A 70,964-nucleotide genomic window follows, 5' to 3' on the forward strand; every position below is an offset into this window, starting at 1 on the left:
GCTCCAGAATGTCACCTGGAAAGACACTGGATTCTACACCATACAAACTCTGAATAGATATTGGAAAATGGAATTAGCACACATTTACCTTCAGGTGGACAGTAAGTGATTCTCTGTGATTGTTCAGTCCTGGGTGGGGCTTCTACCAGGAGCACTGTCACATGGACTACCTCCTGTCTGCACTTTTATCCCCATGATGGGGTTTGGCCACTTTGTGCAGGACATACATGTAGGAGGGAAATGCCCATTGGTCAGACTCTGTCTTCTGCTTTCCCCTGGTATCTCAGAGGACCTATGATGCCAGACTGCTCTGCCTGTTGAGGTTCTTGCAATGCACATGAGCAAAGTGTGGAGTCTACACAGAGTGGTGAGCCCTGGGAAACTCTGGCCCTGGTTGTCTCTCCCAGATGTGACTAAAAATATCCTGGGTTCCAATTTTCTCCTGCTCTGATATGACAGTGAACAATGGTTTTTGGCTGTCTATATCAATTCTGTGTATTTATTATGACTAAAAGTAGAGTTTCATAGAAAAAAAAAACAACAGAAAACAATGAAACAACCAAAAACAATGGAAGAAATCAAAGCAACCCAGGGTTTTGGTAGACAGAATGGAGGGTTGCTTGCTCCTGCCTGTCTCCTCACACCTTGCTCATCCTGGTCTTATAGCACATGGGACCATGAGCCCAGGGGTGGAAATGCTCACAGAGGACTGGTTCCTCCCACATCAATCACCACTTAAAAGATGTGCTATAGATTTGCCCAGTGGCCATTCTGGTATTTGTATCTTCAGTTGAGGCTCCCTGCTTCAAATGACTCTGGTTTGTGTCAAGTTGTCTCAAAGCCTTGCAGCATATTCCTGGGCCTGCTAAGAAGAGCAGCCTGCTCCAAGCCCTCACCCAGGCCTAGTCCTGGGGGCTGCAGGCAGAGCAGGAAGAACATGTAGAAAGTGAGGTCAGAAGCTGAGTGCAGGTACAAAGGAAATGAGAAAAGTCAGGAAGTGAATATGCAGGGTGTACAGAGACCAAGGTCAGAGGGAGGCATCATCTCAAAGCCCAGTGTGCATGAGTATGTGCAGTGTCTGACCCAGGGCAGTGAGGGGAAGCCATGGAGACACTGAAGAGAGAGCTCCATGCAGAGGAAATGACAGATTCCGTGTCACTGAGGGAATGGAGGCCATGTTGCTGACTTCCACCAGGTGGGATAGACACACCCACAGGCCTGTCTAGGCTGAGCAAAGAATCCATCTGCTCAGGATGCAGGTCACCATCTTTCCACCAAGCACAATGATCCCATGTGATGGTTTTTCTCCTTTCCCTTCCAGCCTCCCTTTCCTCGTGCTGTGACCCTTTCAACTCTGTCCAACTGAGGATCAATCCAGTGCCACCACATGCTGCTGAAGGGAAAAGGGTTCTTCTCCAGGTCCATAATCTTCCAGAAGATGTGCAAACCTTTTTGTGGTACAAAGGCGTGTATAGCACTCAGAGCTTTAAAATTACAGAATATAGCATAATGACAGAGTCCCTCATCAATGGCTATGCACACAGTGGAAGAGAGATATTGTTCATTAATGGATCCCTGCTGCTCCAGGATGTCACTGAGAAAGATTCTGGCGTGTATACACTAGTAACAATCGACAGCAATGCGAAAGTTGAAACAGCGCATGTGCAAGTCAATGTGAACAGTAAGTGACTCTCTATGGATTCCAGCTGCTGGGTGTGGCTTACCCTACTTTATAATTACACTCTGAGGAGTAGGCTGTGCCTGCTCTCTCCCTCACTGCATTGTGCCTTCACAATGGAATTTGGGTACTTACTGCAGGGCACACATGGGGTGAACCAACAGCATTAGATCAGAACCTGTCACCTGTCCTTTCATGCAGAGTTACCTAACCTGTGCTGCATAAACTCAACTAAGAATGTCAGATTCAGCCATGACCCTTGGGCCTCTCACCATGCCCATAGCCCTGATTTAGACTCCATGCGCGTCAGATAAGCCCTAGCTGAGGAAGCCATGGAGTCCCCACAGAGAGCACCAGGAAGCCCTGGCTGCAAATCTCTGTGATGGTTAGTCTCCAGGTGACACTGGGAATGTTTTCGTCATTGGTTGGCTTTGGATTCCTGTTACAGCTGACATGGTACAAGTCTGTCATGGCAGGTGTCATCACCATCCAGTGCACATAATGAGGGCAGAGTAGGCTGTTGTAGCCATGATGACCCACTGTGTACTTCTCTGCAATGCTTGCCGCCCCTGGTAGTGTGTCCTGCTCATTGGTGAGGAGGACAGTGCCTGACTGTGTGGGAGGAGGGGAGCTCAGAGACTTGCTGGAATCTCCTAAGATGGAAGGATGAGAAAGGGTCCCTCAAGTTGACCTCTGACCTGCATCTAGGTGCTCTTTCATGTCTAAGCATACACTCAGGACGGTGTACACCTGCACCAGCACACATAGCCATACTCATGTCTACTCCATACACCTCCTTGTGGCAATGCAGTCTGGAGCTTTAACCAGTGTCAGTAGCTCCAAATATGAGAATATTATTACCACCAGGACATGCCAAATATTTGGACATCTGCCTATCTACATACAGGCAATGAGCCAATGTAGGCACTGGACCTTCTCGAAATATCAAATTACATTTTTTTCTAACAAGGCCCTAGGTGTAATGGGTTGGAAGACAGACCAGGAAGGCAATCTCGAGTGATGTCAGGTGGTGACTGGATCAGAATGGAGATTGCACTGTGATAACCTGGGTTCTGTAGAGGGAGAGAAATTTACCTGCAACCCACATATTTTGAGGGAGAGCAGGCTTGTGAGGCCAGTGAGGGTAGAGATACAAGGACAGAGTTCCTCACAGAGGAATGGACACACAGTTAGGTCCTCTGAGGGCACGGAGTTATTTTGTTCACTACATCTGACTTGTGCAGACACTCCCACCTGCCTCTGCAGAATGATGTATCTAAGCTTCCTTGGTCACATGACCCCGTCTTTTTACCAAAGACAAAGGTCTCAATATTGATGGATTTTTTTGTTTCCCTTCTATATTCCCTGTAAGTCTGTGTTCCTCCTCCCTCCATGGTCCAGCTCACTACTGAATCAGTAAGAGGAGCATCAGGAAGCCAGGTATCCAGACTCAACTCTAGTTGTCCCCAGAGACCTTCTCCTCAGGGCTAGCATTGGACTTCCTGTCAGAGCTGACAGGAAACAAGGCTTGGCTGAGTGTCCATGTCCCACAGGGTGTAGGATCAGCTGTTTACTTCCATGACAGCTGCAGTCATGTGGGTCACCTTTGTACCTCCTTCTCCTGAGTCTCAATGGACAGGTGGCAGGACAGAAGCCAACTGTTCTGATGGACTTAGGATATTCAGATGAAAATAATGGGACAGAGGTGCCAATTCTCCAGGCACCTCCTTACCCTCAGGAATCCAGCCTAGGGTAAGTGTGGAACAGATGCTGCTGATGTGAGCAGCTCCCCCACCCCCAGATCAGAACATTGCTCATACCTAATCTTAAGTCACAGGCAGTGCAATGATCATGCACAGTTGTCCTAGTACAGGGAAACTGAGGCACATCAACCTCAGTGGCTGAATCAGGGTCACATAGTCTATGGATTGCAGATGAAAAGCACAAGATATGACTGTAGTCACAGCTTCAATTTCTCCTCCCTGGAAGCTTTATTAAGTGTGAGTTACAGAGGGGCAGGTTGAGCTGTCTGAAAGATGAATGACATTTGGTCCCCTCCTCTGTTTCTTTGCAGAGCTTGTGACACAGCCTGTTATGAGAGTCACGGACAGCACAGTTCGAGTACAGAGCTCAGTGGTCTTCACTTGCTTCTCAGACAACACTGGGGTCTCCATCCGTTGGCTCTTCAACAATCAGAATCTGCAGCTCACAGAGAGGATGACCCTGTCCCCATCAAAGTGCCAACTCAGGATACATACTGTGAGGAAGGAGGATGCTGGAGAGTATCAATGTGAGGTCTTCAACCCAGTCAGCTCAAAGACCAGTCTCCCAGTCAGCCTGGCTGTGATGAATGAGTGACCCCTCCTCTCATACTATAGGAGGGCGGAGGCATTTCTGTATTGAGATGCCCACACCTACCCACCTTTGCCAGTACATATTTCCATTCATTCTCATCGCCAGTTGGCCATTTCTCCCATCCCTCCCCACACCTGATCCTGTACCCCTTGATTTTCTCCCACATCCCCTCTCCTACCCAGTTCCCTCCCTCCATCTGCTTACTACAACAATTTCCCCCCACTTTTATATGAGATTAAAAATGTTCCCTTGGCCTCTCAACTTGTTTAGCTTCTTAGTGTAGTGTGTGTATCTTGTATTTTTTGACTAATATCCACTTATAAGTGAGTATATACCATGCATGCCATTTTGGGACTGCGTTACCTCACTTAGGATGATATTCTCAAATTCCATCCATTTGCCTTCAAAGTAATGATGTCTTTGCCTTTAAAGTTGCAATGTATTCCATGAGGCATTTGGTACCACATTGTGTCTATTATTCAAGCTGCTTGTACCCTTCACCCACTGCTCTGCTCACTATTGGTACACAATGCAGCCTAAGGGGAAAATGTTCCATTTTTTCTTAATGGATCGATTTTAAAGCCTTTGCTGAAATAAAGGAGTGGGGGTGGGGAACTGAGATTGACAGTTGCCTTAGTGTTTTACTTCTCTGAACAGACACCATGAACATTGCAAAACTTAGAAAGAACAATATTCAAGTGTGGCTGGCATACAGTACAGAGAGTCAGTCCATTATCATTCAGGCAGGAGCATGGCAGCATCCAGGCAGGCATGGTGCAGTAGAGATGAGAGTTCTACATCTTTACCTGAAGGCTGCTAGCAGAACACTCACTCCTAGGTAGCTAGGGCTATGGTATTAAAGTCCACACCCACATTGATACACCTACTCCAACAAGGCTACACCTCCAATAGTGCCACTCCCTGGCCCAAGTGTATACAAACCATTACTTTCCACTCCCTGGTCCCCATAGGGTTGTCTAACCTTATGAGTCTATGCTGGTGATACCCAAACACGGCATAATTAAAAGTACCTTTAGTCCAACTTCCAAAGTCCCTAGTCTATAGCAGTCTCAACAAATGTTAAAAGTCCAAACTTCCAAGTTTTTTTTTCTGAGATTCATCCAATCAAGTAACTTAATCTCCAAATCAAGACAGCAAACAAGCTGAGTAGACTCTAAACTGTGCATCTCCATGTCTGATGTCAAAGAGGTTTTCAGATCTGCACTCCGTTTTCTTCTTTTTTTTTGACTGCCACTAACTTCTTTCTCCCGGGCTGGTTCGATTCCCTGTTAGCAGCTTTCCTCAGCAGATTTCCTATGACTGTGGCATCTTGAACACCTTGGGGTCTCCAAGGCAGCTTCCATGTTACAGCTTCTTGTTTCAATGTCGGGATCCACACATGGTCTTCTGGGCTCCTCCAAAGGGCTGGCATGTCTCCAGCTCTGACTCTGTAGCTCTAAGCTCAGGTTTTCCACTCTACTGCTGATGCTGTTCTTGATGTTCTTCTCATGGCACTGGCATCTCCAGTTCATTGGGGACTTGCACTGCAGTTAGGCTTCTTCAATAGCCTCTCATAGACTCTCTACATGGTGTGATGCCTCAAATCCTTTGCATGACCCCATCAGTCCTGGGCCAACAACTGCAACTGAGGCTGCACCATTTCCTATGTGCATCCACGACCTATCACAGTGACAATCCTCAGCTGCTCTTCATAACCCCTTCATTCCTTTAAAACCAGTACCACCTGGGTGACTCTTACCTATTACCAATTACAGTTGCATCACAGGTACAACCTCTGCTATCTCTGGAACACCACTTATTTGCTCTCAGAAAACAGTTCCCTGAAGATATCACCTCAGTGATGCTGGTCTCTTCTTAATCACTGCTAACTTCTTAATTCTTGCTAATCTGCATTAATTGTTTCCTTCTATTTTACACACTAAAGCCAGAGCCTCATGACTGAACCTGCTGTGTTAGCTGCTTGCTAGGGCTGGAACATGGCCCCCTTTATTCTATTAGCAGCTTTCTCTCTTCTAACTCCCTCTCTGCCTTAGCTAGGCTTTCGTGGAACTTGCTCTGAAGATTGACCTTGAACTCAGAGATCTGCATGTCTCTCTCCTCCTGTAATGCTGGGATTAAAGGTGTATACCATCATGCCAGGATTTAAGGTTTTCCTCACCTTGTACATGCTTTGTCCATGGCTCGCCTTGAACTCAAAGATCTATTTGACTTTGTGTTCTTGGATTTAAGGTGTGTACCACCATGCCTGGATCTAAATTTAGCTGAGTAAGATCTTGTCCCCAAATCCCTTAATCTGTTATCTCCTTGAACATAGAATTCAATTCCATTTTACTTCCTGGTGCCTTTTTAATACTGCAAAAACATGTATTTTTATATTTTTCCTTTCATAGCTAGCTAGTCTTGTTTAAAATGGTCTTCATGAGACTAAACTGGAGAAAAAAAATCTATGATGGGCATTTGTGATTCTTTCTTTATCAATGTATTTAATCTGAGTTTCTTTACCTTAGCTTCACACAGACTCTTTAGTCATGGGCAAAAATAGCCACATTGTTCACCAAAATACCCCCAAACTGTCTTTACAGCACATACTGAAATTCTTCTCTGAAACTCCTTGGGCCATGCCAGTACAGTTCAAATTACTCCCAACCACAAAGTTTCCCACATTCCTACTAGGATGGCCCATTAATCCCCATTTAAAGCATTCCACTGCATTCTAAATCCAAAGTCTCAAAATCTACATGTTTCTGAACATATACTGGTCAGGGGTATCCCAACTATACCCCACTTCCGTTAACAATTTCTGTCTTGGTTCAGGTTTTACTGCTGTGAACAGACACCATGACCAATGCCATACCTATGAAAGGGAACATTTTATTGTGGCTGACTTACAGGTCAGAGATTCAGTCTATTATCATCAGGGCAGGAGCATGGCAGAGTCCAGGCAGGCATGATGCAGCAGAGCTGAGAGTCCTACATCTTTACCTGAAGGCTGCTAGCAGAATACTCACTTCCAGGCAGCTGGGGTTAGGGTAGTTAAGGCCACATTCAAAGTGACATACCTGCTCCAATTAGGGCACACCTCCAATAGTGCCACTCCCTGACCCAAGCATATACAAACCATCCCAACAGCCATGGACTCACACAGTTTGTCATAGACACCAATCAACACCTCTTGGGTCTGCACACAGTGTCAGACACACACTGTGTACCAATGAATCAGTGCTTTAACAGAGCACTATCTAGATGGATGCAGGATATTTTGAGCCTTCAAATTTGAAATGGTGATGTTGAACCTGAACAATATGTACATCTCCACATAAACCTTCAGTGGTTTTGTGTGACCTCTGGGTGCTACATGGGTTTGTTTCATTTTTGCACAGAATGGTCTACTTCCTGTAGTAGTATTAATATTATTAGTATTCCCTGTGTGGGGTTACTACCCATCTCAATGTTTTATGTTTCATAATGAAAGACAAACTGGCATAGCCTTATATTTCAATATGCCTTAAGCAGCACAATAGTTGGGCAACTGCCTAACCTCCATGCTGTTAGGATCTACCTCCCACTGATAACTCTCAGTTACTAGTTACTAAATTCTATGTCCCATCTTGGCTGCTCTGACCCAGTTGATCAGTCCTCTGGGCTGTGTTCTCCTGGTCCCTTTACATGGTACTCTGTTTCTTCCTCCTGCCTGCCTCCTCTGGTATGGCAACTCTCTCTCCTTCTTCCAGGTCCAGAGCCCTGGAAATCTAAAACCATGCCCTTCTCTTCTCCCCAGCTATTGGCTGGGCTTTTGGTGTTGTGGAAGGGAATTATCAGTGATCCTTGAAAAGACATGCAGGAGCCAATCTGATACAATTCATAGCAGGGTTTTTATTCTATGCGATCTAGGTCAGGGTTCCCCAATAAACCACTGTCATGCAGGATGTTTTTTGTGGTGTGTGAGCCCCGGATATATATCGGGGACAGTTTTCATATTAATCAGCAAGCAGAGAATGCATGTGCAAGCATCTAAATGGAGAGATGTTGTGGCCTTTAACATAATTGGCTGGTGCTGAGAGTCATATCAGAAACTTAACTTCTGCTCTTCACCCCAGTGGTGGTTGTTAGTCAAGAGGTCAGCTTGTATCCTGGGGTGCATACTTGTTGGGGGGAATGACCTGGAGACCCTTGTGTTGTTGGAGATTAGCTTAGAGACAGGAACTAGGCTCAGGATTTGTTGGGGGGCAATTTAGAGACCAATGCTACATACCATCTTGTTAGTTTACCTGAGTTCAAACTTAATTCGGGTTCTGTAAAATGGAGTCTCTTCTTAAAAGCTTTGGCATCTCATCCCCCCTTTCTCTTGTGACTAGAAGTCTCTATCACCCGACTACCTGAAGCTTCATGAAAACAGTAACAGGGCTATGTCTTTGTGGTGTCCCTGGGGCATGGGTAGGGGCCCATCAGTGGGAGACAGGAGGGAGTCTTGAGGCTGAATTCTCCTCCTGCTGTCCATGGTCTTCTTCAACTGGAAACAGATGTTCAGTGGATCCACCCTACAACTCTGTAGCACAGGGATCCTTTCTGTGAAGCTCTGATGACCCTCGGCAGTGTCTCTTGACTAGAACTCAATCTCTGGACTAAAGTTGGTGGAGTCTGGAGGTGGACTGCTTTTATGGAAAGCTGAAAATTCAAGCCAAACACACTTATGTACCCATTGGACATCTACAAGATCGTGTAAGAGTTAGCAATCATCAGTTTCTGAAATAACTTCTGTTAATAGGAAAACCAAACATAACTTTAAAAGGTGAGTCCTATCTAATATGGGAAGTTCTGTACTCTATAAAGGATGAAGGGAGAAGAGTCACTCAGTCACTGTCAGTTTCTAGTGTCAACTTAGTGAAAGTCTCTTTTAGGGTTCTGTTCATTCTGTGTACTTGTCTTGAACTCCAGAGTCTGTAAGCACAATGAAGTTTCCAATCAATCCCCAAATAATGAGCTAATTTCTATCTCTGGATACAAAGATAGGTCCATTGTCTGACCCTGTAAACTTTGAAAAACCGAATCTTGCAAGAATTTCTTTAAGTAGTTTCTTCTTTAGCATCTGTACAGTCCATGTTTAGTTGGGAAAGTCTCAGTCTATCCTGAAAAAGTATCTATAAACTCCACCAAATATTTGTGTCTGAATTGTCCTTGTTTAACCTCAGTGAAGTCCATTTCCGCATAGACTCCTGGCTTGGTGCTCCAATACTGAGTACCAGGGTTCTTCTCATTGGCAACCATATTGGTCAATCAACAGGCCTTACAATTTTTAACAATTTCAGCTATTTTTGAATTGGCATCTCTAATTCTGATGGCAAATTAAATTCTAACTGGCAAACTAAGTCCTGCATTCTCCAGAGCCCCATGTGTGAAGAACAATGAAACTTTTTCGTCTGTAATCTCTTATGACACTGAGATATGGTCAAGTTTTTGGCCCAGATCACATCTTCTGTCTGATCAGAGTGTGGGGTCTCCTGGGTCTAGTGTAGTCAAGGATATTAGGGGCTCAATTTCTAGGGTCCATCCACTGGGCTGTCTTGTTGCCCTCTGGGATGGAGTTTAGTTCTTTCTTCAGCCATCAGAAGGCCCCCACTTCATAAATATCCCCACAAATATTAGCAGTAGCAAGGGTTATGTGGCAACTGTGTCTCTTATCTTTCTCATACTTGGTCAGAGCTGCCAGTTCAGCTTTCTGGGCTGACATTACTGCCAGGAGTAGCTCTGCCCATATGATCTTGGTGTCTGAGACCACTGCAGCCCTGAAATACCCATATGATGTTGTTTCCATTGGTGAAATATGTTACCTCTGCATCCTTCTGAGCAGTCATGCAGAGACCTATCTAGTGAGCAGGGCAGCTGAAAAGGTATCCTGGGGGGCTAGTAATGAGTTATTGTGGCATTATCTTTAACCAGGATGTCATTGCTGTACTAATGTGTAAATAGGGGACAGCTAGTCTTTGCCAAATATTGATACATTGGCCATTGGCTGAGTATGCATCCCCCCGGGTCTAGGGAGGTCATATGCAGTTGACCGAGTAAGGCCTTCTTAGCAGAGGGTCAATAGTCCACACTTTTCAGGGCTTCTAAGAGGTCCTCAGTTTTTGTTTTCTTTCTGTTGCTACTAGGAAGTCATTTAGTTTCTTTTACTTTTAAGGTTACCCTGAGCTTGGGGAGGGAACCCTTTTGATATGTAGGGCCCCACTTACCTCCTTCCTCTGAAGCTATCTGTTTTACACATCTCTTACAGTCTCCTCGTTTGGCTTTGGCTGCCAACAGGATGTTTGCCAGGTCTTGAGTCTGTACTCTTGTCTGTTTCTCCTCTGTAGTCTCTGTTTTATTGCATATTCTCTCTGTCATGATCCATAAGTCCATCTGACTCTCAACCCTCTGGAGCTTTCTCTAAATATCTGGTGCTGCCTGATTAATAAAGCTAGTCTCTCTGCCTAATATCATATACTCTGGCCAAATTTGTGGCCTGCTTGTGGCCACCTTGAGACCTGCCAGCAGAGCCTGATTGTAGACCAAGAGCCTCCTCTCACATTCAATGGTGTTAAAATCCCAGTCTGGGCGTGTCAGGGGGGGATCAAGCATATTGGGAGGACTCTGTGTGTGGTCAGGAACCAGCTTCCTGGCCTCTTCTGTGGTGAAGGGAACCTGAAGAATGTGGTAGATGTAGCTGGTCTCATGCTAATGTATCTATCAAGTCAAAGTCACTTTGTGAAAGCCACCTGTCAAAGTCATCTTGTCAAAGTTGCCTGTGAAGTCATCTCATCAAAGTTACTTTATCAAAGATATCTTGTAACAAGAAACACAAACATAACACATAAAAAGACAAATAAAACCTTCCTTGTCTTTCAAGCATAAACAAGAAACAGCCAGAAAGTGGCCCTCATGCAAACACCTCTCTATGCCACGCAAAGCACAAGTCCAACCTTTTCTCTCTATCAGGCAGAAATGAGAAATAACCAAACAGTGGTGTACCCCCACAAAAACAAAATCAGATTGGTGGGCGTCTCTCAGGTCCTCTAGTCCACACCCACCCCAGGACGTCTGCTGGCCCTGCCATAGCCACATGTCCTAGACACATCTATCCCTACCTGCAACAGACCATGGATACAAAATCAAGGCCTTGTTTCCAGAAGTGTGGATGCCTCTGTTCCCTGAACACTCGCCCACCCAAAGGAGGCTCAGAACATCTCCTGGTCCTATGGTAGCCACAGCTCCCTGATATGTCTATCCTTAATGCAACCGGCCACAGAAACAAATTCAAGGCCTTGGACCCAGGTGATGCTCACAGAAGAAGAATGTGGTGTCACTCAGAATCTATGAACAGAATCAGCCTGCAGTAATAAGTCCTAACTTTAAGTTGGTGCACACACACACACACACACATACACACACACACACACATCACGCATTAGTACTGCATAAATGTTTACTCAGACCTGCAAAAATTACCATGTCAACAGAAGTTATTTATGTTTACACAAGCTTTTCTTATGCTTTGTGGATCTCACAGAAAGTTGTTGACATTCAGACAAATGAGCTGCCACATACATCACAAGAGTTTGCGCAACTCCACAAGTACTCACCCCTTCAGACCACATAGAGAATTTCTGACACTCAGATACATTCCTTAGAGAAGCTCAAACCTAGAAGCATCACAGTGGCAACACAAGCCACCAGGTTCCACACAAACAAATCATCTCAGCAGGGCTGGAAGAGTTCCACATTAAACTCCATACGGGCTTGCTCCATTCCACTCTGCAGAATTTACAGAAAAATCTCAAACAAATTCAGTGTTCAGACAGGGAAAAAGGAGGGAGTTTAACACATTTTTATAAACATAAAAAACCAAATACCTAGACTAGTTTTGCCAGCTTTAGGACCGTCCACATCAGTAGTCCTGTGTGTCATGGGGAACTTCCCAGGCAACATACCAAAATGTTGTGCCAGGGAAACGTTATCCCAAACACACACAGGAGCCAATCTGATGCAACATACAGCAGGGTTTTTATTCTATTTGAGCTGTCTCAGGCCCTCCCAACACACCACCTTCACACAGGTTGGTTTGGTGGTAGGGGAGCTCTGAATGTCTATCGGGGAAAGGCTTTATAGTAAGAAGCAAGCATCTAATTGGAGAGATGTTGTGGCCTTTAACATAATTGGGTGGTGCTGGGAGTCACATCCGAAAATTAACTTCTGTTCCCCTCTGCATTGAGGGGTTGCTAGGCAAGAGGTGGGCTTGTAACTTGGGATGCATATTTGTTGGGGGAATAACCTGAAGACACTGGTGTTGTTGGAGATTAGGCTAGTGTGTGGAGCTATGCTCAGGTTTTGTTTGGGTGGGGCAACTTGGAGACCAATGCTGTATACCAGCCTGTTAGTTTACCTGAGTTCAAACTTAGTTCAGGTTCTCTAAAATGGAGTCTGAACTGAAAAGCCTTGGCATCTCAACAGCATCTTAATCTACCAACTAGAAGTAACCGAGTGCAGGTTCCTAGAAGCTCCTTGCAAACCCTCTTGTGCAAACAGTTATGGGGACCCAGGTAGCATTAGAATACAGGCAGCTACATCCTAGGAGAAATGTGTGCCCCTTTAGAGTTTTAGAATTATCCGAGGACATAGTCAGTGCAGACCATCTGGAATATTGGAATGTTTTACCCTACTCAGGGCAGGATGTGTGTGTGTGTGTGTGTGTGTGTGTGTGTGTGTGTGTGTGTGTGTGAGAGAGAGAGAGAGAGAGAGAGAGAGAGAGAGAGAGAGAGAGAGAGAAGAGAGAGAGACAGAGAAAGAGAGAGAGACAGAGACAAAGAGAGAGAGAGAGAGAGAGAGGGTGAGAGAGATAGTGTGTGTCTTTGTGTGCATACATGCTGTGAGTGTGTGCATATGTGTGTCTGTGTGTAGCTCTGCCATAGAATCAGGATGAGCCCAGATTGTCTGGCCCTCATCATAAACACAACCTGATAAAATTTTTTGGCTTGAGAATCTGGCTGCAGAAACAGTGGAATTTTACTCCAAGGGGGACAATCAGGAAGTCCTGGCTCAGTGTGAGTGTCCTAGAGAACTGACTCTAGGTGCCCTGGGGTAGTTCCTGTAGTCTTGGGATTGAGCTGTCAGAACCAATAGAGCAGAATGATTCATTATCTGTCTGAATGTTCTAGTTCAGGGAACCAGACAGGGCACTGGAATGAGAGCCACTGGTAGGAGAGGTCACTGGGCACCTCCTTCTGGGTCTCAGCATGGAGAGCACAGCTGTACAGATGCTTAGGCCATCAGCCAACTGTTCTGATGGCTTATGAGACTTTGCATGAATGTCAGTGTCCCCATGAGATGGACAGAGGACACAGGTGCCCTTGATGATTCATGTCCTGAGGAGGAAGTCTAAGGAATCCTCTCCTTCAGGGAAATGGTAGCAGACGCTGCTGATGTGGACAGCTGTCCCTCCTCTGTGTCAGGCCCTTGCTCATATTAAAGGCTATCTTGTAGACACTGCAACATTCCCCAAGTGTGCTGTTGCTGGGAAACTGAGGCACAGGAATACATTGTCCACATGAGCCTCACACAGTCCACAGGTGACAGATGTGAAGCACAAGTTCTCTGTCTCCAGCCGAGTATCCAGTGTCCCCATCCTGGAGGCCTTCTCAGGTGTCTGTGAATCAGGGAGGAGCTGATGTTAATCTTGGTCATCAGCTGCTTAAGGGGACATCTTGTCCAAGAATTGAAAACAAATGGACAGTCAGAGTTAGATCTGACTGTAGAACTAAACCATATGTCTCTGAACAATTCCTGAAGCATTCTAGGATAACTGAGCCCATATACTAGACAGGAAGTCATATGACCTCTGCTGTTCAACAGTCACTGCTCCTGGAATACAATGGACAGGATGTTGCTTCAGGCTCCCATTAGATCCTGCATCTGCCACAGGGCTTCCTTGTCCTCTATCACTTGGTCACTCCTGGGTTCACGATACAGACCCTCTGTACACTATGAAGACTAGGACATCCTGGCCTAGGTCAAGCATATGCAGCCAGGCCCAGAATTGAGCTAGAATGGGTTAGAGGGACTTTTCATGCTTAGAGAGGCTCAGAGTGATGGAGTACTGGGGACATCTTGGACTCAGACTTAATGAACACATGGGTATTTAGTGTGGTCCATCTCTGTATATGCTGGTGAGGGCACAGGGATCATGCCTGCCACATGAGTATTCTTTTACAAAGCTTCATTCTAGCTCTGACTGGGACCTGTTTACCTGATGTTATAGCACAGATACTACATCTTTCTATAGACCAGGATTTCCCCTTAACCTCTGCGGACATCACATGTGGCTTTGTTCTCTTTGCTCCAATGGCTCAGATGTCCTGCTGATATTCCCCTCAGACATTCATTACTATCCAGGGTCAAAACTCAACCTCTCCTGCCACGCAGCCTCCCACCCTCTTGCATATTATTCTTGGATTATCAGCGGGAAGCCCTAGTCTCACTCCCAAGAGCTCTTATTCCTACCATAACCACTAGGCCTAATGGATCCTATATTTCCCTTGTCTAGAACTTGGCCATTGGCCTCAATAGGACCACAGGGAAATAACCTTACAGGTCTTGGTAAGTGGATTATTGCAGTGACAGAATTGAGCTTTAGGATGAAACCTTGGCTTTATGAATAGATATGGGCATTAATTCCCAGCCCAAGCTCATGGGCACAAAGAGTTATCAATTATCTCATGCCATCTATCTCTGTGTCTTCCATTTTTTTTGCACCTCTGATTACTCCTAGATGACCCTGAATTGGTGTTGGAGAGATATGGAGAGAGAAATAGAGAGAGATATTTTTCTCTCAGATGAGAGGAAATTTCCAAGGGGAATGGTGAACTTAAGATCATGTGGATTTTCTTTGTCTCATCTGCTCTGCCTTCCTGTCCCCTCCATTTGCTTTCATGATCCTAATGACCCTGAAGAATCACTCACAACTTGAAACCATGCTCATGATTTTTACCCCAAATTCTCCCAGTTTATTTTTGGTTCAACAGGTGATTGACTTAGGCTCTGAGTCCAGTGGAGTCAGAAGAGGCTGGGGGCATGATTGTGCCTGGGAGGCCTGTCCTGAGTCAGGACAATATTGATGCCTTTAAGACGTCCTTTTATGTATTCAAAATGTCAGTGGTGTTCACCAGAGTATTCCTGAGCTCAGATTATGTGAATTTAGAAGAGTGAAACCAACCAAAATGTAGATTCCCTCGAGCGGTCCTGGCCTGAGTGTCTGGCTGTGTACTCCAGCACATATGATGTCTGCAGAGAGAGAGAGAGGGACTCTCACCTGGATATGGGGAAATTCCTGTGGTGTCTCCCTTTGGAGAAGGAGGACTTGACAGTTTAATACAGTGTCCTAGTTAGACTTAACTGTCATCTTGACAAACTCAAAGTCACCTGGGAGATAACTCTCAACTGAGTAAGTTGCTTTTCAACTCGCTGTGGACATGTCTGAGAGTGATGCAGGAGGCCCAGGCCACGGTGGGCAGCACCATCCCTAGCCAGATTCACCTTGGTTGTATAAGAGTGGTAGCTAAGCATGAGCCAGAGAATGAGCCAGCAAATGGGCCTGCAAGCAGCATGTTTTCTGTCTTGACTTCCTTCAGGGCTACACTATGACCCAGACCTGGACAGGAAATGCATGCTCTGCTCTCCTGAACTGCTTCTGTTCACAGTCTGTTTATCACAGTAGGAGAAAGAGACCTAGATCACTGTACAGGGAAGAGCAGTTGGCACTTCCATTTGAATCATTGCTCTGTTCTCTGCCATTAGTAGAAGACCCCTCAGTATTCAGTGGGCCAGGAGTAGGTGCGATTGAGTCACCAAACATGGGCCAGTGAGTACAGGTGCACTCCCTTTCCATTATTCTCCTTTTGGTTGAGTCTTAAGAGAAATGAACCATGACATCTTTCCACTGTCATTTTGTGAGCACAAGGCTCCTCCCAAGGGGTCTCATCCTCTGGATGCACACTTCATCCAACTTTAGTCCAGGACTTGCCAGGGAGAACCTGGGAGCCTGCCTAGACCCACCCTACACTACATGGAAAAAGGAGTTCTGCAGAGCAGAGTGAGCAGGATGAGGGTCCCTGCATCCCACCTGTGCAGAAGGGATCAGGTTGGTCATATTTGTGGTGTTGAACCCCCTGCTGTAGCCCTAGACATGAGACTTCAGTTCTCCCAGAGAACTCCATGGGGTGATATCATGTTGCACACTCAACACTCGGACAATTGTTTCTTTGAGCTTTGACCTTGCCTAGGAGACTGCTTTTCATTTCTATCCTTACTAACCTTGATCTCCCTTCCTAGACCTTTCTCTTTTTCTTGTGTCTGATAAGACCCCTCTCTCTAGGGAACCTGAAAGTCTCCTCCCTCCTGGCATCTCCCATTGAAGAAGACAGGATTGCTGATGGAGAATCACCCAGAAAAGGGCAGAGCTGACCCAGGAAGAGCAGCGAGAACTGTGCTCAGCGAACACACAGAACAGTAACCCCATAATGCTGCAGGGTCACTGGGCATCTCCTTCTGTGACTCAGAATGGAGCACAGAGTGGCACAGGTGCCCAGGCCATCAGCTAACTGTTCTGATGGCTTATAAGACCTCACAGGAAGGTCAGGGTCCCCAGGAGAGAGATAGAGGAATAGGTCTGCTTGATGATTCACGTCCTCAGGGAGTAACTCTAAAGAATCCTCCCTTGGAGCAAACGATAGCAGACCCTGCTTTCTGGACAGCCATCCTGCCCCAGTGTCAGGTCCTTGTTCATATTTAAGGCTATTTTGTAGACACAGCAACATTTTTTCCCTTAGTGTACTGTCACTAGGAAACTGAGACACAGGGAACACATTGGTCACATGGGCCTCACACCGTCAACAGATGACAGATGTGAAGCACACTTTCTGTCTCCTGTCATGGATGCAGTGTTCCTAACCTAGAACCTTCTCAGGTGTCTGTGAATCAGGGAGAAGCTGATGTTCATCTTGGTCATCAGCTGCTTAAGGGGACATCTTGTCCAAGAATTAAAAACAAGTAGACATTAGATCTGACTCCAGAACTTTGCCATGTGTTTCTCAAGTATTTCTGAATAATGATACTACTCCAGGGCCCACTTACTAGACAGGAAGTTGTGTTTTCTTGTGTGCAGCTGTCACTTAATACTCAGACAATTGTTTTCCTTAGCCTAGACCTTGCCTAGGAGATTGCTTTCCATTCCTGTCCCTACTAACCTGGATTTCCCTCCCTAGACCCTGCTCTGTTTCCTGCCTCTATGGACACTCCTCTCTCTTTGGATCCTGAAATTTCCCTACCTCTTGGAATCTTCCAAGGGGAAGACAGGACTTTGGTTGCAGAATCAACCAGACAAAGGGCATAGGTGACCCAGGAAGAGCAGAAAGCAGTTGGGCTCAGCCAACATACAGGTCAACCAACCCATAATGCTGGACGGTTGCCTGGAAACAGTCCATAGGAGAGGAGCCCACCGTCCATTCCAGGACACACAGGTCACCTCTTTCCCAACACCAAGAACATGCAGTTCCTCACACAGCTGCTCCCTGGCCTCTGTCTTGGGTCAGGAACTTGACTGGTTACATTAGTGATCAAGAGTTTATCTTCATCCCCAGTCATCACACAACTGGTCCCTTCCAAACCTCACTGGCATCTTCCTGCTGGGAACCCCCCCCCCTGCCCCCAGAGCTCTGAGGACACAAGGCAGACTGGGTGCTCAGCTGGGGCTGTGTGACTCAGGGACACATAGGAAAGATAGAGGCTCCCTTTTTAATACTGACAGACTTATGTCCAGCAGTTAGCAGATGTCAGCTCCTGGATGAGTTGTTGTTCTCTGGGGGCATGTCAATGCTTATCAGCCTTGTTGCTCAAGGTCTTGTTGGAGAAGAAACATAAAAAGAAAAAAAAGTGAGAAAGATTCGGGGCAGCAGTGAGAGTGGAAGTGACTGAGCAGTGTCATGGTCAGAGACCCCACCACCCACAGCCCATAGGATTCTGGGAAGTGTTCCTGCCTGAGAGAAAACTCAGCTCAGAAGGAGGAAGGACAGCAGAGGCCAGGTGCCTTGCAGGAGCAAAGTTCTTCTCCTTAGAGAAAGGCCAGTACAGTGAGAAGAGATATGGAGGTATCCTCTGTGCTTCTCAGCAATGGGTGTACCTCCTGGAAAAGGGTTCTGCTCACAGGTAAGTGTTCAAGCTATCTGATTGTGTGTGGGAAGGGAAACTCAGAAGCCCAAAGTCCTCTGAATTGAAGATGTCTAGAGAAGACTTGGATTTCTGTTTGTAGTCATGGTGCAGATGGTGCAGTGAGGGACAGAGGCTCAGCAGTAGGACCCTCAGAGCAGACAGGAGCTGAGGAGGGGAGAGAAAAGCCTCAGCTGTCCCTGTTCAAAATCAGTCACATTGGCTGTCATGGCCATGGAAGACCGATGTTCCCATCCATGACAGGGTGACTCTCCAAAGATGGCTCAGTGTGTGGAAACATTACAGTCTGAATTCATCCTCAGCTCTCACAGGGTAGATGGAGATACAGGCTCCTGCAGGACCTTCTATGCCGTGCACTCCACACAGGTGTGTGCTATGCACCCACAATGTGCACAGTGAGAGAGGAGCCTTCCCAAACTTGTGTATCCAATACAGAATTATGAAATCACACTTGAAAGTAATAATTGCCATTTGTTCCAAACATGGGACTCTGTAGGTAAATTCATGGAGATATACTTCTTCCTTCTTTCCTTCTTTTGTCCCTCCCTCCTTCCCTGTTTCTCTCCCTTCCTTCCTTCCTTCCTTCCTTCCTTCCTTCCTTCCTTCCTTCCTTCCTGCTTTCTTTGTTTTTTTTTTTTTAAGATTTATTTATTATATGTAAGTACACTGTAGCTGTCTTTAGACACTCCAGAAGAGGGCGCCAGATCTCGTTACGGATGGTTGTGAGCCACCATGTGGTTGCTGGGATTTGAACTCTGGACCTTCGGAAGAGCAGTCGGGTGCTCTTACCCACTGAGCCATCTCACCAGCCCTTCTTTGTTTTTTTTTTTCTCTCCTTTCTTTTAACCCCCATTATTTTCTGAGATATTTTCAGGAACTGAACATTCTAAAAAAATAATTCCAATCGTTGTCCTCACAAAGTCCTTGTCTAGAGGACTGGAAGTCAGAGTATCCAGAGGACAAAGTCACTGGTTTAATGGAACCATAAACAGAATGGAAAACAATTCAGAAAGTGAGAACTGTGTGGAGGAGGAGGTTATAGGGCCACTTCTTCTCACACTAGGCATCTTTTATATGAATAGTGATATGGGGACACCTGAGTAGAGGATTCCACAGAGAAGAAACGACACCCTGTGAGTCTCTGAGTGCATGGAGGTCATGATGCTCACCTCCATTCAGGGCACACCCCTACCCACTGGAATAAGCTGAGGGATGCTCACAGCTGCTCAGGATTGGTGGCTTCTCTCTCTTCCCTTCTAGCCTCCCTCTTAACCTGCTGGCTCTTGCCCATCACTGCCGGAGTCACCATTGAATCCGTACCACCCAAATTGGTTGAAGGAGAAAATGTTCTTCTACGAGTGGACAATCTGCCAGAGAATCTTCGAGTCTTTGTCTGGTATAGAGGGGTGACAGACATGAGCCTCAGAATTGCATTGTATTCACTTGACTATAGCACAAGTGTGACAGGACCTGAGCACAGTGGTAGAGAGACATTGTACAGCAACGGGTCCCTGTGGATCCAAAATGTCACCCCGGAAGACACAGGATATTACACGTTTCAAACCATAAGTAAAAATGGAAAAATGGTATCAAATACATCCATTTTCCTTCAGGTGAACTGTAAGTAATTCTTTGTGAACTCTGGGTCCTGGGTTGGGTCCCTCCACTAGGCAAATAGAAGTGTCAGGCCTGGCCTGTGTCTCCTTTCCCTCTGCATTGTGTCTCCATGTTGGGGCTTGAGCGTTTATTGCAGGACACACATGGTGGAGAACAATGTCAAGTGTGCAGAATCCCTCATTTGATTTCACCTTGGAGAAACCTGGATGCAGGGTGGGCAACTCAGCCAAGGCCATCAGCCTATGTCTAGACTCTTGGGGTCCTTCATAGGGAACCACCCTTGAGAAAGTCCTTGAGGGAAGAAAGAAGGGCCAGTGGAAGCCATGGGCATCTTACAGAGCTGAGTACCAGAAACTCCTAGCTCCACACCTCTGGTTCAGCCTCACCTCCTGTGGGCCCTGAGGAGCTTTGTGCTAGGGTTGGATCTTGACTTTCTGTCTGCAGAGAAGAGTGCTTGTTGTAGTCAATGTCTTGCTCCATGTGGAACCAAACCATGTACAGCCATGAGAGCCAGGATTAGGCTTTGTCTCCAGGTCATCCTAGTGACCCAGAGGGAGACCACAGCAGGGCAGATTCCCAGGCTATTAATCCATTATCCTGATGGGCTTATGATGAGACTTCTAGGAAAGTCAGTTTCCCATCAGAAAGTGAGAAAGGACACAGATCCTACTGACAACCTCTTTTCTTTTGAGGCCAGCACATTCTCTCCTATAGGGAAATAGAACAGGCTGTACTGATGTGGACAGTTCTCCAGACATGAGCTGTAGTTCCCACAGTGAAAAGCAGGCACAGCCTGGTGACACTCAAGGAATACTAATAAACCTATATGCCTGAATCAGGACCTCACCTTGTAGCCTGGCTTTTATCTCTCCTTATAGACCAGGAGGTCACTGTCATAGTCTCCTCAGACCTCTTAGCTGCTTCTTGTGTCTGCTACCCTGCCAGGAGCTCATGTTCACATTCCAGATATGTTTTTTCTCTGGGAATGAAAAGGTGTCCTTTGGGAATCACTTAGACAAGGCATCTAAGAAAGGCCTGGGATCACGTGGGCAGACCCACCACACAGTTCAACAGGCAGAGGATGTGTGAACACCATCTTGAAACCCTGCAGGGAATGATGGAGTTCAGAGCAGTCCTTCTAGGACCCCGGTCACTTCCTCCCACACACTCAGGCTGTGGGTTCCTAACACATCTGCTCCTGGGCCTGTCTTCTCTCTCAGAATCCTGACTGTTGGCTTCAGTGGAATGGATATGTCCCCTTCCCCAGTTATCATTCAGTTGGTCCCTTTAGGTCCCTCACAGATATTTCTGTCACCTTCCTCCTGAGAGGAAATCCTATCACTCCAGAGCACTGAGAACATAGTGCACACTGTGTGCCCAGCTGGGTTTCTATCACAAAGGGATTGCAGAGGTTCCTTCTTTGTTGCTGACTGACCCAGGATGAGAAGGAAACAGAGGGTCACGTGTATTTAAGCTGCTGCTGTCTCAGGGCCCAGAGATGCTCAGGAGGTTGTTTGTCAATGTGTACTCTTGTGGCTGAAAGAGAAAGAGTAGGTAGACCTGAGTGTGTACAGGGCAGAGAACACAGATCTACCCACAGTCCACAGGCCTCTGTAAGATGCTTCTGTTTGGGAGGAGGCTGAGGCTATAGGAGGAACTGGGAGCTGGGCTGGACCAGACTTACAACAGACAGAGGACACATCAGTCCATAGTCCAGGGAGGCCCCCTGTGTACTCTCTGCAAAGGTTATACCCACTGTCAGGGACTCCTACCATGCATGAGGAGCCCACACTTATAGTGTGAGAGGAGAGGACTCAGCTGTTCTCTGGAGTCTCCTCAGGAACTCAATGACTTGAAGGAGTCTCAGGTTTTATAGGAGAGAAGCCTCAGTGGGACAGAGGCTCAGCAGCAGCAGCAGCAGCAGCAGCAGCAGCAGCAGCAGCAGCAGGAGTCTCTTGGTGAAGAAGTAGGGGAGGGGGAGAGTGTTCTCCCCCACAGTTAATCAGCATGAGCACAGTGTTCTCAAAACTGAAGCTCCCAGTTGTGAAGTCCCAAATAACAAACTAAGCTCCTATTGATCAGTGACATAGCTCAGAGGATATGGGAGTTTGCTTCATTGTCTGCGAACTTGAGAACCAGTGAATACAATTTGTTTCCTGAACTCCACCTAGGGAGTGTGTCCTGCACTCACCCACACACACTGAGAAATATTCATACAGAAACTCCAGAGCATACAAGTGCACGAATGCACACACACAAACAGAAACAGACACATAGACACACAGACACAGACACACACACACACACACACACACACACACACACACACACACAGAGTGTAAAAAAAAAATCAAAGCTAATGGAGGCATTGAACACTCTATCCGTAAGCATATGAATGTGGCCATGAGCATGCATTGTCCAGAGACATCATTCATTCATTCAATCAATCATTTATTCAATCATTCATTGGTTCCCCAGAGATATCTATTGTGCTTTAGGCCAACTTTCTCTAAGAAAATCATGAGCACACTATTGGTTCTAACAGTTCTCTAGCCCTAGTGGACTGGAAGACAGAGCAGTGACTAAAGCTAGAAGGTGAATCAGGTATTAGTTGTAATCACTGAAGGACAATAGACAAAAGAGTCAGAGTGTGAAGGTCGGGGGGCCTCACCCCAACATACAACTATACTGAGTGTGAGCAAGGATCTGAGGGGAATGAAGCAGGGCTGTGTAGACACTGGAGGAGAGTGCATCATAGATAGAGAAGAAATGACAACCGAGGGTCACAGAGCATAGGGTGGTAATGCGGTGACCACCACCAAGTAGGGTAGGGAGACCCTCAGCCACACACCTCAGCTGAGCTATGGACACAGCTGCTCAGGACACAGGGTGCCATCTTAGTCAAATATAAAAGTCCTAATATTGATGGATCTCTCTTCCCATCTAGCCTCTCTTTTCATCTGTGGGCGCCCTTCTCCACCTGCACACCTCACTATTGAATCAGTGCCAGCCAGCGTTGCTGAAGGGGGAAGCGTTCTTCTCCTTGTTCACAGTCTTCCAGATAATCTTCAGTCGTTTTTCTGGTACAAAGGGTTGACTGTGTTTAACAAGGTTGAGATTGCCCGGCACAGAACAGCCAAGAGTTCAAGTGAAATGGGCCCTGCCTACAGCGGTAGAGAGATAGTGTACAGCAATGGATCCCTGCTGCTCCAGAATGTCACCTGGAAAGACACTGGATTCTACACCATACAAACTCTGAATAGATATTGGAAAATGGAATTAGCACACATTTACCTTCAGGTGGACAGTAAGTGATTCTCTGTGATTGTTCAGTCCTGGGTGGGGCTTCTACCAGGAGCACTGTCACATGGACTACCTCCTGTCTGCACTTTTATCCCCATGATGGGGTTTGGCCACTTTGTGCAGGACATACATGTAGGAGGGAAATGCCCATTGGTCAGACTCTGTCTTCTGCTTTCCCCTGGTATCTCAGAGGACCTATGATGCCAGACTGCTCTGCCTGTTGAGGTTCTTGCAATGCACATGAGCAAAGTGTGGAGTCTACACAGAGTGGTGAGCCCTGGGAAACTCTGGCCCTGGTTGTCTCTCCCAGATGTGACTAAAAATATCCTGGGTTCCAATTTTCTCCTGCTCTGATATGACAGTGAACAATGGTTTTTGGCTGTCTATATCAATTCTGTGTATTTATTATGACTAAAAGTAGAGTTTCATAGAAAAAAAAAACAACAGAAAACAATGAAACAACCAAAAACAATGGAAGAAATCAAAGCAACCCAGGGTTTTGGTAGACAGAATGGAGGGTTGCTTGCTCCTGCCTGTCTCCTCACACCTTGCTCATCCTGGTCTTATAGCACATGGGACCATGAGCCCAGGGGTGGAAATGCTCACAGAGGACTGGTTCCTCCCACATCAATCACCACTTAAAAGATGTGCTATAGATTTGCCCAGTGGCCATTCTGGTATTTGTATCTTCAGTTGAGGCTCCCTGCTTCAAATGACTCTGGTTTGTGTCAAGTTGTCTCAAAGCCTTGCAGCATATTCCTGGGCCTGCTAAGAAGAGCAGCCTGCTCCAAGCCCTCACCCAGGCCTAGTCCTGGGGGCTGCAGGCAGAGCAGGAAGAACATGTAGAAAGTGAGGTCAGAAGCTGAGTGCAGGTACAAAGGAAATGAGAAAAGTCAGGAAGTGAATATGCAGGGTGTACAGAGACCAAGGTCAGAGGGAGGCATCATCTCAAAGCCCAGTGTGCATGAGTATGTGCAGTGTCTGACCCAGGGCAGTGAGGGGAAGCCATGGAGACACTGAAGAGAGAGCTCCATGCAGAGGAAATGACAGATTCCGTGTCACTGAGGGAATGGAGGCCATGTTGCTGACTTCCACCAGGTGGGATAGACACACCCACAGGCCTGTCTAGGCTGAGCAAAGAATCCATCTGCTCAGGATGCAGGTCACCATCTTTCCACCAAGCACAATGATCCCATGTGATGGTTTTTCTCCTTTCCCTTCCAGCCTCCCTTTCCTCGTGCTGTGACCCTTTCAACTCTGTCCAACTGAGGATCAATCCAGTGCCACCACATGCTGCTGAAGGGAAAAGGGTTCTTCTCCAGGTCCATAATCTTCCAGAAGATGTGCAAACCTTTTTGTGGTACAAAGGCGTGTATAGCACTCAGGGCTTTAAAATTACAGAATATAGCATAATGACAGAGTCCCTCATCAATGGCTATGCACACAGTGGAAGAGAGATATTGTTCATTAATGGATCCCTGCTGCTCCAGGATGTCACTGAGAAAGATTCTGGCGTGTATACACTAGTAACAATCGACAGCAATGCGAAAGTTGAAACAGCGCATGTGCAAGTCAATGTGAACAGTAAGTGACTCTCTATGGATTCCAGCTGCTGGGTGTGGCTTACCCTACTTTATAATTACACTCTGAGGAGTGGGCTGTGCCTGCTCTCTCCCTCACTGCATTGTGCCTTCACAATGGAATTTGGGTACTTACTGCAGGGCACACATGGGGTGAACCAACAGCATTAGATCAGAACCTGTCACCTGTCCTTTCATGCAGAGTTACCTAACCTGTGCTGCATAAACTCAACTAAGAATGTCAGATTCAGCCATGACCCTTGGGCCTCTCACCATGCCCATAGCCCTGATTTAGACTCCATGCGCGTCAGATAAGCCCTAGCTGAGGAAGCCATGGAGTCCCCACAGAGAGCACCAGGAAGCCCTAGCTGCAAATCTCTGTGATGGTTAGTCTCCAGGTGACACTGGGAATGTTTTCGTCATTGGTTGGCTTTGGATTCCTGTTACAGCTGACATGGTACAAGTCTGTCATGGCAGGTGTCATCACCATCCAGTGCACATAATGAGGGCAGAGCAGGTTGTTGCAGCCATGATGACCCACTGTGTACTTCTCTGCAATGCTTGCCGCCCCTGGTAGTGTGTCCTGCTCATTGGTGAGGAGGACAGTGCCTGACTGTGTGGGAGGAGGGGAGCTCAGAGACTTGCTGGAATCTCCTAAGATGGAAGGATGAGAAAGGGTCCCTCAAGTTGACCTCTGACCTGCATCTAGGTGCTCTTTCATGTCTAAGCATACACTCAGGACGGTGTACACCTGCACCAGCACACATAGCCATACTCATGTCTACTCCATACACCTCCTTGTGGCAATGCAGTCTGGAGCTTTAACCAGTGTCAGTAGCTCCAAATATGAGAATATTATTACCACCAGGACATGCCAAATATTTGGACATCTGCCTATCTACACACAGGCAATGAGCCAATGTAGGCACTGGACCTTCTCGAAATATCAAATTACATTTTTTTCTAACAAGGCCCTAGGTGTAATGGGTTGGAAGACAGACCAGGAAGGCAATCTCGAGTGATGTCAGGTGGTGACTGGATCAGAATGGAGATTGCACTGTGATAACCTGGGTTCTGTAGAGGGAGAGAAATTTACCTGCAACCCACATATTTTGAGGGAGAGCAGGCTTGTGAGGCCAGTGAGGGTAGAGATACAAGGATAGAGTTCCTCACAGAGGAATGGACACACAGTTAGGTCCTCTGAGGGCACGGAGTTATTTTGTTCACTACATCTGACTTGTGCAGACACTCCCACCTGCCTCTGCAGAATGATGTATCTAAGCTTCCTTGGTCACATGACCCCGTCTTTTTACCAAAGACAAAGGTCTCAATATTGATGGATTTTTTTGTTTCCCTTCTATATTCCCTGTAAGTCTGTGTTCCCCCTCCCTCCAGCTCACTACTGAATCAGTAAGAGGAGCATCAGGAAGCCAGGTATCCAGACTCAACTCTAGTTGTCCCCAGAGACCTTCTCCTCAGGGCTAGCATTGGACTTCCTGTCAGAGCTGACAGGAAACAAGGCTTGGCTGAGTGTCCATGTCCCACAGGGTGTAGGATCAGCTGTTTACTTCCATGACAGCTGCAGTCATGTGGGTCACCTTTGTACCTCCTTCTCCTGAGTCTCAATGGACAGGTGGCAGGACAGAAGCCAACTGTTCTGATGGACTTAGGATATTCAGATGAAAATAATGGGACAGAGGTGCCAATTCTCCAGGCACCTCCTTACCCTCAGGAATCCAGCCTAGGGTAAGTGTGGAACAGATGCTGCTGATGTGAGCAGCTCCCCCACCCCCAGATCAGAACATTGCTCATACCTAATCTTAAGTCACAGGCAGTGCAATGATCATGCACAGTTGTCCTAGTACAGGGAAACTGAGGCACATCAACCTCAGTGGCTGAATCAGGGTCACATAGTCTATGGATTGCAGATGAAAAGCACAAGATATGACTGTAGTCACAGCTTCAATTTCTCCTCCCTGGAAGCTTTATTAAGTGTGAGTTACAGAGGGGCAGGTTGAGCTGTCTGAAAGATGAATGACATTTGGTCCCCTCCTCTGTTTCTTTGCAGAGCTTGTGACACAGCCTGTTATGAGAGTCACGGACAGCACAGTTCGAGTACAGAGCTCAGTGGTCTTCACTTGCTTCTCAGACAACACTGGGGTCTCCATCCGTTGGCTCTTCAACAATCAGAATCTGCAGCTCACAGAGAGGATGACCCTGTCCCCATCAAAGTGCCAACTCAGGATACATACTGTGAGGAAGGAGGATGCTGGAGAGTATCAATGTGAGGTCTTCAACCCAGTCAGCTCAAAGACCAGTCTCCCAGTCAGCCTGGCTGTGATGAATGAGTGACCCCTCCTCTCATACTATAGGAGGGCGGAGGCATTTCTGTATTGAGATGCCCACACCTACCCACCTTTGCCAGTACATATTTCCATTCATTCTCATCGCCAGTTGGCCATTTCTCCCATCCCTCCCCACACCTGATCCTGTACCCCTTGATTTTCTCCCACATCCCCTCTCCTACCCAGTTCCCTCCCTCCATCTGCTTACTACAACAATTTCCCCCCACTTTTATATGAGATTAAAAATGTTGCCTTGGCCTCTCAACTTGTTTAGCTTCTTAGTGTAGTGTGTGTATCTTGTATTTTTTGACTAATATCCACTTATAAGTGAGTATATACCATGCATGCCATTTTGGGACTGCGTTACCTCACTTAGGATGATATTCTCAAATTCCATCCATTTGCCTTCAAAGTAATGATGTCTTTGCCTTTAAAGTTGCAATGTATTCCATGAGGCATTTGGTACCACATTGTGTCTATTATTCAAGCTGCTTGTACCCTTCACCCACTGCTCTGCTCACTATTGGTACACAATGCAGCCTAAGGGGAAAATGTTCCATTTTTTCTTAATGGATCGATTTTAAAGCCTTTGCTGAAATAAAGGAGTGGGGGTGGGGAACTGAGATTGACAGTTGCCTTAGTGTTTTACTTCTCTGAACAGACACCATGAACATTGCAAAACTTAGAAAGAACAATATTCAAGTGTGGCTGGCGTACAGTACAGAGAGTCAGTCCATTATCATTCAGGCAGGAGCATGGCAGCATCCAGGCAGGCATGGTGCAGTAGAGATGAGAGTTCTACATCTTTACCTGAAGGCTGCTAGCAGAACACTCACTCCTAGGTAGCAAGGGCTATGGTATTAAAGTCCACACCCACATTGATACACCTACTCCAACAAGGCTACACCTCCAATAGTGCCACTCCCTGGCCCAAGTGTATACAAACCATTACTTTCCACTCCCTGGTCCCCATAGGGTTGTCTAACCTTATGAGTCTATGCTGGTGATACCCAAACACGGCATAATTAAAAGTACCTTTAGTCCAACTTCCAAAGTCCCTAGTCTATAGCAGTCTCAACAAATGTTAAAAGTCCAAACTTCCAAGTTTTTTTTTCTGAGATTCATCCAATCAAGTAACTGTAATCTCCAAATCAAGACAGCAAACAAGCTGAGTAGACTCTAAACTGTGCATCTCCATGTCTGATGTCAAAGAGGTTTTCAGATCTGCACTCCGTTTTCTTCTTTTTTTTTGACTGCCACTAACTTCTTTCTCCCGGGCTGGTTCGATTCCCTGTTAGCAGCTTTCCTCAGCAGATTTCCTATGACTGTGGCATCTTGAACACCTTGGGGTCTCCAAGGCAGCTTCCATGTTACAGCTTCTTGTTTCAATGTCGGGATCCACACATGGTCTTCTGGGCTCCTCCAAAGGGCTGGCATGTCTCCAGCTCTGACTCTGTAGCTCTAAGCTCAGGTTTTCCACTCTACTGCTGATGCTGTTCTTGATGTTCTTCTCATGGCACTGGCATCTCCAGTTCATTGGGGACTTGCACTGCAGTTAGGCTTCTTCAATAGCCTCTCATAGACTCTCTACATGGTGTGATGCCTCAAATCCTTTGCATGACCCCATCAGTCCTGGGCCAACAACTGCAACTGAGGCTGCACCATTTCCTATGTGCATCCACGACCTATCACAGTGACAATCCTCAGCTGCTCTTCATAACCCCTTCATTCCTTTAAAACCAGTACCACCTGGGTGACTCTTACCTATTACCAATTACAGTTGCATCACAGGTACAACCTCTGCTATCTCTGGAACACCACTTATTTGCTCTCAGAAAACAGTTCCCTGAAGATATCACCTCAGTGATGCTGGTCTCTTCTTAATCACTGCTAACTTCTTAATTCTTGCTAATCTGCATTAATTGTTTCCTTCTATTTTACACACTAAAGCCAGAGCCTCATGACTGAACCTGCTGTGTTAGCTGCTTGCTAGGGCTGGAACATGGCCCCCTTTATTCTATTAGCAGCTTTCTCTCTTCTAACTCCCTCTCTGCCTTAGCTAGGCTTTCGTGGAACTTGCTCTGAAGATTGACCTTGAACTCAGAGATCTGCATGTCTCTCTCCTCCTGTAATGCTGGGATTAAAGGTGTATACCATCATGCCAGGATTTAAGGTTTTCCTCACCTTGTACATGCTTTGTCCATGGCTCGCCTTGAACTCAAAGATCTATTTGACTTTGTGTTCTTGGATTTAAGGTGTGTACCACCATGCCTGGATCTAAATTTAGCTGAGTAAGATCTTGTCCCCAAATCCCTTAATCTGTTATCTCCTTGAACATAGAATTCAATTCCATTTTACTTCCTGGTGCCTTTTTAATACTGCAAAAACATGTATTTTTATATTTTTCCTTTCATAGCTAGCTAGTCTTGTTTAAAATGGTCTTCATGAGACTAAACTGGAGAAAAAAAATCTATGATGGGCATTTGTGATTCTTTCTTTATCAATGTATTTAATCTGAGTTTCTTTACCTTAGCTTCACACAGACTCTTTAGTCATGGGCAAAAATAGCCACATTGTTCACCAAAATACCCCCAAACTGTCTTTACAGCACATACTGAAATTCTTCTCTGAAACTCCTTGGGCCATGCCAGTACAGTTCAAATTACTCCCAACCACAAAGTTTCCCACATTCCTACTAGGATGGCCCATTAATCCCCATTTAAAGCATTCCACTGCATTCTAAATCCAAAGTCTCAAAATCTACATGTTTCTGAACATATACTGGTCAGGGGTATCCCAACTATACCCCACTTCCGTTAACAATTTCTGTCTTGGTTCAGGTTTTACTGCTGTGAACAGACACCATGACCAATGCCATACCTATGAAAGGGAACATTTTATTGTGGCTGACTTACAGGTCAGAGATTCAGTCTATTATCATCAGGGCAGGAGCATGGCAGAGTCCAGGCAGGCATGATGCAGCAGAGCTGAGAGTCCTACATCTTTACCTGAAGGCTGCTAGCAGAATACTCACTTCCAGGCAGCTGGGGTTAGGGTAGTTAAGGCCACATTCAAAGTGACATACCTGCTCCAATTAGGGCACACCTCCAATAGTGCCACTCCCTGACCCAAGCATATACAAACCATCCCAACAGCCATGGACTCACACAGTTTGTCATAGACACCAATCAACACCTCTTGGGTCTGCACACAGTGTCAGACACACACTGTGTACCAATGAATCAGTGCTTTAACAGAGCACTATCTAGATGGATGCAGGATATTTTGAGCCTTCAAATTTGAAATGGTGATGTTGAACCTGAACAATATGTACATCTCCACATAAACCTTCAGTGGTTTTGTGTGACCTCTGGGTGCTACATGGGTTTGTTTCATTTTTGCACAGAATGGTCTACTTCCTGTAGTAGTATTAATATTATTAGTATTCCCTGTGTGGGGTTACTACCCATCTCAATGTTTTATGTTTCATAATGAAAGACAAACTGGCATAGCCTTATATTTCAATATGCCTTAAGCAGCACAATAGTTGGGCAACTGCCTAACCTCCATGCTGTTAGGATCTACCTCCCACTGATAACTCTCAGTTACTAGTTACTAAATTCTATGTCCCATCTTGGCTGCTCTGACCCAGTTGATCAGTCCTCTGGGCTGTGTTCTCCTGGTCCCTTTACATGGTACTCTGTTTCTTCCTCCTGCCTGCCTCCTCTGGTATGGCAACTCTCTCTCCTTCTTCCAGGTCCAGAGCCCTGGAAATCTAAAACCATGCCCTTCTCTTCTCCCCAGCTATTGGCTGGGCTTTTGGTGTTGTGGAAGGGAATTATCAGTGATCCTTGAAAAGACATGCAGGAGCCAATCTGATACAATTCATAGCAGGGTTTTTATTCTATGCGATCTAGGTCAGGGTTCCCCAATAAACCACTGTCATGCAGGATGTTTTTTGTGGTGTGTGAGCCCCGGATATCTATCGGGGACAGTTTTCATAGTAATCAGCAAGCAGAGAATGCATGTGCAAGCATCTAAATGGAGAGATGTTGTGGCCTTTAACATAATTGGCTGGTGCTGAGAGTCGTATCAGAAACTTAACTTCTGCTCTTCACCCCAGTGGTGGTTGTTAGTCAAGAGGTCAGCTTGTATCCTGGGGTGCATACTTGTTGGGGGGAATGACCTGGAGACCCTTGTGTTGTTGGAGATTAGCTTAGAGACAGGAACTAGGCTCAGGATTTGTTGGGGGGCAATTTAGAGACCAATGCTACATACCATCTTGTTAGTTTACCTGAGTTCAAACTTAATTCGGGTTCTGTAAAATGGAGTCTCTTCTTAAAAGCTTTGGCATCTCATCCCCCCTTTCTCTTGTGACTAGAAGTCTCTATCACCCGACTACCTGAAGCTTCATGAAAACAGTAACAGGGCTATGTCTTTGTGGTGTCCCTGGGGCATGGGTAGGGGCCCATCAGTGGGAGACAGGAGGGAGTCTTGAGGCTGAATTCTCCTCCTGCTGTCCATGGTCTTCTTCAACTGGAAACAGATGTTCAGTGGATCCACCCTACAACTCTGTAGCACAGGGATCCTTTCTGTGAAGCTCTGATGACCCTCGGCAGTGTCTCTTGACTAGAACTCAATCTCTGGACTAAAGTTGGTGGAGTCTGGAGGTGGACTGCTTTTATGGAAAGCTGAAAATTCAAGCCAAACACACTTATGTACCCATTGGACATCTACAAGATCGTGTAAGAGTTAGCAATCATCAGTTTCTGAAATAACTTCTGTCAACAGGAAAACCAAACATAACTTTAAAAGGTGAGTCCTATCTAATATGGGAAGTTCTGTACTCTATAAAGGATGAAGGGAGAAGAGTCACTCAGTCACTGTCAGTCTCTAGTGTCAACTTAGTGAAAGTCTCTTTTAGGGTTCTGTTCATTCTGTGTACTTGTCTTGAACTCCAGAGTCTGTAAGCACAATGAAGTTTCCAATCAATCCCCAAATAATGAGCTAATTTCTATCTCTGGATACAAAGATAGGTCCATTGTCTGACCCTGTAAACTTTGAAAAACCGAATCTTGCAAGAATTTCTTTAAGTAGTTTCTTCTTTAGCATCTGTACAGTCTATGTTTAGTTGGGAAAGTCTCAGTCTATCCTGAAAAAGTATCTATAAACTCCACCAAATATTTGTGTCTGAATTGTCCTGGTTTAACCTCAGTGAAGTCCATTTCCTCATAGACTCCTGGCTTGGTGCTCCAATACTGAGTACCAGGGTTCTTCTCATTGGCAACCATATTGGTCAATCAACAGGCCTTACAATTTTTAACAATTTCAGCTATTTTTGAATTGGCATCTCTAATTCTGATGGCAAATTAAATTCTAACTGGCAAACTAAGTCCTGCATTCTCCAGAGCCCCATGTGTGAAGAACAATGAAACTTTTTCGTCTGTAATCTCTTATGACACTGAGATATGGTCAAGTTTTTGGCCCAGATCACATCTTCTGTCTGATCAGAGTGTGGGGTCTCCTGGGTCTAGTGTAGTCAAGGATATTAGGGGCTCAATTTCTAGGGTCCATCCACTGGGCTGTCTTGTTGTCCTCTGGGATGGAGTTTAGTTCTTTCTTCAGCCATCAGAAGGCCCCCACTTCATAAATATCCCCACAAATATTAGCAGTAGCAAGGGTTATGTGGCAACTGTGTCTCTTATCTTTCTCATACTTGGTCAGAGCTGCCAGTTCAGCTTTCTGGGCTGACATTACTGCCAGGAGTAGCTCTGCCCATATGATCTTGGTGTCTGAGACCACTGCAGCCCTGAAATACCCATATGATGTTGTTTCCATTGGTGAAATATGTTACCTCTGCATCCTTCTGAGCAGTCATGCAGAGACCCATCTAGTGAGCAGGGCAGCTGAAAAGGTATCCTGGGGGGCTAGTAATGAGTTATTGTGGCATTATCTTTAACCAGGATGTCATTGCTGTACTAATGTGTAAATAGGGGACAGCTAGTCTTTGCCAAATATTGATCCATTGGCCATTGGCTGAGTATGCATCCCCCCGGGTCTAGGGAGGTCATATGCAGTTGACCGAGTAAGGCCTTCTTAGCAGAGGGTCAATAGTCCACACTTTTCAGGGCTTCTAAGAGGTCCTCAGTTTTTGTTTTCTTTCTGTTGCTACTAGGAAGTCATTTAGTTTCTTTTACTTTTAAGGTTACCCTGAGCTTGGGGAGGGAACCCTTTTGATATGTAGGGCCCCACTTACCTCCTTCCTCTGAAGCTATCTGTTTTACACATCTCTTACAGTCTCCTCGTTTGGCTTTGGCTGCCAACAGGATGTTTGCCAGGTCTTGAGTCTGTACTCTTGTCTGTTTCTCCTCTGTAGTCTCTGTTTTATTGCATATTCTCTCTGTCATGATCCATAAGTCCATCTGACTCTCAACCCTCTGGAGCTTTCTCTAAATATCTGGTGCTGCCTGATTAATAAAGCTAGCCTCTCTGCCTAATATCATATACTCTGGCCAAATTTTGGCCTGCTTGTGGCCACCTTGAGACCTGCCAGCAGAGCCTGATTGTAGACCAAGAGCCTCCTCTCACATTCAATGGTGTTAAAATCCCAGTCTGGGCGTGTCAGGGGGGATCAAGCATATTGGGAGGACTCTGTGTGTGGTCAGGAACCAGCTTCCTGGCCTCTTCTGTGGTGAAGGGAACCTGAAGAATGTGGTAGATGTAGCTGGTCTCATGCTAATGTATCTATCAAGTCAAAGTCACTTTGTGAAAGCCACCTGTCAAAGTCATCTTGTTAAAATCATTTTGTCAAAATTACCTGGTCAACATCACTTCGTCAAACTTACTGCCTCAAAGTCATCTTGTCAAAGTTGCCTGTGAAGTCATCTCATCAAAGTTACTTTATCAAAGATATCTTGTAACAAGAAACACAAACATAACACATAAAAAGACAAATAAAACCTTCCTTGTCTTTCAAGCATAAACAAGAAACAGCCAGAAAGTGGCCTTCATGCAAACACCTCTCTATGCCACGCAAAGCACAAGTCCAACCTTTTCTCTCTATCAGGCAGAAATGAGAAATAACTAAACAGTGGTGTACCCCCACAAAAACAGAATCAGATTGGTGGGCGTCTCTCAGGTCCTCTAGTCCACACCCACCCCAGGACGTCTGCTGGCCCTGCCATAGCCACAGGTCCTAGACACATCTATCCCTACCTGCAACAGACCATGGATACATAATCAAGGCCTTGTTTCCAGAAGTGTGGATGCCTCTGTTCCCTGAACACTCGCCCACCCAAAGGAGGCTCAGAACATCTCCTGGTCCTATGGTAGCCACTAGTCATGGCTCCCAGATATGTCTATCCTTAATGCAACCGGCCACAGAAACAAATTCAAGGCCTTGGACCCAGGTGATGCTCACAGAAGATGAATGTGGTGTCACTCAGAATCTATGAACAGAATCAGCCTGCAGTAATAAGTCCTAACTTTAAGTTGGTGCACACACACACACCACGCATTAGTACTGCATAAATGTTTACTCAGACCTGCAAAAATTACCATATCAACAGAAGTTATTTATGTTTACACAAGCTTTTCTTATGCTTTGTGGATCTCACAGAAAGTTGTTGACATTCAGACAAATGAGCTGCCACATACATCACAAGAGTTTGCGCAACTCCACAAGTACTCACCCCTTCAGACCACATAGAGAATTTCTGACACTCAGATACATTCCTTAGCACAGCTCAAACCTAGAAGCATCACAGTGGCAACACAAGCCACCAGGTTCCACACAAACAAATCATCTCAGCAGGGCTGGAAGAGTTCCACATTAAACTCCATACGGGCTTGCTCCATTCCACTCTGCAGAATTTACAGAAAAATCTCAAACAAATTCAGTGTTCAGACAGGGAAAAAGGAGGGAGTTTAACACATTTTTATAAACATAAAAAACCAAATACCTAGACTAGTTTTGCCAGCTTTAGGACCGTCCACATCAGTAGTCCTGTGTGTCATGGGGAACTTCCCAGGCAACATACCAAAATGTTGTGCCAGGGAAACGTTATCCCAAACACACACAGGAGCCAATCTGATGCAACATACAGCAGGGTTTTTATTCTATTTGAGCTGTCTCAGGCCCTCCCAACACACCACCTTCACGCAGGTTGGTTTGGTGGTAGGGGAGCTCTGAATGTCTATCGGGGAAAGGCTTTATAGTAAGAAGCAAGCATCTAATTGGAGAGATGTTGTGGCCTTTAACATAATTGGGTGGTGCTGGGAGTCACATCCGAAAATTAACTTCTGTTCCCCTCTGCATTGAGGGGTTGCTAGGCAAGAGGTGGGCTTGTAACATGGGATGCATATTTGTTGGGGGAATAACCTGAAGACACTGGTATTGTTGGAGATTAGGCTAGTGTGTGGAGCTATGCTCAGGTTTTGTTTGGGTGGGGCAACTTGGAGACCAATGCTATATACCAGCCTGTTAGTTTACCTGAGTTCAAACTTAGTTCACGTTCTCTAAAATGGAGTCTGAACTGAAAAGCTTTGGCATCTCAACAGCATCTTAATCTACCAACTAGAAGTAACCGAGTGTAGGTTCCTAGAAGCTCCTTGCAAACCCTCTTGTGCAAACTGTTATGGGGACCCAGGTAGCATTAGAATACAGGCAGCTACATCCTAGGAGAAATGTGTGCCCCTTTGGAGTTTTAGAATTATCAGAGGACACCGTCAGTGTAGACCATCTGAAATATCGGAATGTTTTATCCTATTCAGGGCAGGATGTGTGTGTGTGTGTGTGTGTGTGTGTGTGTGTGTGTGTGAGAGAGAGAGAGAGAGAGAGAGAGAGAGAGAGAGAGAGAGAGAGAGAGAGAAGAGAGAGAGAGACAGAGAAAGAGAGAGAGACAGAGACAAAGAGAGAGAGAGAGACCAGAGAGAGAGAGAGAGAGAGAGAGAGAGAGAGAGAGAGAGTGAGAGAGATAGTGTGTGTCTTTGTGTGCATACATGCTGTGAGTGTGTGCATATGTGTGTCTGTGTGTAGCTCTGCCATAGAATCAGGATGAGCCCAGATTGTCTGGCCCTCATCATAAACACAACCTGATAAAATTTTTTGGCCTGAGAATCTGGCTGCAGAAACAGTGGAATTTTACTCCAAGGGGGACAATCAGGAAGTCCTGGCTCAGTGTGAGTGTCCTAGAGAACTGACTCTAGGTGCCCTGGGGTAGTTCCTGTAGTCTTGGGATTGAGCTGTCAGAACCAACAGAGCAGAATGATTCATTATCTGTCTGAATGTTCCAGGTCAGGGAAGCAGACAGGGCACTGATATGAGAGCCACTGGTAGAATAGGTCACTGAGCACCTCCTTCTGGGTCTCAGCATGGAGAGCACATCTGTACAGATGCTTAGACCATCAGCCAACTGTTCTGATGGTTTATGAGACTTTACAGGGAGGTCAGTGTCCCCGTGAGATGGACAGAGGACACAGGTGCCCTTGATGATTCATGTCCTGAGGAGGAAGTCTAAGGAATCCTCTCCTTCAGGGAAATGGTAGCAGACGCTGCTGATGTGGACAGCTGTCCCTCCTCTGTGTCAGGCCCTTGCTCATATTAAAGGCTATCTTGTAGACACTGCAACATTCCCCAAGTGTGCTGTTGCTGGGAAACTGAGGCACAGGAATACATTGTCCACATGAACCTCACACAGTCCACAGGTGACAGATGTGAAGCACCAGTGCTCTGTCTCCAGCCGAGTATCCAGTGTCCCCATCCTGGAGGCCTTCTCAGGTGTCTGTGAATCAGGGAGAATCTGATGTTAATCTTGGTCATCAGCTGCTTAAGGGGACATCTTGACCATGAATTGCAAACAAATGGACAGTCAGAGTTAGATCTGACTGTAGAACTAAACCATATGTCTCTGAACAATTCCTGAAGCATTCTAGGATAACTGAGCCCATATATAGACAGGAAGTCATATGACCTCTGCTGTTCAACAGTCACTGCTCCTGGAATACAATGGACAGGATGTTGCTTCAGGCTCCCATTAGATCCTGCATCTGCCACAGGGCTTCCTTGTCCTCTATCACTTGGTCACTCCTGGGTTCATGATACAGACCCTCTGTACACTATGAAGACTAGGACATCCTGGCCTAGGCCAAGCATATGCAGCCAGGCCCAGAATTGAGCTAGAATGGGTTAGAGGGACTTTTCATGCTTAGAGAGGCTCAGAGTGATGGAGTACTGGGGACATCTTGGACTCAGACTTAATGAACACATGGGTATTTAGTGTGGTCCTTCTCTGTGTATGCTGGTGAGGGAACAGGGCTCATGAATGCCACAGGAGTATTCTTTTACAAAGATTCATCCTAGCTCTGACTGGGACCTGTTTACCTGATGTTATAGCACAGATACTACATCCTTCTATAGAACAGGATTTCCCTTTAACCTCTGTGGACATTCCATGTGGCTTTTTTCTGTTTGCTCCAATGGCTCAGATGTCCTGCTGATATTCCCCTCAGACATTCATTACCATCCAGGGTCAAACCTCAACCTCTCCTGCCATGCAGCCTCCCACCCTCTTGTACATTATTCTTGGGTTATTAGTGGGAAGCCCCCGTCTTGCTCCCAATGGATCCTATATTTCTCTTGTCTAGAACTTGACCATTGGCCTCAATAGGACCAAAGGGAAATAACCTTACATGTCTTGGTAAGTGGATTATTGAAATGTCAGCACAGAGGTCTGGGATGAAGCCTTGGTTTTATGAATACATATGGGCATTAATTTCCAGCCCAAACTTATGGGCACAAGCAATTCCTAATTGACTCATGAGGTCTAGCTCTGTCTCTTCCATTTCTTCTCGGATCCCTGATTACTTATAGATGACCCTGAATTGGTGCTGGAGAGAGAGAGAGAGAGAGAGAGAGAGAGAGAGAGAGAGAGAGAGAGAGAGAGAGAGAGAGAGAGAGAGAGAGAGAGAGAGATTTTCTCTCAGGTAAGAGGAAATTTCCAAGGGAAAAGGTCAACTTAACATCATGTGAATTTTTTTCTGTCACCCACTCATGTCTTCCTGTCCTCTCCATTCACTTTCATTATCACATGACCCTGAAAAATCACTCAGAACTTGGAACCATGCTCATGCTTTTTATCCCAAATCCTCCCAGTTTCTTTTTTGTTTCAGCTGGTGATGGGCTTCTGTTCTGAGTTCAGTAGAGCCAGGAGAGGCAGGGGGCATGGTTGTGCCTGGAAGGTCTGTCTCTAGTCAGGATTATATTGGTGCTTTTAAGACACCTGTTTACTTACTATTCAGAATGTCAGTGTTGTTCACCAGTGCATCCCTGAGCTCAGATTATGTGAACTTAGAAGAGTGAAAACAACCAAATGTAGATTCCCTTGAGTGGTTCTGGCTGTGAGTGTCTGGCTGTGGACTCCAGCACATGTGATGCCTGCAGAGAGAGAGAGAGAGAGAGAGAGAGAGAGAGAGAGAGAGAGAGAGAGAGAGAGAGAGAGAGAGAGAGAGAGAGAGAGACTCACTTGGAGACAGGGAACTTCCTGTGATCTCTCCCTTTGGAGAAGGAGGACTTGACAGTTTAATTCAAGTGTCCTTGTTAGTTTTAACTGTCACCTTTTCACGGCTGGAAGTCACCTGGGGGAAAGTCTACACTGAATAACTTCCTTATCAGCTCTGGCTGTGGACTTGTCTGAGAGTGATTGTCTTAACTGATGCAGGAGTGCCAGGCCACTGTGGGCAGCACCATCCTTAGCCAGATTTACCTTGGTTGTATAAGAGAGCTAGCTAAGCATGAGCCAGCAAATGAGCCTGCAAGCAGCATGTTTTCTGCCTTGACTTCCTGCAGGGCTACACTATGACCCAGACCTGGACAGGAAATGCATGCTCTGCTCTTCTGAACTGCTTCTGTTCAGTGTGCTTTTATCACAGTGAGAGAAAGAGACCTGGAGCAGTGTACAGGGAAGAGCAGTTGGCACTTCCATTTGAATCACTGCTCTGTTCCCTGTCCTCAGTAGAAGACACTTTCATATCCAGTGGGCCATGAGAAGGAGGTATTGAGACACCAGACATGGGCCAGTGAGTATAGGTACGCCCCTTTCCATTTTTGTCCTTTCACTTGAGTCTGAAGAGAAACGAACCATGACATCTTTCCACTGTCATTTTGTGAGCACAAGGCTCTTCCCAAGGGGTCTCATCCTCTGGATGCACACTTCATCCAACTTTAGTCCAAGACTTGCCAGGGAGAACCTGAAAGCCTGCCTAGACCCACTGTAAACTAGATGGAAAAAGGAGTTCTGCAGAGCACAGTTTGACAGTCCCTGCATCCCACCTCTGCAGAAGGGATCAGGGCAGGTCATATTTGTGGTGTTGAATACCCCTGCTGTGTACTGCCATGAGATCCAGGATTATTCTGTGTCTCCTGGTCACCCTTGTGACCCAGAGGGAGAACACAGCAGGGCAGATTCCCAGGCCATTAACCCATTGTCCTCATGGGCTTATGATGAGACTTCTAGGATAGTCAGTTTCCCATCAGAAAGTGAGAAAGGACACAGATCCTACTGACAAGTTCCTTTTTTTTCCTTTTTTTAAATTAGGTATTTATTTCAGTTACATTTCTTTTGAGGCCATTACATTTTGTCCTTTAAGCAAATAGAACAGGCTGCACTGCTGTGGACGGTTCCCCAGACAGGAGCTTCAGTTCCCACAGTGAAGAGCAGGTATAGCCTGGTGACACTCAAGGAATACTAATAAACCTATATGCCTAAATCAGGACCTCACCTTGTAGCCTGGCTTTTATCTCTTCCCTGTATACCTGGAAATCACTGTTATAGTCTCTTCAGATCTCTTAACTGCTTTCTGTATCTGCTACACTGCCAGGGATTCATGTTCACATTTCAGACATGCATTTTCTCTGGGGATGAAAGGATGTCCCATGGGAATTACCTAGAGGAAGTTTCAAGACATCTCAGCAAGGCCTGGGAGAACAGGGAACACATGAGACACAGCTCCGCAGGCAGAGGAAGAGTGAGCACCGTCTTGAAACCCTGCAAGGAATGGTGGAGCCCAGAGCAGTCCTTCTGGGACCCAGGTCACCTCCTCCCACACACTCAGGCTGTGAGCTCCTGACACATCTGTTCCTGGGCCTGTCTTCTCCCTCAGAATCCTGAGTGTTGACTGCAGTGGAATGGATCTGTCCCCTTCCCCACTCATCATAGATCTAGTCCCTTTGAATCCCTCACACTTATCTGTCACCTTCCTCCTGAGAGCAAATCCCATTGTTCCAACGCACTGAGAACACAGGGCAGATTGGGTGCCCAGCTGGGATTCTGTGTTGCACAGAGAGTGCAGGGGCTTGCTCTTTGTTGCTGACTAAAGCAGGATAAGAACTCAAAAGAGTTCAATGGACCTCTCTTTGCAGTGATGGCCGACTAGGCCATCTTTTGATACAGATTGGGGGGTTGGGTATGGGGGACTTTTGGGATAGCATTGAAAATGTAAACGAGGAAAATACCTAATAAAAAAATAAATTAAAAAAAAAAGAACTCAAAAGAGGTCCTTGCCTGTTTGAACTGCTGTTGTCTCAGGGCATATAGATGCTCAGAAGGTTGTTTGTCACTTTGTACTCTGGAGGGCTGAAAGAAAATAATCTAAGAGTAGAGGGTAGATGGGCAGACCTAACAGTATACAGGGCATAGAACACAGAGCTACCCACAGTTAAATAAACAAGTCCTAATATTGATGGATCTCTCTTCCCTTCTAGCCTCTCTTTTCATCTGTGGGCGTCCTTCCTTCCCTGCCAAGCTCACTATTGAATCAGTGCCGCCAAGCGTTGCTACAGGGGGAAGCGTTCTTCTCCTTGTTCACAATCTTCCAGAGTATCTTCAATTATTTTTCTCATACAAAGGGGTGATTTTGTTTAATAACAAGGTTGAGATTGCCCGACCCAGACCAGCCAAGAATTTAAGCGATCCGGGCCCTGCCCACAGCGGTAGAGAGACAGTGTACAGCAATGGATCCCTGCTGCTCCAGAATGTCACCTGGAAAGAAGGTGGATTCTACACCCTACAAACTCTGAATAGATATTGGAAAATTGAATTAACATACATTTACCTTCAGGTTGACAGTAAGTGATTCTCTGTGATCCTTCAGTGCAGTGTGGTTTCTACCCAGAGCACTGTCACTGCTGGCATGTGACTACCTCCTGTCTGCACTTTTATCCCCATGATGGGCTTTGACCATTGTATGCAGGACACACATGCAGGAGGGAAATGCCCATTGGTCAGACTCTGTCTTCTGCTTTCCCCTGGTATCTCAGAGGACCTAAGATGCCAGACTGCTCTGCCTGTTGAGGCTCTTGCAATGCACCCGAGGAACCTATGGAGTCCACATAGCGTGGTGAGCCCTGGGAAGCTCTGGCCCTGGTTGTCTGTCCCAGGCTTGACTAAAAATGTCCTGGGTTCCAATTTACTTGGACTTGACATTTACTCCTGCTTTGAGCAGACAGTGCACAATGATTTTTGGATGTCTATATCAATCCTGTGTATTTATTATCACTAAGAAGTAGAATTTCATAAAAAAAAATCCCCCCCAAACAACAGAAAACAATCATAGAAACTCAGGGTATTTGTAGATAGAATGGAAGGGTTCTGCTTCCTGCCTGTCTCCTCACACTTTGCTCATTCTGGTCTTATAGCACATGCGACCATGAGTCCAGGGGTGGAAATGCTCACAGTGCACTGGTCCCTCCCACATCAATCACCAGTTAAAAGATGTGCTATAGACCTACCTGCCCAGCAGTCATTCTGATGTTTGTATCTTCAGTTGAGGCTCCCTGCTTCAAATGACTCAGGCTTGTGTCAAGTTGACACAAAGCCTGGCAACATAATTCTGGGCCTGCTGAGCAGAGCAGCCTGCTCCAAGCCCTTACCCAGCCCTAGTCCTGGGGGCTGCAGGTAGAGCAGGAAGAACATGTAGAAAGTGAGGTCAGAAGCTGAGTGCAGGTACAAAGGAAATGAGAAAAGTCAGGAAGTGAATATGCAGGGTGTGCAGAGACCAAGGTCAGAGGGAGGCATCATCTCAAAGCACAGTGTGCATGAGTGTGTGCAGTGTCTGACCGAGGGCAGTGAGGGGCAGCAATGGAGATACGAAGGAGAGAGCTCCATGAATAGAAATGACAGATTCCATGGCACTGAGGAAATGGAGACCATGTTGCTGACTTCCACCAGGTGGGATAGACACACCCACGCCTGCCTGTCTAGGCTGAGTGAAGGATCCATTTTGTCAGAATGCAGGTCACCTTTTTTCCACCGACAACAATGATCCTATGTGATGACTTTACTCCTTTGACTTTCAGCCCCGTGCTGTGACACCCCTGACTCTGCCCAACTCATGATCCATCCAGTGACATGTCATGGTGCTGAAGGGGGAAGTGTTCTTCTCCAGGTCCATTATCTGCCAGAAGATGTGCAAACCTTTTCCTGGTTCAAGGGTGTGGATAGCACTCCATCTTTTAAAATTGTAGAATACAGCAAAGGGATGAAGTCCATGTTCATTGGCTCTGCTCACAGCAGAAGAGAGACAGGGCACATTAATGGATCCCTGCTACTCCAGGATGCGACTGAGAAAGACACAGGCTTGTACACACTATTAACAATAGACAGCTATTTGAAAGTTGAAACAGTGCGCGCACAAGTCAACTGTTGGGGCCGGCCTGTGGCTCTCATGTTTGAGTTGGAGCCTCCGAGGCATCTTGGAGCTGAAAGAAAGGGAAACTAGGCAGAAGAGTGAGAGATGGAACCGGTATGGGGGAGGTGGCCTTGAGAATTGCAGAAAGGCCAGAGATTCTCTGAAAGTAGAGGCTGTGCTCCAAATTAACTTGCTAGGTAATTAAGAATTTTAGCTATCTTCAATAGGAATCTCTAATATTGGAATTATTACTAGACCAGTCTAAGATTGAGTTAGAATAACTGGTCACATTGAAGGAAGGAGAAGTATCATTATGACTCTATTATATGATTTATCTTTTTAAGTCAGATTACACAGTCTCTGATGTTCTTTTTACCATAAAGTTAAAAAGCTTGAAGCAAGGCAGCTTCGCTTGTCTAAACTGGAAAAATGGCAAGCAAGGATGGGTGGAAAACATGTACCCAATTTAGCTTCCTTGTCACTTCAGTCAGGGCACTGAGCCAACTCACCTGCCAGCTTGTCACAAGAATTAACCATCATACTTCTGCAGCGTTCTGTGGAGAGAACCTGTGCTTTTCCCTTCCCTAATAAGGTAGCTGTTCAGGATCAAGCCATATTCCAATAAGTAGATCCTTTTAAGATACTATAAAGCATTTATTAAGTTCTTTGACATCCAACTTTCAAAATTCTAAAATAAAAGTATGATTTAAATAATGTGCACTGGAATGCACTAAATAATATGCACGGGGATATAATTTCCCCCTTCTTTGTCTTTTTAGAAGCTAAAGTTTTGATTTTTTTTTTGCTTTATAATTAAAGTCTTTTTTTTTTCTTTTTTTCCTTCCCCTTCTCGACCTCCCCACTTCACTCAAGCTTTCACAGTTATCTCGTGATTACTTTTTTCCTGGGATAATTTTTTTCTCTTCTGTCATTTTATTTTATTATTTTATCTTTTTTATTAGGTATTTTCCTCATTTACATTTCCAATGCTATCCCAAAAGTCCCCCATACCCTTCCCCCCACTCCCCTACCCACCCATTCCCACTTCTTGGCCCTGGCATTCCCCTGTACTGAGGCACATAAAGTTTGCATGACCAATGGGCCTCTCTTTCCACTGATGGCTGACTATGCCATCTTCTGATACATATGTAGCTAGAGACACGAGCTCTGGGGGGTACTGGTTAGTTCATATTGTTGTGCCACCTATAGGGTTGCAGACCCCTTTAGCTCCTTGGGTACTTTCTCTAGCTCCTCCATTCAGGGCCCTGTGTTCCATCCAATAGCTGACTTTTTTTTTAAATTAGGTATTTTCTTCATTTACATTTCCAATGCTATCCCAAATCCCCCATACCCTCCCCACCACTCCCCTACCCACCCATTCCCACTTCTTGGCCCTGGCGTTCCCCTATACTGAGGCATATAAAAAATATGGAACGCTTCACAAATTTGCGTGTCATCCTTGCGCAGGGGCCATGCTAATCTTCTCTGTATCGTTCCAATTTTAGTATATGTGCTGCCGAAGTGAGCACAAGAAGCTAAAGTTTTAAACTTCCCTAATACCTTGTCCTTGAGAATTAATAATATGTTGACAGAACATCTCAAATATTTGACTATTATAGTCAGTATTCATGTAACATGGGCAGTGACTAACTGCACTTTCAATTGTTTCTCTTAAAGAGCGGTTGTAACTAGAAAGCTTGAAAAGTTATTAATAGTCACATGTGTATAATTTATTTATTTATTAACTCAGAAATAAGAGCATTTATCTGTATCAATTTATTAAGTATAAGTCCTCAAGTATTAACACTATTATGTGGAAACAAGTAGTAACAGGATGCTAAGAGCAAAGAATTTTTTATAATTTGATATACACAATTTCTAAGAATATTAAAATATCTTAAATCATAACTGTTTTGAATATATAAAGAACTAGATTATATATCCAATCTATCTTATATGTAGGACCTATAGACTGCCTGAGATATAAATTCAGCATGGCATTGCTTTAAGATGTCCAGGCAATCCAGAACAATTTATTAAATGTCCAAAAACAGCCTTCTTAAAAAGACAGCATTTTTTCTTATGAGTTGTATATGCATAAGCAATTGCAAATTTGAGAATTAATAGCATTTGAGGGACGAACAATCTTAAGCAATTGTGAGCTCTGAGATATAATATTGACTATTAATATACAAATTAAGGTTTGAATGTTCAGCATTTTAAAACACCATCCACAGCACACGACTTAATTATCTGTGCTGAAACAGGAGGAAACTCAAAAGAATAAACGTGTGATCTAATTCACATCTACTTATTTCCCATAGAGGGATTGTTTTTAAACACAATAACTGGGATGCATGTGCATGAATTTATAGGAGATACAGAAGCATGTATAAAAACATTTTAAACTTATCTTTGGGATATTGATTGTCAACTTTATTTAAAATGATGGCATGCAATAGATCAGTTATTAATATTCTGTAATAACCAAATTAATTGCTGTTTGGGACAAGGAACAGACACTTTGTCAGGTTTCCAAGACACAATTTTTGTTATAGGTTTTCCAAAATACACGAATATATCTTACAATTCTCTATTAGTGCCACCTCGGCCCCGCCCACCTGCCTTGTTGCGGCTCTGCCGTCCTGGGCCCCATACCCACCGGGCACTTTGGGGGGCCCATTTGCCATCGTCCTTCTCAGCCCCGCCTGAGCCGAACTTCAGCCGCTCGCCACCATGGTGTGCAGAGCCACTCTGAAAAGGACTTTGGATTTCAACCTGCCGCTGAGCCCTGCATCTCTGAAGCTGAGGCAATGCGCGCCTTTATCGGCTGCTGCCGCCACCACCACCGCCACCTCAGCCATCCTCTCAGGCTAGGAAACCTAAGCGAGGGTGGCAGAGCACCCTGAGTCTTAGTGGGAAAAATACAGCTACCCTGGGAGAGTCTCATGGGGCAATGGCGAGCAGGGCCCTCCCCTGAGTTCGCTACAAAGCCGCCTGCCTGCTCTCTGGTGGCCTCCCGCGTCACCATGTTCAGGAAAAGCTGTGTGCACAAAGGCCCCACCCTGTAGCAGTCAGCAGCCCACTGGCTGGGAGTCAAAGAATACAGAAAATAAAGGGGGTAGGAATTCTCAGCCGGCAAAGTACCTTGAAGTTACTTGACACGAAACAAAGGAATGACTTCAAAAGGATTAACAGGAACCAGAATAATGTTTACAGTAAGGATAAAGCAGCTCTGCTTAGGGTCAGCTTAATGACAGCTAAGGTTTCACACCCTTAGTCACAATGCAGCCTGCTAAAGAATTGTGGGCATATTTAATAATCATGAACTAAAATGGGCAGCTAATATTTAATTACCATTGATTATAATTGATAACAATTTTTTTTTTTTTTTTGGTTTTTCGAGACAGGGTTTCTCTGTATAGCCCTGGCTGTCCTGGAACTCACTTTGTAGACCAGGCTGGCCTCGAACTCAGAAATCCGCCTGCCTCTGCCTCCCAAGTGCTGGGATTAAAGGCGTGCGCCACCACTGCCCGGCTAATTGATAACAATTATAAAAGCTTTCTTAATTTCCTGCAAAGCCTTTTGTAGTAAACTAAAATCCTAAGTAATAAAAAAATATATTATCTCTGAATGTTTTCTGGAGCAACAGCCACTCCCCAGAACCTAAAAGCTTCTTGTGTGAGAGCAAAGAATTAAAGTAAAACTTCCCTTGAGAGGCATTAGCTAATAAAATACTTTCCACTTAGAAAACAATATACACTGAAAGATTCAAACTCTTAGCTTCTTGTATAGAAGCAGAAATGATAAAAATTTCTCACATAATGTAGACCTATATTTAGCCATACCTAGAGGCAACATTTTCCAGTGATTACAAACTCACTAGAAGCAAACCCTTTACAATTATTAAGATGCAAAGGAAAAAACAAACTTTTATATCAATAATAACTATATAAAAACTAGGCAAGCCAAATTGTAGTGCCTTTATAAATTCTACAGTCTGATTGACCCTTTATAAACTTTGAATTTGAACTTTATTAAAACAGCATTTGGCTAGATCTGCAAAGGTGCCCTTTTAGCTAAAAGGAAATTCCCCCGGAGGCAAGGAGAGGCAAAGAGAGCTTCTTTAGGCACCGTTTGCAAGACAAAAGAAAGTCACACAAACCTTGCAGAGGCTGCTCCGAGCTCAGTTCCTCCTGCCATGAGGTCAGATTTTAGAACTTTTAAGTTTCTTTGAAATATTAGACTATAACTACTACCTTGGGAAAGCAAAACCCAATTTCAAAACAATTTATCATCTTTAGAATCAATATTAGAAGCTACTATCATATTATGAAGTTTGGCTGCCAACTTATACCTATGAATGCATGACAGTGAAAGCTTTAAATCTCATCTTTAAATTTACTTTCTAGGATAAGAATCACCTTAAATATAATCTCATCTAGAAGTATCTTAGGAGGCCCAGTCTTTTTGGCCCTCTTATGCCACGTGTTAGAAAAGACTCATGAATTGCCAATTTAAGGCTAACCTTCTGTTACCAATGTAACAATTATTTAATCCTAACCAATAACTTATGAGCTGATTGTGAAGACACACAGAGCACATTACCAGTAAAAACCAAATGAAGCAGCTACACTTAGACCAATCAGAGAATATTAATTTTTCTAGCTATAATTATAATTATATTATAATTATCAACAACTTATGAGCTGATTGTGAAGACACGCAGAGCACATTACCAGTAAAAACCAAATGAAGCAGCTACACTTAGACCAATCAGAGAATATTAATCTTTCTAGCTATAATTATAAAATAAAAAGCACTTTGTCATTAGCTAAACACAATAATCACGATTGCAGAGAATTTTCTTACGAAAAAACAATCTACCAGATATTTTGCCCCCAAATCATGAGGCTGCAGACTCCCCCTTTTTAAAAAAGTTTTCTATCAGGGGCCCTTCTGCTGTGCCTGATCCTGGCTAAAGTGTGTGGTCCCTCTCGGCTTTGCTATACCAGCAGAGAAAGTATTAGCCATCTTTTATTTTCCAACATGAAAACACAGAAAATTCAATCATTCAGATGACTAGACACGAACACACATGAATTGAACACTTGGACACACTGGTGCACCAGACATTAGAGAAGATCTTGGACAAAAACACAAAGACGGCTGCTGTAGGACCCAGAGAGTATAAAGCATGGTGTCCTCTAAAATTTCTCTCTGCCTCTGGGGCATTTTCCTCCCGCCTGATGCAGTTTCTGACTGCGGCCAATCTGCCTGATTATTAAATCCAAACCCTTTTATCTCTCTCACCCAAAAAGCAGCTTCTGGAAGCTGCGACTGCCTGCCTGTTACATTCCTAGATCCGGTATCTCACTGCTGAACTTAAGTGAATCCAGTGCGTGGGTTTAGCGCTGTTCCAGCTTAGCCCGTACCACACCTAGCAACCTTTTTGCCTGTTGTTTCTCATGTTCCGGTACGAATTTTCTTTAATTATTTTCTTTTTCCATGGAGCTCCAAACCAGCAGTATTTCTTCCAAATGTCCTCTGCCATTGCCCCGCGTTGGTTCGCCAAATTGTTGGGGCCAGCCTGTGGCTCTCATGTCTGGGTTCGAGCCTGGGAGGCATCTTGGAGCTGAAAGAAAGGGAAACCAGGGAGGAGAGAGAGAGAGAGAGAGAGAGAGAGAGAGAGAGAGAGAGAGAGAGAGAGAGAGAGAGAGAGAGAGAGAGAGAGAGAGAACCAAGACAGGATTCTGATCAAGGCTCAATGATTGATGATAAAATCTGCGCTTATAAAGAGGGGAGCCCATCCCTCAGGCATGTGGCAGGCAGTGTCACATCAAAGGAGAGGGATGAGAAGCAGCACAGCAGGTGGCTCCACCTCAGTGGCGGATGGTCTGAACCAGCCTGTCTAGGCTGAAGGAGGTTACAGTTAATGTTCACAGTAAGTGACTATCTTGCTTCCCAATGCTGGGTGTGTCTTACTCTACTTCATATGTTCATTGTGAGGAGTGGGTTGTGCCTACTCTCTGTACCAGTGCATTGTGCCTTCAGAATGGCATTTGGGCACTTAGTGCAGTGCACATATGGGGTGGACCAACAGCATTAGATCAGAACCTCTCACCTGTCTTTTCATGGAGAGTTATCCATCCTGTGCTAGGTAAACTAAGCCTAAGAATGTCAGACTCAGCCTTGACCCTTGGGCCTCTCAGCATGCCCATAGCCCTATTATAGACTCTTTGGGTTTTGGATAAGCCCTAGCTGAGGAAGCCATGGAGTCCACAGATCACCAGGAAGCCTTGGCTGCAAATCTCTGTGATGGTTAGACTACAGGTGACACTGGGAAATGGTTTTTCATTGGTTAGTTTTGGATTTCTGTTACAGCTGACATGGTACAAGGCTGTCATGGCATGTGTCGCTATCTAGTGCACTGTCATGAGAGCCACAGTTATGATAGTTACCCTGGGCATCTTCCACAGAGACTCATCCAGGATTACATAGCTGGACAGGGCAATCTGGGTTCCCAGGCCATCACCAGCTGTTTCGATGGCCTTATGAGACTCACAGGAACCTCAGGATTTCCAAGGTTATGGAAAAAGGACACAGGCCCTATTGGGAAGTGTTTGTCCTCTGATGCCCACTTCCTGGAATTCTTGCTTGTAGGCAAAATGTTCCAGAGTTGCTAACTGGAGAGCACCCAGAATGAGGTGCAATTCCATTGCTGCTCACTAGATGGTGCAGTGACTCAGCTCAAGACTTCAGAGTCTGCCCAGTCTCCTAAGGCTCTTACCATGATCAGAATGGCAGAAAATTCAGAAAAGCAATTTCAGGAACCATGCACTTAGGATGTAGCCTGGCTCCATCCCTTATCCTATAGACCTCGAGTTCTTTTGTGCAGTCTTTCAGACCTACTAAGCACATTACTCTGTCAGAGAATCCCGAGTACCTTGTTTCCAGCTCTCCCTGTCAAATTCCATTGTGAATTACCTAGACAGAGGACAGCTGCCTCCCAGGAAGGACATGGGCAGACCCTAGGTGAGGTTCAGGTAGCACAGGATGCTGAGAGTGTAGCCTCCCTCAGCCTTGAAGCAGGCTGATTTAGACTTTGCTGCCACTGAATATGAGATCACCTGGGGTGTAGCCTTCCGACTTAGATGGCTCTATTGTTATGTCAACTACCGCTGCTCTTCTCTGAGACTCTGCTACTTGCTGAGAGACCCTTGAGACATTTTGGAGACACATCCTATTCTGCATGTCGCCTACAGGCTGGCTCCAGGCACCAAGAATGGACTGGCAGGGGTGGGGGTGGGGGGTGATGGACTTTCCCCCCTTATAAGCACAGTCTCTTAGTAAACTCGTGGGCCTTGATCAGAGAAAAATTTGTCTTGGCATCATCATTCTTTCCTTGCTGCCTAGTCTCTCTTTCAGCACCAGCCTGTCTTCCAGGAATACCCGGTTCATGTAGGCTGCAGGCTAGCCTCCTACAACAGATTGGCGCCTGAACCAGGGACCTGGAAATGACAGGAAATACTGGGGGATCACTGTCTCGTGGAGCTCCACGAGAAGGAAAGAATCAGAAGATTGTATCGAGCACAGTGAGCAACAGGTATTTATGCTAGCGCTGGTTTTAAACTTCATTTTTTAAAGTGTTGCTTGAGGTGCGATAGGATACAGGCTAAGTTGAAACAGTGCTGACCCGGTGCTGATTCTACTTAGGGTTTGGCAGCAAAATATGTGTGGGACTAGAAACTTCGAATCAGGTGGTTGTCCGCAGTCAAGGACGGCATTAGGCTAGAGGAATAGGGTTTAAAATAATAAAATAAAATAAAATAGAGGAAAATGGATTTTGAAACTCTTCCAGAGACAGAGAGAATCAGTGGACGCCCTGCTTTATTCTCTCTGGCCCCTACAGCAGAAGTTCTCTGCCCTATTTGTGTTGTCTAATGTTTGGTGCACCAATCTGTTCACGTGTCAATTCATGTGTGTTTTGTTTCGTTGTCTGAATGACTGAATGTTCTGTGTTTCATGTTGGAAAATGGCTAAGCCTTATCTGCTGGTCCACTCTTTAGCCAAGAATCAAGCACAGCAGGAGAGCCTCTGCTGAAAAAACTGTTTTTAAAGAAAAGGAGTCTGCAACCTCTTAGTTCTAAGGCAAATAAGCTGATAGTTGTTTTTTCCTAGAAAATTCTCTGCAATTGTGATTATTGTGTTTAGCAAATGACAAAGTGCTTTTTTATCTTATAAATATAGCTAGAAAAATTAAAATTCTTTGATTGGTCTAAATTTATAAGATTCCTGTAGCCACTTAATTTGGTTTTTTACTGGTCTTAAAGGTATAATATGCTCTGCGTGTCTTCATCATGGAATATTAGCTTATAAGTTATTGGGTATGATTAAAAGGGTGTAACATTGGTAGCAAGACAGCTTTAAATTGGTAACTCAGGTTTGGAGTCTTTCAAACACATGGCATAAAGCAGGCCAAAAAACTAGACCTCCAAGGATACTTCTAGTTGAGATAATATTTAATGTGATTCTTACCCTAAAAGGTAGACTTAAAGATAATATTTAAAACAATGTCTCTTTAATGAAGCATTAAAATTTGCACTGTCATGCATTCATATGTATAAATTAGCAGCCAAACTTCGTAACATGATAGCAATGTTTCTAATATTGATTCTAAAGATGATAAATTGTTTTAAAAATGGGTTTTGCTTTCCCAAAGTTGTAGTTATAGTCTAATATTGCAAAAGAAAGTTAAAAATTCTAAAATCTGTCCTCACAGCAAGAGGAACAAAGCTCAGAGCAGCCTCTGTGGGACTTGTGTGACTTTCTTTTGCTTTGCAAACGGTACCTAAGGAAGTTTCTGAAACTTGCCTCTCTCTGCTTTCAGGGGAATTTTCTTTTAGCTACAGGAACATTGTTACAGATCTATCCAGATGTTGTTCTAAATAAAGTTCAAATTCAAAGTTTATAAAAGGTCAATCAGGCTGTAGAACTTATAAAGGCATTGCAATCTGGCTTGCCTACTTCATGTAAAGTTATTATAGGTTTAAAGGTTTGTTTTTTCCTTTGTATCCTGATAATTGTAAAGGGTTTGCTTCTAGTGAACTGGTAATCACTGGAACATTTTTCCTCTAGGTATGGCTAATATAGCTTTATATTATGTAAGAAAAATTTTTATTGTCTCTGCTTCAATACAAGAAGCTAAGAGTTTGAATCCTTCAGTGTATATTGTTTCCTAAGTAGAAAGTATTTCATTAGCTAATGCCTCTAAAGGGAAGCTTACTTCAAATCTTTGTTCTCACACAATGAGCTTTAAAGTTCTGGGGAGTAGTTGTTCCTCCATAAGATTCAGAGGCAATATCTTTATAATATTTAGGGTTTTAGTTATACTATAAAATTGTGGTACAGAAAATCTAAGAACGAAAAATTGATTTGCTTCAAAATCTTATTTTCAAAAGCTTCCAGGAGATGTTAATTGGCTAAGGTCTCACCTTAAGGTCTTAAATTTTACTTAAACCTTTGTTGGATGTTATCTTGAGAGACACAAATTAACTAGTAAAAAAACAAAAGGCTTTCCAGAAAATAAAGGAAACTTTTATAATTGTTATCAATTACAATCAATGTTAATTAAATATTAGCTGCTTATTTTAGTTGTGGTTATTAAATGTGCCCACAGCAATACTTTGGCAAGAGAAAACATTAGTGTAAAATCATCTTTCTTTGCCTCAAAGCAAAGTTTTGACATCCTATTAAGGCTGCTGTGGTGCTAATTAAGAACTGTAAGATAAATTCATATATTTTAGAAAAACCATAACAAAAAATTGTGTCTTAAGAACCTGACAAAGTGTCTGTTCCTTGTTCCAAACAGCAACTAATTTGGTTATTACAGAATATTGATATTTGGCCTATTGCATACCATCATTTTAAATAAAATTGATAATCATTATCCTAAAGATAAGTTAAAAATTGTTTTTATGCATGCTTTTGTATCTTCTATAAATTCATTCATGCATGCATCCCATTTACTGTGTTTAAAAACAGCCCTTCTAGGGAAGAAAAGTATATGTGAATTGGATCACATGCTTATTCTTTTAAGTTTCCTCCTGCTTCAGCACAGATAATTAAATTGTGTGCTGTAGGTTGTGTTTTAAAATGTTGAATAATCAAGCTTTAATTTGTATATTAATAGTCAATATTATATCTCACAGCTTACAATTGCTTAAAATTGTTCATCCCTCAGATACTATAATTCTCAAATTTGCAATGGTTTATGCATATACAACTCATAAGAAAAAATGCTGTTCTTTTTAGAAGACTGTTTTTGGACATTTAAAAATTTGTTCTAAATTGCCTGGACAAGACCCCTTAAGGCACTGCCATGCTAGATTTATATCTCAGGAAGATTACAGGCCTTACATAAGGATAATTGGCCATATAATCTTGTTCTTTATATAATCAAAACAGTAATGGCTTAAGATAATATTTTGGTATTTTTAGAGAATGTGCATGTCAAATTGTAAAAAAATTGTTCTTAGTGTCCTCAGTTCCTACCTGTTTCCACATAATGGTGTTAATTCTTGAGGAGTTGTACTTAATCAATTGCTGCGAATGGATGTAACTCATTATGTGGAATTTGGAAAATTAAAATTTATACATGTTTGAATTGACACTTGTTCAGGATTTCTTTTTGCTTCTGTACATACTGGAGAGCCCTCTAGAAATGTAATTGATCATTGTTTACAAGCCTTTAATGCTATGGGATTGCCTAAACTCATTAAGACAGATAATGGGCCATCCTATACTAGCAACAATTTTACTTCATTTTGTAAGGAATTTGGTATCAAACATAAAACTGGAATTCCTTATAACCCCATGGGACAAGAAATTGTTGAATGTGCTCATTGCACTCTGAAAAATTGGCTGTTAAAAACAAAACAGGGGCAGTTATACCACTCAAAGTCACCAAAAGCACATCTTGCTTTTGTCCTGTTCATTTTAAATTTTTTGCAAACTGATGTTAAAGTCAGTCTGCAGTAGATCGCCACTGGCATCCAGTTACTTCCAGTTCTTATGCCATGGTTAAATGGCGGGACCCATTAACTAATGCATGGAATGGTCCAGACCCCATTTTAATCTGGGGAAGAGGTTCTGTCTGTGTTTTTTCACAAAAAGAAGATGGAGTGCAATGGCTTCCTGAAAGACTGGTTCGTCAAGTGGAAACAGATCCTGAATCTTCTAGTAAGTATGATTCTAACCTTGTTGATGGATAAAAATCCTGTTTAGCCAAAAAAGTTAATTTGGAGCACAGCTTCCACTCTCAGAGAATCTCCAACTTTTCTGCTAATTTGTAAAGCCAGCTCCCCAACACCTGCAGGTCAGAGTCTGAGCTTGATCATTGCTAATTTGCAACTGAATAAAGTACCTGGACTTCCCCAAAGAAGCTTTTATCCTGTTGCTTTTCAACTATCTCAACTTTGTTTTTCAAGCAGGTCAGTCTCTCCTTACAGCCTGATTTTAGCAAGCGTGCAGCCTCACCTCCAGCAAGCACAGGTGGTAGAAATTCATCAATATGAAGAAGCATATTAAGTATATATTGTGGCTTTGGTCTGATTTGGGGATAAGGTGTGCTATGAGGGCTGGTCAGTCAATGACGGGTAACCAGATTTCGGAGCCATATCAATCTAAGACAGAGGTACATGCCAAGAGGTTGTGGTTTGTTAATAATACACCACAGAACCATGTTTGTGCAAAATAAACACAAACAAGCTGCATGTATGCTCCTTGACAGATAAGAATGGCTCCGGAAAATCTGAGATTTCCCAAGCCAGGCACGGCCACCAGCCACCATAACTCCCAGGCAGGACTATGGAGCATAAATAAATTTTATGTCTCAGTCCAGCTATTTTTATTATATAACCAGGGGGGAAACTGTAGCCTCCCCCAGCCTTGAAGCAGGCTGATTCAGACTTTGCTGCCACTGAATATGAGATCACCTGGGATGTAGCCTTCCGACTTAGATGGCTATATTGTTATGTCAACTACTGCTTCTCTTCTCCGAGACTCTGCTACTTGCTGAGAGACCTTTGAGACATTTTGGAGACACATCCTATTCTGCATGTCGCCTACAGGCTGGCTCCAGGCACCAAGAATGGACTGGCAGGGGTGGGGGTGGGGTGATGGGCCTTCCCCCTTATAAGCACAGTCTCTTAGTAAACTCGCGGGTCTTGATTAGAGAAAATTTTGTCTTGGCCTCATTCTTTTCTCGCTGCCTAGTCTCTCTTTCAGCCCCAGCCTGCCTTCCAGGAATACCCGGTTCATGTAGTCTGTGGGCCGGTCTCCTACAACATGAGATTCCCTCTGAAACTGTCCCTACGTTTATGGGGCCACTGCTCTCTCTAAGAGTCTAGGTGACCTCCTGCTTCACAGCCACAAGAAACTCACCACACACTTGCTTTGGGGTCTTATGACAATGCACCCGGACTGGTGACTCCAGTGAGAATGGATCTGTCCCTTTTCTAGACATCAGTCAGCATGTCCCTTCCCAGGTCTCACAGGCATCTTGTCACTTTCCTGCAGGGAGTAGATTCCACAGCTTTGAGAACAAAGGGCAGCTTAGGAGAGATGATTATTAGCGTTGAGTTTGGCCCCATCCCTGATAACACTCAGCATCACCCTGGGACAGGCTCCTGCGTGGGCAGAGGGTGAGCTCAGAGGGAGGAAGACTGCAGAGCTTGTGGGCAATGCTGGAGCAAATGCTGTTCTTCACAGAGTGAGGGCAGTGCAAGCATCTGTAGCCATGGTGGCCCACTGTGTACTTCTCTGCAATGCTTCCACCCCTGGTAGTGTCTCCCACTTACTGGTGAGGAGGACAGTGCCTGACTGTGTGGGAGGAGGGGAGCTCAGAGACTTGCTGGAATCTCCTAAGATGGAAGGATGAGAAAGAGTCCCTCTAGTTGACCTCCATCTAGGTGCTGTGACCTATCTGTAAGCATACACTCAAGATGGTGTACACCTGTACCTGTACACACACCTGTACTCGTGCCCACTCCATGCACATCGGTGGGACTGTGATAGGCAGCTGTTTTCCCCACACCCACACCCACAGCTCTGCACATATCCATATGGTAAAGTGTGCTGGAGGACTAACCAGTGTCAGTAGGTCCAAATATGGGAATTTCCTTAACACCTGAACATACAAGATCTTTGGACATCTGCCTATCTACCTACAGGCATCTGAGTCTGTGTAAGTTGTGGACTTTCTTGAGATATTAAATTAGATTTTTTTTTTCTAACAAGGCCCTAAGTGTAATGGTCTGGAAGACAGATCAGGAAGCTATCTTGAAGTGAACTCAGGTGGTGACTGGACCAGAATGGTGGTTGGGACATATAAACCTGGGTTCTCTAGAGGAAGAAGTGAGAGGACGTTGGCCTGCCACCCACATCTTTTGAAGGAAAGCAGGTTTGTGAGGACAGTGAGGGTGAAGACAATGAGGACAGATTTCTCCACAGAGGAAGCGAAACACAGTTATGTTGACTGAGGTCATGGAGCTATTTTTTTCACTCCCTCTGACTTGTGCAGACTCTCCCACCCACCTCTGATGAGAGATGGATCTAAGCTTCTCTGGTCACATGACCCTTCTTTTTACCAAAGACAAAGGTCTAAATATTGATGGATCTGTCCCTTTCCCTTCTTTTGTCCATGTCAGTCTGTGCTCCCCATCCCTCTATGGTCCAGCTCACTACTGAATCAGTAAGAGGAGCATCAGGAATCCAAGGATCCAGACTCAACTCTAGTAGTCCCCAGAGAGCTTCTCCTCAGGGCTAGCATTGGACTTCCAGTCAGGGCTGACAGGGAACAAGGCTTGGCTGACTTTCCATGTCCCATAGGGTGTAGGATCATCTGTTTACTTCCATGACAGTTGCAGTCATGTGGGTCACCTGTGTACCTTCCTCTCCTGAGTCTCAATGGACAGGTTCCAGGACAGAAGCCAACTGTTCTGTTGGACATAGGACACTCAGATGAAAATAACGTTCCCAAGGAAGGGACAGAGGTGACAGTTCTCTAGGCAGTTCCTTACCCTCAGGAATCCAGCCTAGTGTAAGTAGAACAGATACTGCTGATGTGAGCAGCTTCCCCATCCCCAGGTCAGAACATTGCTCATACCTAATCTTTTTTTTTGTTTGTTAGTTTTTGTTTTGTTTGAGAAATGAAGTTTTTTTTATTTTCTCCCTGACTTCATTTTTAAAAAAATTTTAATATATTTTTATTACTTATTTTCCTCAATTACATTTCCAATGCTATCCCAAAAGTCTCCCATACCCTCTCCCCCACTTCCTTTACCCACCCATTCCCATTTTTTTGGCCCTGGCGTTCCCCTGTACTGGGGCATATAAAGTTTGCAAGTCCAATGGGCCTCTCTTTCCAGTGATGGCCGACTAGGCCATCTTTTGATACATATGCTGCTAGAGTCAAGAGCTCTGGGGTACTGGTTAGTTCATAATGTTGTTCCACCTCTAGGGTTGCAGATCCCTTTAGCTCCTTGGGTACTTTCTCTAGCTCCTCCATTGGGAGTCCTGTGATACATCCACTAGCTGACTGTGAGCATCCACTTCTGTGTTTGCTAGGCCCCGGCATAGTCTCACAAGAGATATATGGGTCCTTTCAGCAAAATCTTGCTAGGGTATGCAATGGTGTCAGCGTTTAGAAGCTGATTATGGGGTGGATCCCCGGATATGGCAGTCTCTAGATGGTCCATTCTTTTGTAACAGCTCCAAACTTTGTCTCTGTAACTCCTTCCATGGGTGTTTTGTTTCCAATTCTAAGAAGGGGCACAGTGTCTACACTTTGGTCTTCATTCTTCTTGAGTTTCATGCGTTTAGCAAATTGTATCTTATATCTTGGGTATCCTAAGTTTTGGGCTAATATCCACTTAGCAGTGAGTACATTTTGTGTGAGTTCCTTTGTGATTGTGTTACCTCACTCAGGATGATGCCCTCCAGGTCCATCCATTTGGCTAGAAATTTCATAAATTCATTCTTTTTAATAGCTGAGTAGTACTCCATTGTGTAAATGTACCACATTTTCTGTATCCATTCCGCTGTTGAGGAACATCTGGGTTCTTTCCAGCTTCTGGCTATTATAAATAAGGCTGCTATGAACATAGTGGAGAATGTGTCCTTCTTACCGGTTGGGACATCTTCTGGATATATGCCCAGGAGAGGTATTGCTGGATCCTCCGGTAGTACTATGTCCAATTTTCTAAGGAACCGCCAGACTGATTTCCAGAGTGGTTGTACAAGCTTGCAATCCCACCAACAATGGAGGAGTGTTCCTCTTTCTCCACATCCTTGCCAGCATCTGCTGTCACCTGAATTTTTGATCTTAGCCATTCTGACTGGTGTGAGGTGGAATCTCAGGGTTGTTTTGATTTGCATTTCCCTGATGATTAAGGATGTTGAACATTTTTTCAGGTGCTTCTCTACCATTTGCTATTCCTCAGGTGAGAATTCTTTGTTCAGTTCTGAGCCCATTTTTTAATGGGGTTTTTGGATTTTAGGGAGTCCACCTTCTTGAGTTCTTTATATATATTGGATATTAGTCCCCTATCTGATTTAGGATAGGTAAAGATCCTTTCCCAATCTGTTGGTGGTCTTTTTGTCTTATTGACGGTGTCTTTTGCCTTGCAGAAGCTTTGCAGTTTCATGAGGTCCCATTTGTTAATTCTCGATCTTACAGCACAAGCCATTGCTGTTCTATTCAGGAATTTTCCCCCTGTGCCCCTATCTTCAAAGCTTTTCCCCACTTTCTCCTCTATAAGTTTCAGTGTCTCTGGTTTTATGTGAAGTTCCTTGATCCACTTAGATTTGACCTTAGTACAAGGAGAAAGGAATGGATCGATTCGCATTCTTCTACATGATAACAACCAGTTTTGCCAGTACCATTTGTAGAAAATGCTGTCTTTCTTCCACTGGATGGTTTTAGCTCCCTTGTCGAAGATCAAGTGACCATAGGTGTGTGGGTTCATTTCTGGGTCTTCAATTCTATTCCATTGGTCTACTTGTCTGTCACTATACCAGTTCCATGCAGTTTTTATCACAATTGCTCTGTAGTAAAGCTTTAGGTCAGGCATGGTGATTCCACCAGAGGTTCTTTTATCCTTGAGAAGAGTTTTTGCTCTCCTAGGTTTTTTGTTATTCCAGATGAATTTGCAGATTGCTCTTTCTAATTCCTTGAAGAATTGAGTTGGAATTTTGATGGGGATTGTATTGAATCTGTAGATTGCTTTTGGCAAGATAGCCATTTTTACACTGTTGATCCTGCCAATCCATGAGCATGGGAGATCTTTCCATCTTCTGAGATCTTCTTTAATTTCTTTCTTCAGAGACTTGAAGTTTTTTTCATACAGATCTTTCACTTCCTTAGTTAGAGTCACGCTAACTAAGTCACGCTATATCTATAATATAAAGATATTTTATATTATTTATGACTATTGAGAAGGGTGTTGTTTCCCTAATTTCTTTCTCAGCCTGTTTATTCTTTGTGTAGAGAAAGGCCATTGACTTGTTTGAGTTAATTTTATATCCAGCTACTTCACTGAAGCTGTTCATCAGGTTTAGGAGGTCTCTGGTTGAATTTTTAGGGTCACTTATATATACTATCATATCATCTGCAAAAAGGGATATTTTGACTTCATCTTTCAAATTTGTATCCCCTTGATCTCCTTTTGTTGTGGAATTGCTCTGGCTAGGACTTCAAGTACAATGTTTAATAGGTATGGAGAGAGTGGACTGCCTTGTCTAGTCCCTGATTTTAGTGGGATTGCTTCAAGCTTGTCACCATTTACTTTGATGTTGGCTACTGGTTTGCTGTAGATTGCTTTTACCATGTTTAGGTATGGGCCTTGAATTCCTGATCTTTCCAAGACTTTTATCATGAATGGGTGTTGGATCTTGTTGAATGCTTTTTCCGCATCTAACGAGATGATCATGTGGTTTTTGTCTTTGAGTTTGTTTATATAATGGATTATGTTGATTGATTTCCCTATATTAAACCATCCCTGCATCCCTGGAATAAAACCTACTTGGTCAGGATGGATGATTGCTTTAATGTGTTCTTGGATTCGGTTAGTGAGAATTTTATTGAGGAATTTTGCTTCTATATTCATAAGGGAAATTGGTCTGAAGTTCTCTATCTTTGTTTACGTCACTGGTCTGTTAGTCTACGTATTTTTATTGTGGCATTGAGTCCATTGATATTAAGAGATATTAAGGAAAAGTAATTGTTTCTTCCTATTATTTTTGTTGTTAGAGTTGGGATTCCGTTCTTGTGGTTGTCTTCTTTTAGGTGTTTTGAATGATTATTTTCTTGCTTTTCCCAGGGTGTTATTATCCTTTGCAGGGCTGGATTCATGGGAAGATATTGTGTGAATTTGGTGTTGTCATGGAATACCTTGGTTTTTCTATCTATGGTAATTGAGCGTTTTGCTGGGTATAGTAGCCTGGGCTGGCATTTGTGTTCTCTTAGGGTGTGTATAACATCTGTCCAGGCTCTTCTGGCTTTCATAGTCTCTGTTGAGAAGTCTGGTGTAATTCTAATAGGTCTGCCTTTATATGTTACTTGATCTTTTTCCTTTATTTCTTTTAATATTATATCTTTATTTAGTGCATTTGTTGGTCTGATTATTATGGGTTGGCAGGAATTTTTTTTCTGGTCCAGTCTATTTGGAGTTCTGTAGGCTTCTTGTATGTTCATGGACATCTCTTTCTTTAGGTTAGGGAAGTTTTCTTCTATAATTTTGTTGAAGATTTTTACTGCCCCTTTAAGTTGAAAATCTTCATTCTCATTGTACTGGCTACTTTTGTGTCAACTTGACACAGCTGGAGTTATCACAGAGAAATGAGCTTCAGTTGAGGGAATGCCTCCATGAGATACAACTGTAAGGCATTTTCTCAATTAGTGATCAAGGGGGAAAGGCCCCTTGTGGGTGGGACCATCTCTGGGCTGGTAGTCTTGGTTCTATATGAGAGCAGGCTGAGCAAGCCAGGGGAAGCAAGCCAGTAAGGAACATCCCTCCATGGCCTCTGCATCATCTCCTGCTTCCTGAACTGCTTGAGTTCCTGTCCTGACTTCCTTGGTGATGAACAGCAGTATGGAAGTGTAAGCCAAATAAACCCTTTCCTCCCAACTTGCTTCTTGTTCATGATGTTTGTGCAGGAATAGAAACCCTGACTAAGACACTCATCTATACCTATTATCCGTAGGTTTGGTCTTTTCATTGTGTCCTGGATTTCCTGGATGTTTTAAGCTAGGATCTTTTTTGCACTTTGCATTTTGTTTGACTGTTGTGTCCATGTTCTCTATGAAATCTTCTGCACCTGAGATTCTTTCTTCCATTTCTTGTATTCTGTTGGTGATGCTCTTATCTATGGTTCCTGATTTCTTTATATATATATATATATATATATATATATATATATATATATATATATATATTACATATTTTCCTCAATTACATTTCCAATGCTAACCCAAAAGTCCCCCATACCCTCCCCCCCACTTCCCTACCCACCCATTCCCATTTTTTTTTTTTTTTTTTTGGCCCTGGCGTTCCCCTGTACTGGGGCATATAAAGTTTGCATGTCCAATGGGCCTCTCTTTCCAGTGATGGCCGACTAGGCCATCTTTTGATACATATGCTGCTAGAGTCAAGAGCTCCGGGGTACTGGTTAGTTCATAATATTGCACCTACAGGGTTGCAGGTCTCTTTAGCTCCTTGGATACTTTCTCTATCTCCTCCATTGGGGGCCCTGTGATCCATCCACTAGCTGACTGTGAGCCTCCACTTATGTGTTTTCTAGGCCCCGCTGATTTCTTTCCTAGGATTTCTATCACCAGAGTTGTCTCCCTTTGTGATTTCTCTTCTCTTCTCTTCTCTTCTCTTCTCTTCTCTTCTCTTCTCTTCTCTTCTCTTCTCTTCTCTTCTCTTCTCTTCTCTTCTCTTCTCTTCTCTTCTTCGAGACAGGATTTCTCTGTATAGCCCTGGCTGTTGGCTGTCCTGAAACTCACTTTGTAGACCAGGCTGGCCTTGAACTCAGAAATCTGCCTGTCTCTGCCTCCCTGGTGCTGGGATTAAAGGCGTGCGCCACCACGCTTGGCCCCTTTGTGATTTCTTTATTCTTTCTACTTCCATTTTTAGATCCTGGATGGTTTTGTTTAATTCTTTCACATGTTTGCTAGTGTTTTCCTGTAACACTAAGGGATTTTTGTGTTTCCTTTTTAAGGGCTTCTAGCTGTTTGCCTGTGATTTCCTGTATTTCCTTCTTAAAGTCCTCCATCATCATCATGAGAAGTGACTTTAGATTCATGTCTTGGTTTTCTGGTGTGATGTTATATTCAGGACTTACTATCGTGGGAGAGTTTGTTTCTGATACCAAGTAACCTTGGTTTCTATTGCTTCTGTTGCTTCCTGCCATCTTATTATCTCAAGTGCTTGCGGACCTCAACATATCTGGTTGGTGCCTGTCCCTCCTATAATCCCAGGTGATCCAGGAGTCCTCTGAGTCCAGCTTTCTCTGTGATCCTGTGATTCTGGGCTCCTGTGAACCTGAGATTCTTTTGTGTGTCATAGTTCTTGGCAGTCAAGGTTCCTATGAGACCCTGAAATCCTGGTGTGACCAAACTCTTGTTACCCTGGGACCCTGGAATCCTAAGATCCTGGGAATGTTATAGTGCCTGGAAGTGGTGTCTCATCTGATGACCGTGGAGCTGTCTGGTCTGTTCAAAACCAAGGTATACCAGTACTGATCAGAAGGAACCCGAGCCTCTGTTCAGGCAGGGCTCCCATGTCTTTGCTCCTGCTGTCACAGGCTCGTCACAATTGTTTTGGAACAGATGTTGTCTTCCACTCACCAGTGATCCTTAGATCGCATAGAGAGTCCTTTGGGGACCATGGGACCATCCGCCAATTTGCACCCAAGGTGACCCAGAGCTGGTGCTGACTGGACTGAATGTATTTTCATTTTTAGATCTCGGATGGTTTTGTTCAATTCCTACACCTGATGTTTGTGTTTTCTTGTAATTCTTTAAGGGATTTTTGCGTTTCCTCTTTAAGGTCTTCTAACTATCAACCGGTCTTCTGTATTTCTTTAAGGGATTTATTTATGCTCTTCTGAGTGTCCTTTCTCATGTTCTTGCCATTGACTCTCCCCATCTGGATATCTCTGGTGTTAGTTAGTGTTGCTGTCTCTGACTGTGGCTTGTCTTTCTGTGTCAGTATTTCTAGGAGACCAGTTCTCTTCAGGAGGAATTTGGGTATGGAGAGTATTGGCTCATGTTCAGCTCCGGGTTGCAGACCAAAACCAGGAGGATCCTGTCCTTGGATGTTCCTTGGTTCCTGTGCCCTGATAGATCTGGGCAGGTCCCTTGGAACAGAAGTGGTAGTCTTTCCTGTGCTTACAGTTGTGCTAGCACTCCTGGGAGAACAGATTTCTCCCAGAAGTATTTGACTATGAGGCACTGTGGCACAGGATCAGATCTGGGTGCTGTCTTTATATTTTAATATGCCCAAGGCAGCACAATAGTTGGATATCTGCCAAACCTCCATGTTGTTAGATTCTATATCCCACTGATAACTCTGAGTTACTAGTTACTAAATTCTATGTTTCATCTTGGCTGCTCTTGACCCAGTCAATCAGTCCTCTGAGCTGTGTTCTTCTGGACCTATTACACAGTACTCTGTTTCTTACTCCTGCATGCCTCCTGTGGCATGGCAGGTCTCTCTCCTTCTTCCTGGTCCAGAGCCCTGGATACCTAAAACCCTTCTTCTTTTTTCTCCCCAGGTATTGGTTGGTTGGTTGCCATCTTTTTTACCAATTAGAATTAACTGAGTGCAGATTTTCAGAAGCTACTTGCAGACCCTCTTGTGCAAACAATTTTGGGGGTTGAAGTTAGCATTAGAATATAGGCAGCTTCATCCTGTTTGAAATTTGTGTCACTCTTGAGTTATAGAATTAATTTGAATACAGAGCCTGTGTAGACAAACTGAAATATCAGAATGTTTTACCCTATTCAGGGCAGGATGTTTGTGTGTGTGTGTGTGTGTGTGTGTGTGTGTGTGTGTGAGAGAGAGAGAGAGAGAGAGAGAGAGAGAGAGAGAGAGAGAGAGAGAGAAGACAGAGAGTCTCTGTGTGTATATACATGTCTCTGTGTGTACCTCTGCCATAGAATCAGGATTTGCTCAGATTGTGTGGATCTCACCATAAATGCATCCTGAGAAAGTTCCTTTGGTCTGAGAATCTGGCTGTAGAAACAGTGGAATCTTACTAGAAGGGGGAAAAACAGGAAGTCCTGGCTCTGTGTGAGTGTCCCAGAGAACTGACTCTACTTGCCTTGGGGTAGTGCATGCAGACTTGTGATCTAAGATGTCAGAGTAACAGAGCAGAATAATTTATTAGCACTCTGAATGTCCCAGCTCAGGGATCCAGACAGTGCACTGGTATGAGAGCCATAGGTAGGAAATGTCACTGGGCATCTCCTTCTGAGTCTCAGCAAGGAGAGCACAGCTGTACAGATGCTTAGGCCATCAGCCAACTGTTCTGATGGCTTATGAGACTTTACAGGGAGGTCAGTGTCCCCAAGAGAGGGACAGAGGACACAGGTGCCCTTGATGATTCATGTCCTGAGGAGGAAGTCTAAGGAATCCTCTCCTTCAGGCAAATGGTAGCAGACGCTGCTGATCTGGACAGCTATTGTGACCCAGCGTGGCCTGTTTTTCATATTTAATGCTATGTTTTAGACACTGAAACATTTGTTCCCTACATGTGCTGTTGCTGAGACACAGTGAACAAAGTGTCCACATGAGCCTCACATAGGCCTCAGGTGACAGATGTGAAGCACCAGTGCTCTGTCTCCAGCCATGTATCCAGTGTCCCCATCCTGGAGGCCTTCTCAGGTGTCTGTGAATCAGGGAGGAGCTGATGTTAGTCTTGGTCATCAGCTGCTTAAGGGGACATCTTGTCCAAGAATTGAAAACAAATGGATACTCAGATGTGATTTCAGAAGTAATCCACTTGTCTTTGAAGAATTACTGAAGCATTCTGTGACTCCTGAGCCCATGTACTAGACAGGCAATCATGTGACCTCTGCTGTCCAACAGTCACTCCTCCTGGAATACAGTGCATAGTGTTTTGCTTCACTATTCCATTAGATCCTGCATGTACCACATGGCTGTCTTGGCTAAGGAGTCTTTGATTTCACACAACTTTACCATCTTTCTCTCATCACCTGATTGTGCTCTTTAGAGAAATCATCCATGCAAGGATTGACATTAGGTTCTGGGTTTTAGTAACAATGCTCTCATATTGAAAAGGTCGCATCCCCAATCCCTATCCAGGATATGCCAAACACAGGAATCCTTTGAGCCATTGTTCCTGCATGTGCTCACTATCTATCTTTTGCCAGTCAGATCTACTTCTGAAAATACTGATCCTGGATTTCTAGAGAGATAGCTCCATGGTTAAGAGAAGTTGAAGTTCTTACAGAGATGTTAAGTTCAGTTCCTAGCACACCATGGCTGCTCATAACCATCTGTCACTCCACTTTCAGAGGACCCAATGCCCCCTTTCTTCTCTGTACCAGGAATGCTGTGGTGCACAGATATGCATGTTTCTTACATAACAGTACACAGAAAATAATAGAATAAAGCAAACAGCCACCTCTGAATCAGGAATGATACCTGCATGTTCCTCACCTGTGGAGAAGAGGGAATTTCAGGTGAGGGAAGAAAGTGGTTTTCTCTCAAGCCTGCCTGCCTGACTCTCATACCCTCCATTCTTCTGAGGCTCATCCTTTGTCTTTTGTGGTCCTGTGCCTCATGCCAGTCACCATGGAACCCCTGGGAAGGTTGGCACATGTTATGATGGTCTAGCTTGGGTAGTGAACTGAATTGCATTCCTGCATATTGTCTGGAGTGAGATTTCTGAACACACATCAAGCAGTCAGTACAGACTGTGGATGTTTGTAATGGAAGTTCAGTGTGCATCTTCTTATGTCTGGTCTCTAGGGCAGCCTTGGAAAGCAAAGTCTTTGAGGGTGCTGGCCCTGGCTCAGCAGTGGAGATCAGTATAGCTGGAGGGACAGAGCTTCATGGTGCAAGGGAGACAGTGAATCACCGAGGTTCAGGAGAGACCGTGGGGCTATGACTCCTGGTCCTAGATATGTACCATCCATCTCTGTAGCTCAGCTCCCATATGACAAAGACTGTTTCTCCTACAGGAGACTCACCATGTCTGAGCACTCAGGTCCTTCTGCTTGATTCTCCAAGCTCATGGATTAGGGGTGGAGTGTACAGAGACCAAAAGTGAATGAAGCATCAGACACCCCACAGGGGCCTTGTTCTTTCTGATGTCTTCACAGCACTGTTACCCACTGACACCTTTAGAAGTGACAATCCTAACCCCAGAGAAGGGGAGTATGGTAGCCTTAAACCATGAACCTGAGAGTCAGAATAATTGTACCTGTGAAGGGGAAATGTTCACAGCCTCATAGCAGTTGACAGGGTAAAGCTAAGGATAGCAGGGCTCTCACTTATTCATGTCCCAGTTGACACAGGACCCTAGGAATGTAAAACTGGGAACCCAGTGAGTGTTATCTACAGTTACCCACTCATCCTGAACATTAACTATGAGGATAACAGTGCTAATCATATTAATTATTAAGCGTGTTAATAACTTCTATCGCATTATTGCAAAAACTGTCTAAATACAGAGGGATAGAGCCAGGACACTTGATTTTTCCTGGGTTCATGACACTGACTCGCTGTACCCTATGAAGACCATGACATCCTGGACTGGTACGAGCATATTCAGTCAGGCCCAGAATTGAGCTAGAATGGGTTGGAGGGACTTCTCTTGCCTAGAAAAGCTCATGGTATTGGAGTACAGTGACATCTTGAACTCAGACTTAATGAACACATGGGTATATAGTGTGGTTCTTCTCTGTGTATGCTGGTGAGGGAACAGGGCTCATGCATGCCACATGAGTACTCTTTTACAAAGCTGCACCTGAACTCTAACTGGGACTTGTTTATCTGAAGTCATAGCACACATCCTATATCCTTTTATAGACCAGGATTCCCCTTCCCTCTGCTGACATCACATGTGGCTTTATTCTGTTTGCTCCAATGGCTCAGATGTCCTGTTGATATTCCCCTCAGACATTCATCACCATCCAGTGTCAAACCTCAACTTCTCCTCCTATGCAACCTCCCACCCTCTTGCACATTAGTCTTGGATTATCAGTGGGAAGCTCCAGTCTTCCTCTCAATGCTCTTTATTCCTAGCCACACCACTACTACTAATAGATCCTATATTACCCTTGTCTAGAACTTTGCCATTGGCCTCAATAGGACCATAGGGACAGAAATGTACAAGTCTTGTTAAATGGGTTATTGAAATGTCAGCATTGAGCTTTGGGATGAAGCTTTGGATTTATGAATAGATACAGACATTACTTTCCAGGGCAAGCTGATGGGCACAAACAATTCCCAATTCTTTCATGAGGTCTAGCTCTGTTTCTTCCATTTCTTCCTGCATATTTTATTTCTCTTGGATGACCCCAATTGGTGTTGGAGAGAGAGATGAAGAGAGGAAGAGGGAGAGAGAGAGAGGGAGGGAGAGAGGGAGGGAGGAAGGGAGAGAGGGAGAGGGAGAGGGAGGGGGAGACGGAGGGGGAGGGGGGGAAGGGGGAAGGGAGAGGGGGAGGGAGAGGGGGAGGGGGAGAGGGGGAGGGAGAGGGGGAGGGGGAGAGGGAGAGGGAGAGGGAGAGGGAGAGGGAGAGGGAGAGGGAGAGGGAGAGGGAGAGGGAGAGGGAGAGGGAGAGGGAGAGGGAGAGGGAGAGGGAGAGGGAGAGGGAGAGGGAGAGGGAGAGGGAGATTTTCTCAGGTAAGAGGATATTTCCAGGGGGATTTAAGATCATTTGGACTTTCTTTGTGTTACCTGCTCATGCCTTCCTGTGACATCCAGTTTCTTTCATGATCCTCGTGACCCTGAAGAATCACTCAGAACTTGGAACCATGCTCATGATTTTTACTCCAAATTCTCCCAGTTCCTTTTTTTTTTTTTTAGCTGGTAATTGGCTTCTGCTCTGAGTCCTGTCGAGTCAGAACAGGCGGGGGGGGGGGGGAGGGGTGGGGATCATTGTGCCTGGGAGGACTGTCCTGAGTCAGGATGATATTGATGCTTTTAAGCCACCCTTTTACTTACTATTCAGTGTCAGTGGTTTTCTCCAGAGCATCCCTGAGCTTAGAGTATGTGAACTTAGAAGAGTGAATCCAACCAAATGTAGATTCCCTTGAGTGGTTCTGGCTGTGAGTGTCTGGCTGTGGACTCCAGCACATGTGATGCCTGCAGAGAGAGAGAGAGAGAGAGAGAGAGAGAGAGAGAGAGAGAGAGAGAGAGAGAGAGAGAGAAGTACACTCACTTGGAAGTGGGGAACTTCCTGTGGTGTTTCCCTTTGGAGAAGGAGGCTTTGACAGTTTACTGTGTCCTTGTTAGTTTTAACTGTTACCTTGACACAGCCAGAAGTCACCTCAGGGAAAAGTCTACACTGAATAATTTCCTTATCAGCTCTGGCTATGGACATGTCTGAGAGTAATTGTCTAAAGTGATGCAGGAATCTCAGGGCACTGTGGGTAGCACCATCCCTAGACAGATGGTCTTTGTATAAGAGAGGTAGTTAAGCATGAATCAGATAATGAGCCAGCAAATGAGCCAGCAAGCAGCGTGTTTTTTTCCTTGACTTCCTTCAAGGCTACACTATGACCCAGACCTGGACAGGAAATGCGTGCTCTGCTCTCTTGAACTGCTTCTGTTCTCAGTGCTTTTATCACAGTGAGAGAAAGAGACCTGGAGCAGTGTACAGGGAAGAGCAGTTGGCACTTCCATTTGAGCCACTGCTCTGTTCCCTGTCCTCAGTAGGGGTCCCTCAGTATCCAGTGGGCCAGCAGAAAAAGGGATTGAGAAACCAGACATGGGCAGGTGAGTACAGGTGCACCCCGTTTCCATTACTGTCCTCTTGCTTGAGTCTGACGAGAAATGAACCATGACATCTTTCCACTGTCATTTTGTGAGCACAGGGCTCCTCCCAAGGGGTCTCATCCTCTGGATGCACACTTCATCCAACTTTAGTCCATGACTTGACAGGGAGAACCTGGAAGCCTGCCTAGACTCACCCTACACTAGATGGAAAAAGGAGTTCTGCAGAGCCCAGTGAGCAGAATGATGGTCCCTGCATCCCACCTGTGCAGAAGGGATCAGGGCAGGTCATTTTTGTGGTGTTGAACCCCTCTGCTGTAGCCCTAGGCATGAGACTGCAGTTCTCACAGAGAACTACATGGGGCAATATCATGTTGCACACTCAACATTAGGACCATTGTTTCCTTGAGCTAGGAGACCTTGCCTAGGAGACTGCTTTCCATTCCTGTCCCCACTAACCTTGATCTTCCTCCCTAGACCCTGCTCTGTTTCTTCTGTCTGAGAAGACCCCTCTCTCTAGGGAACCTGAAAGTTTCCTGTCAGAGACCATCCCGTGAGAAAGTGATCCCTTCTCAAATGGCCTTGTGCTAAGAGCTGGTTGCCACCCCCCTTCCTCCTTATTCCCTTCCTAACACCTAAGGCTGTAAAGTTGAATAATGGTCCCCTCTTCCTTATCTCTTCCTGAGTTCCCATGACATCCAAGGACATGAGTTACGCCTGAGCCCAGCCTGACACCCAAGGCTGTCAAGGAGGATCTATGTTCCAGAGATAAGATGCAGAGTGCCCGCAAGTTTGGCGCCTGACCTCAGCCCCCATGTCAGCAGATGCCCACTTCTTTGTTCTTTGTATAATTCTCCCTCGACCCCTCCCATATTCTCTGTGATGTATGCTTTAAAAAGAAGGCACCTCAGCTTAATAAACGAGACCTTGATAGGTACAATTCTACTTGGTCTCCGCCTCTCTTTCTTTTCCTCCCATTTCCTTCCAGGTTCGCGGTCCCCCTCGCACCCACGAATAACTGAATCCCGCGGGACGGGATAGTTTCCTTCCTCCTGTCATCTCCCATAGTACAAGACAGGATTGCTGATGGGGAATCTTCCAGACAAAGGAGAGAGCTGACCCAGGAAGACCAGCGAGAACTGTGCTCAGCCAACACACAGAACAGCCAACCCATAATGCTGCAGGGTCACTGGTCATCTCCTTCTTTGACTCAGAATTGAGCACACAGCTGCACAGGTGCCCAAGCCATCAGCTAACTGTTCTGATGGCTCATGAGATTTCACAGGAAGGTCAGGGTCCCCAGGAGAGGGATAGAGTACCTAGTTACCCTTGATGATTCATGTCCTCAGGGAGTAACTCTAAAGAATCCTCTCCTTGGAGCAAATGGTAGCAGACCCTGCTGCTCTGGACAGCCACCCTGGGCCAGTGTCAGGCCCTTGTTCATATTTAAGGCTATTTGTTGAGACTGTAATATTTTTTCCCTTTATTGTGCTATTGCTGGGAAACTGAGACCCAGGGAACACAGTGTCCACATGAGCATCACACAGTCCACAGGTGACAGATGTGAAATACAAGTTCTCTGTCTCTAGCCACATATGCAGTGTTCCCACCCTGGAACCTTCTCAGGTGTCTGTGAATCAGGGAGAAGCTGATGTTAATCTTGGTCATCAGCTGCTTAAGGGGACATCATGTCCAAGAATTGAAAACAAGTGGACAATGAGATCTGACTCAAGAACTTTGCCGTGATTCTCTCAAGAATTTCTGAAGAATTTCACTACTCCAGGGCCCACTTATGAGACAGGAAGTTGTGTCTTCTTGTGTGGGGCTTTCATTCAACACTCAGACAATTGTTTCCCTGAGCTAAGACCTTGCCTAGGAGACTGCTTTCCATTCCTGTCCCTACTAACTTGGATCTCCCTTCTTAGACCCTGCTCTGCTTCTTGTGTCTATGGACACCCCTCTCTCTGGGGATCCTGAAATTTCTCTTTCTCCTGGTAGGACTTATGCTGCAGGATAACCCAGACAAAGGGCATATGTGACCCAGGAGGACCACAGAGCAGTTGGGCTCAACCAACACACAGCCCTAACCAACCCATA

At 44.8% G+C, this 70,964-nt stretch overlaps 3 protein-coding genes and 1 non-coding gene across 8 annotated transcripts in view; 3 read left to right on the forward strand and 1 right to left on the reverse strand.

Annotated features, from left to right (window-relative positions):
- The window catches only part of LOC147003463 (pregnancy-specific glycoprotein 22), an 8,985-nt gene extending 4,949 nt beyond the window's left edge, over window positions 1–4,036 (forward strand). For 2 of the 3 annotated variants that reach the window (XM_085842113.1, XM_085842115.1), the window contains 3 exons: window positions 1–101; window positions 1,322–1,681; window positions 3,753–4,036. The exon at window positions 1–101 is cut by the window's left edge and continues 259 nt beyond it. In XM_085842113.1, the coding sequence (XP_085698239.1) occupies window positions 1–101; window positions 1,322–1,681; window positions 3,753–4,036 (745 nt within the window). The remainder of the gene's footprint in view (window positions 102–1,321; window positions 1,682–3,752) is intronic. The other variant, XM_085842114.1, reaches the window with a different exon arrangement.
- Window positions 4,037–18,219: 14,183 nt separating this feature from the next.
- Window positions 18,220–27,156, forward strand: LOC147003464 (pregnancy-specific glycoprotein 22-like). Of its 3 annotated transcripts, XM_085842110.1 has the most exons (5): window positions 18,220–18,283; window positions 19,565–19,924; window positions 22,869–23,228; window positions 24,449–24,808; window positions 26,873–27,156. In XM_085842110.1, exons 1-5 carry the CDS (start codon window positions 18,220–18,222, stop codon window positions 27,154–27,156), a joined length of 1,428 nt encoding a protein of 475 aa, XP_085698236.1. The 3 variants fall into 3 exon arrangements, with proteins under 3 accessions (XP_085698236.1, XP_085698237.1, XP_085698238.1); XM_085842111.1 differs by lacking the exon at window positions 24,449–24,808; XM_085842112.1 differs by lacking the exon at window positions 19,565–19,924.
- Window positions 27,157–40,886: 13,730 nt separating this feature from the next.
- LOC110288066 (pregnancy-specific glycoprotein 22-like) lies at window positions 40,887–42,923 on the forward strand. The gene is made up of 2 exons (XM_021154520.2): window positions 40,887–41,271; window positions 42,502–42,923. Exons 1-2 carry the CDS (start codon window positions 40,887–40,889, stop codon window positions 42,921–42,923), a joined length of 807 nt encoding a protein of 268 aa, XP_021010179.2.
- A 1,332-nt stretch (window positions 42,924–44,255) lies between these two features.
- Window positions 44,256–44,362, reverse strand: LOC115030288 (U6 spliceosomal RNA). Its single transcript, XR_003835874.1, has one exon. It is a non-coding gene; the product is annotated as a U6 spliceosomal RNA (small nuclear RNA).
- Window positions 44,363–70,964: the final 26,602 nt, after the last annotated feature.

Source organism: Mus caroli, unplaced genomic scaffold (genome assembly GCF_978045245.1).
Source record: "Mus caroli unplaced genomic scaffold, Mus_caroli_1 scaffold_8, whole genome shotgun sequence".
Taxonomy (NCBI): domain Eukaryota; kingdom Metazoa; phylum Chordata; class Mammalia; order Rodentia; family Muridae; genus Mus; species Mus caroli.

What these genes read in the sequence shown, in the direction of transcription:
- LOC147003464 (XM_085842110.1), top strand. Translation starts at nt 18,220, where the DNA reads ATGGAGGTATCCTCTGTGCTTCTCAGCAATGGGTGTACCTCCTGGAAA. An exon ending in CATTTACCTTCAGGTGGACA is followed by an intron (nt 23,229 to 24,448) that starts GTAAGTGATTCT and finishes TTTCCCTTCCAG; the next exon opens with CCTCCCTTTCCTCGTGCTGT. An exon ending in TGTGCAAGTCAATGTGAACA is followed by an intron (nt 24,809 to 26,872) that starts GTAAGTGACTCT and finishes GTTTCTTTGCAG; the next exon opens with AGCTTGTGACACAGCCTGTT.
- LOC110288066 (XM_021154520.2), top strand. Translation starts at nt 40,887, where the DNA reads ATGGATCTCTCTTCCCTTCTAGCCTCTCTTTTCATCTGTGGGCGTCCT. An exon ending in CATTTACCTTCAGGTTGACA is followed by an intron (nt 41,272 to 42,501) that starts GTAAGTGATTCT and finishes TTTGACTTTCAG; the next exon opens with CCCCGTGCTGTGACACCCCT.